Below are 72,089 nucleotides of genomic sequence, written 5' to 3'. Positions count from 1 at the left end.
TAGTATTTCATAGCGACACAACTTCTGTGTTAATTCGTCAATGTGAGGGACCTACGGATGCAGTAAATAAGGAATAGTGCATCGGAAAGGTGATACTCTCATTCCAAAAGAAAATCATGTCGTTTCCATAGCAACGTTACTCGATTTTAAGGAGAGGTCATAGAACCCATAGTATTTCATAGCGACGCAATTTCAGTGTTAATTCGTCAATGTGATGGAGCGACGGATGCAGTAAAGAAGGAAGAGTGCATCGGTAAGGAGATACTCGTATCCCAAAAGAAAATCCTGTCGTTTCCATAGAAACGTTACTCGATTTAGAAGGAGATGTCATAGATCCCGTTGTGTTTCATAGCGACGCAATTTCTGTGTTAATTCGTCAATGTGAAGGAGCTAGGGATGCAGTAAAGAAGGAATAGTGCATTGGAAATCAGATAGTCGTATCCGAAAAGTAAATCTTGCCGATATCTTAGAATCGTTACTCGATTTCGTAGGAGACGTCATAGAACCCATAGCATTTCATAGCGACGCAATTTCAGTCTTACTTCATCAATGTGAGGGACCTAGGGATCCAGTAAATAAGGAATAGCGCATCGGAAAGGAGATACTCTCATTCCAAAAGAAAATCATGTCGTTTCCATAGGAACGTTACTCGATTTTAAGGAGAGGTCATAGAACCCATAGTATATCATAGCGACGCAATTTCAGTGTTAATTCGTCAATGTGATGGACCAAAGAATGCAGTAAATAAGGAATAGTGCATCGGAAAGGAGATACTCGTATTCCAAAAGAAAATTATGTCATTTCCATAGGAACGTTACTCGATTTAGAAGGAGAGGTCATAGAACCCATAGAATTTCATAGCGACGCAATTTCAGTGTTAATTCGTCAATGTGAGGGGAGCGAGAGATGCAGTAAAGAAGGAATAGTGCATCGGAAAGCAGATAGTCGTATCCCAAATGAAAATCCAGTCGTTTCCATAGAAACGTTACTCGGTTTAGAAGGAGATGTCAGAGAACCCATAGCATATCAAAGCGACGCAATTTAGATGTTAATTCGTCAATGTGTGGGAGCGACGGATGCAGTAAAGAAGGAATTCTGCATCGGAAAGAAAATAGTCGTATCCCAAAAGATAATCCTGTCGTTTCCATAGAAACGTTACTCGGATTAGAAGGAGAAGTCATAGAACCCATAGTATTTCATAGCGACGCAATTTCTGTGTTAATTCGTCAATGTGACGGAGCGAGGGATGCAGTAAAGAAGGAAGAGTGCATCGGTAAGGAGATACTCGTATCCCAAAAGAAAATCCTGTCGTTTCCATAGAAACGTTACTCGATTTTCAAGGAGATGTCATAGTTCCCGTTGAATTTCATAGCGTCGCCATTTCTGAGTTAATTCGTCAATGTGAGGAAGCGAGGGATGCAGTAAAGACGGAATAGTCCATCGGAAAGGAGATAATCGTATCCCAAAAGAAAATCCTGCCGTTTCCATAGAAACGTTACTCGAATTAGAAGGAGATGTCGTATAACCCATAGTATTTTACAGCGACTCAATTTCTGTGATAATTTGTCAATGTGAGGGGGCGAGGGATGCTGTAAAGAAGGAACAGTCCATCGGAAAGGATATACTCGTATCCCAAAAGAACATCGTGCCCTTACCACAGAAACGTTACACTATATAGAAGGAGATATCATAGAACCCATAGTATATCATAGCCCCGTAATTTCTGTGTTAATTCGTCAATGTGAGGGACTGAGGTATGCAGTAAATAAGGAATAGTGCATCGGAAAGAAGATACTATCATTCCAAAAGAAAATCATGTCGTTTCCATAGGAACGTTGCTCGATTTAGAAGGAGAGGTTATAGAACCCATAGTATTTCATAGCGACGCAATTTCAGCGTTTCATTAGTCAATGTGAGAGGAGCGAGAGATGCAGTAGAGAAGGAATAGTGCAACGGAAAGCAGATAGTCGTATCCCAAATGAAAATACAGTCGTTTCCATAGAAACGTTACTCGGTTTAGCAGGAGATGTCAGAGAACCCAAATAATTTCATAGCGACCCAATGTATTTGTTAATTCGTCAATGTGAGGGAGCGACGGATGCAGTAAGGAAGGAATTGTGCATCGCAAAGAAGATAGTCGTATCCCAAAAAAAAACTTCTCGTGTCTATAGAAACGTTACTCGATTAGAAGGAGAAGTCACAGAACACATAGTATTTCATAACGACGCAATTTCTGCGTTAATTCGTCAATGTGAGGGGGCCAGGGATGCAGTAAAGAAGGAATAGTGCTTCGGAAAGGAAATACTCGTATCCCGAAAGAAAATCATCGTTTCCATTGAAACGTTACTCGATTTTGAAGGAGAAGTCTGAGAACCCATAGTATATCATAGCTACATCTACATCTACATCTATACTCCGCGATCCACCTTACGGTGTGTGGCGGAGGGTACTTATTGTACCACTATCTGATCCCCCCTCCCCTGTTCCTTTCACGAATTGTGCGTGGGAAGAACGACTGCTTGTAAGTCTCCGTATTTGCTCTAATTTCTCGGATCTTTTCGTTGTGATCATTACGCGAGATATATGTGGGCGGTAGTAATATGTTGCCCATCTCTTCCCGGAATGTGCTCTCTCGTAATTTCGATAATAAACCTCTCCGTATTGCGTAACGCCTTTCTTGAAGTGTCCGCCACTGGAGGTTGTTCAGCATCTCCGTAACGCTCTCGCGCTGACTAAATGTCCCCATGACGAATCGCGCTGCTTTTCGCTGGATCATGTCTATCTCTTCTATTAATCCAACCTGGTAAGGGTCCCATACTGATGAGCAATACTCAAGAATCGGACGAACAAGCGTTTTGTAAGCTACTTCTTTCGTCGATGAGTCACATTTTCTTAGAATTCTTCCTATGAATCTCAACCTGGCGCCTGCTTTTCCCACTATTTGTTTTATGTGATCATTCCACTTCAGATCGCTCCGGATAGTAACTCCTAAGTATTTTACGGTCGTTACCGCTTCCAATGATTTACCACCTATGGCATAATCGTACTGGAATGGATTTCTGCCCCTATGTATGCGCATTATATTACATTTATCTACGTTTAGGGAAAGCTGCCAGCTGTCGCACCATGCATTAATCCTCTGCAGGTCCTCCTGGAGTACGTACGAGTCTTCTGATGTTGCTACTTTCTTGTAGACAACCGTGTCATCTGCAAATAGCCTCACGGAGCTACCGATGTTGTCAACTAAGTCATTTATGTATATTGTAAACAATAAAGGTCCTATCACGCTTCCCTGCGGTACTCCCGAAATTACCTCTACATCTGCAGATTTTGAGCCGTTAAGAATGACATGTTGTGTTCTTTCTTCTAGGAAATCCTGAATCCAATCACAAACCTGGTCCGATATTCCGTATGCTCGTATTTTTTTCACTAAACGTAAGTGCGGAACCGTATCAAATGCCTTCCTGAAGTCCAGGAATACGGCATCAATCTGCTCGCCAGTGTCTACGGCACTGTGAATTTCTTGGGCAAATAGGGCGAGCTGAGTTTCACATGATCTCTGTTTGCGGAATCCATGTTGGTTATGATGAAGGAGAATTGTATTATCTAAGAACGTCATAATACGAGAACACAAAACATGTTCCATTATTCTACAACAGATTGACGTAAGCGAAATAGGCCTATAATTATTCGCATCTGATTTATGACCCTTCTTGAAAATGGGAACGACCTGCGCTTTCTTCCAGTCGCTAGGTACTTTACGTTCTTCCAGCGATCTACGATAAATTGCTGATAGAAAGGGGGCAAGTTCTTTAGCATAATCACTGTAGAATCGTAAGGGTATCTCGTCTGGTCCGGATGCTTTTCCGCTACTAAGTGATAGCAGTTGTTTTTCAATTCCGATATCGTTTATTTGAATATTTTCCATTTTGGCGTCCGTGCGACAGCTGAAGTCAGGGACCGTGTTACGATTTTCCGCAGTGAAACAGTTTCGGAACACTGAATTCAGTATTTCTGCCTTTCTTCGGTCGTCCTCTGTTTCGGTGCCATCGTGGTCAACGAGTGACTGAATAGGGGATTTAGATCCGCTTACCGATTTTACATATGACCAAAACTTTTTAGGGTTCTTGTTTAGATTGTTTGCCAATGTTTTATGTTCGAATTCGTTGAATGCTTCTCTCATTGCTCTCTTTACGCTCTTTTTCGCTTCGTTCAGCTTTTCCTTATCAGCTATGATTCGACTACTCTTAAACCTATGATGAAGCTTTCTTTGTTTCCGTAGTACCTTTCGTACATGATTGTTATACCACGGTGGATCTTTCCCCTCGCTTTGGACCTTAGTCGATACGAACTTATCTAAGGCGTACTGGACGATGTTTCTGAATTTTTTCCATTTTTGTTCCACATCCTCTTCCTCAGAAATGAACGTTTGATGGTGGTCACTCAGATATTCTGCGATTTGTGCCCTATCACTCTTGTTAAGCAAATATATTTTCCTTCCTTTCTTGGCATTTCTTATTACACTTGTAGTCATTGATGCAACCACTGACTTATGATCACTGATACCCTCTTCTACATTCACGGAGTCGAAAAGTTCCGGTCTATTTGTTGCTATGAGGTCTAAAACGTTAGCTTCACGAGTTGGTTCTCTAACTATCTGCTCGAAGTAATTCTCGGACAAGGCAGTCAGGATAATGTCACAAGAGTCTCTGTCCCTGGCTCCAGTTCTGATTGTGTGACTATCCCATTCTATACCTGGTAGATTGAAGTCTCCCCCTATTACAATAGTATGATCACGAAACTTCTTCACGACGTTCTGCAGGTTCTCTCTGAGGCGCTCAACTACTACGGTTGCTGATGCGGGTGGTCTATAGAAGCATCCGACTATCATATCTGACCCACCTTTGATACTTAACTTAACCCAGATTATTTCACATTCGCATTCGCTAATAACTTCACTGGATATTATTGAATTCTTTACTGCTATAAATACTCCTCCACCATTGGCGTTTATCCTATCCTTGCGGTATATATTCCATTCTGTGTCTAGGATTTCGTTACTGTTCACTTCCGGTTTTAACCAACTTTCCGTTCCTAATACTATATGCGCACTATTTCCTTCAATAAGAGATACTAATTCAGGAACCTTGCCCTGGATACTCCTGCAGTTTACCAATATTACGTTAACTTTTCCTGTTTTTGGTCTCTGAGGACGGACGTTCTTTATCAACGATGATAATGTCCTTTATGGTAAGCCGTCAGGTATTTTATCGTTTCGCCCAAGGGGGGGTCCCTCTAACCTAAAAAACCCCCGTGTGCACGCAACACGTACTCTGCTACCCTAGTAGCTGCTTCCGGTGTGTAGTGCACGCCTGACCTGTCTAGGGGGGCCCTACAGTTCTCCACCCGATAACGGAGGTCGATGAATTTGCAACCATTATAGTCGCAGAGTCGTCTGAGCCTCTGGTTTAGACCCTCCACACGGCTCCAAACCAGAGGACCGCGATCGACTCTGGGCACTATGCTGCAGATATTAAGCTCAGCTTGCACTCCGCGTGCGATGCTGGTTGTCTTCACCAAATCAGCCAGCCGCCGGAAGGAACCAAGGATGGCCACAGAACTCAAGCGGCAGGCGTCATTCGTTCCGACATGTGCTACTATCTGCAGCCGGTCACACCCAGTGCGTTCAATAGCTGCCGGAAGGGCCTCCTCCACATTACGGACGAGACCCCCCGGCAAGCACACCGAGTGCACACTGGCATTCTTCCCCGACCTACCCGCTATTTTCCTGAGGGGCTCCATAACCCGCCTAACGTTGGAGCGACGCAATTTCTGTGTTAATTCGTAATTGTAAGGAATCCAGGAGTGCAGTAAATAAGGATTAGTGCATCGGAAACGAGATAGTCGTATCCCAATAGAAAATCCTGTCGTTTCCATAGAAACGTTACTCGATTTAGAAGGAGATGTCATAGATCCCGTTGTGTGTCATAGCGACGCAATTTTTGAGTTAATTCGTCAATGTGAGGGTGCGTGGGATGCAGTAAAGAAGGAATAGTGCATCGGAAAGGAGATACTCGTATCCCAAAAGAAAATCCAGCCGTTTCCGTAGGATCGTTACTTGAATTCGTAGGAGATGTCGTGGAACGCATAGTATTTCATAGCGACACAATTTCTGTGTTAATTCGTAAATGTGAGGGCTCCAGGAGTGCAGTAAAGAAGGGTTAGTGCATCGCAAACGAGATAGTCGTATCCCAATGGAAAAACCTGTCGATTTCATAGAAACGGTACTCGATTTAGAAGGAGAAGTCATATAGCCCACTGTATTTCATAGCGCCGCAATTTCTGTGATAATTCGTCAATGTGAGGGACCGAGGAATGCAGTAAACAAGGAATAGTGCAACGGAAAGGAGATACTCGTATTCCAAAAGAAAATCCTGTCGTTTCCATAGGAATGTCAATGTAAGGGACCGAGGGATGCAGAAAATAAGGAATAGTGCATCGGAAAGGAGGTACTCTCATTCCAAAAGAAAATCATGTCGTTTCCATAGGAACGTACTCGATTTAGAAGGAGAGGTCATGGAACCCATCGTATTTCATAGCGACGCACTTTCAGTGTTAATTCGTCAATGTGAGGGAGCGAGAGATGCAGTAAAGAAGGAATAGTGCATCGGAAAGCAGATAGTCGTATGCCAAATGAAAATCCTGTCGTTTTCATAGAAACGTTACTCGATTTAGAAGGAGATGTCAGAGAACCCATAGTATTTCATAGCAACGCAATTTAGGTGTTAATTCGTCAATGTGAGGGAGCGACGGATGCAGTAAAGAAGGAATTGTGCATCGGAAAAGAGACAGTAGTATACCAAAAGAAAATCTTTTCGTGTCCATAGAAACGTTACTCGATTTAGATGGAGAAGTCATAGAACCCGTAGTATTTCAAAGCGAAGCGATTTCTGTGTTAATTTGTCAATGTAAGGGAGCGAGGGACGAAGTAAAGTAGGAATAGTGCATCGGAAAGGAGATAGTCGTATCCCAAAAGAAAATCCTATCGTTTCCATAGTTACGTTACTCGTTTTCGAATGAGATGTCATAGAACCCATAGTATCTCATATCGACGCAATTACTGTGTTGGTTCGTCAATGTGAGGGAGCGAGGGTTGCAGTAAAGAAGGAATAGTGCATCGGAAAGGAAATACTCGTATTCCAAAAGAAAATCCTGTCGTTTCCATTGGAACATAACTCGATTTAGAAGGAGAGGTCATAGAACCCATAGTATTTCATAGCGACGCAATTTCTGTGTTATTTCGTCAATGTGAGGGAGCGAGGGATGCAGTAAAGAAGGAATAGTGCTTCGGAAAGGAGACAGTCGTATCCCATCAGAAATTCCTGTTGTTTCCATAGAAACGGTATTCGATTTGGACGGAAAAGTCATAGAACCCACAGCATTTCATAGCGACGCAATTTCTGTGTTTATACGTTAATGTGAGGGAGCGAGGGATGCAATACAGAAGCAATAGTGCATCGGAAAGGAGATAGTCGTTTCCCAGAAGAAAATCCTGTCGTTTCCATAGAATCGTTACTTGATTTAAAAGAAGATGTCATACAACCCGTTGTATTTCATAGCGACGTAATTTCTGCGTTAATTCGTCAATGTGAGGGAGCGATGGATGCAGTAAGGAAGGAATAGTTCATCGGAAAGGAGATGCTCGTATCTGAAAAGAAAATCCTCTCGTTTCCATTGAAGCCTTACTCGATTTAGAAGGAGATGTCATAGAACACATAGTACTTCATAGCGACGCTATTTCTGTGTTAATTCGTCTATGTGATGGAGCGAGGGATGCAGTAAAGAAGGTATTGTGCATTGGAAAGGGGATAGTCTTATCCGAGAAGGAAATGGTGTCGTTTCCATGGAAACGTTACTCGATTTAGAAGCCGAAGTTATGGAACCCATAGTATTACATAGCGACGGTATTTCTGTGTTAATTCGTCAATGTGAGGGCGCCGGGAGGGCAGGAATGAAGGATTAGTGCATCGAAAGGAGATACTCGTATTCCCAAAGAAAATCCTGTCGTTTCCATAGTAATGTCACTCGATTTAGTGGGAGACATCACAGAACCCATAGTATTTCATCGCGACGCAAACTCTGTGTTGATTCGTCAATGTGAGGGAGCGAGGGATGCAGTAAAGAAGGAATGGTGCATCGGAAAGGATATTCTCGTATCCCAAAAGAAATTCCTTTCGTTTCCATAGAAACGTTAGTCGAATTAGTAGGAGATGTCGTATAACCCATAGTATTTCACAGCGACGCAATTTCTGTGTTAATTCGTCAAAGTGGGGGTGCGAGGGATGCTGTAAAGAAGGAACAGTGCATCGGAAAGGAGATACTCGTATCCCAAAAGAAAATCCTACCGTTCCCGTAGAATCGTTACTCGATTTCGTACGAGATGTCATAGAACCAATAGTATTTCATAGCGACGCAATTTCTGTGTTAATTGGTAAATGTGAGGGCTCCAGTAGTGCAGTATGGAAGGATTAGTTCATGGCAAACGAGATAGTCGTATCCCAAAAGAAATTCCTGTCGTTTCCATAGAAACGTTACATGATTTAGAAGGATTTGTCATACAACCCGTAGTATTTCATAGCGACGCAATTCCTGTGTTAATTCGTCAATGTGAGGGCGCCAGGAGTGCAGATAAAGAAGGATTAGTGCACCGGAAAGGGGTTAGTCGTATCCCAAAAGAAAATCCTTTCGTTTCCATTGAAACGTTACTCGATTTAGAAGGAGATGTCATAGAACTCATAGTATTTCATAGCGACGCAATATCTGTGTTAATTCGTCAATGCGAGGGAGCGAGGGATGCAGTAAAGAATTAATAGTGCATCGGAAAAGAGATAGTCGTATCCCAAAAGAAACTCCTGTCGTTTTCCATAAAAACGTGACTCGATTTAGAAGGATAGATCATACAACCCATAGTATCATAGCGACGCAATTTCTGTGTTAATTCGTCAATGTGTGTCAGCGAGGGATGCAGTAAAGAAGGAATAGTGCATCGGAAAGTAGATAGTCATATCCCAAAACTAAATCCTGTCGTTTCAATAGAAACTTTACTCGATTTAGATAGAGATGATATAGAACACATAATTTTTTATAGCGGCGCAATTTCTGTGTTAATTCGTCAATGTGAGGGAGCGAGGGATGCAGTAAAGAAGGAAGAGTGCTTCGGTAAGGAGATCCTCGTTTCCCAAATGAAAATAATGTCGTTCCCATAGAAACGTTACTCGAATTACAAGGAGATGACATAGATCCCGTTGTATTTCATAGCGACGCAATTTCTGAGTTAATTCGTCAATGTGAGGGAGCGATGGATGCAGTAAAGAAGGAATTGTGCACCGGAAAGGAGATACTCGTATCCCAAAAGAAAATCTGCCGTTTCCATACAATCGTTACTCGATTTCGTAGGAGATGTTATGGAACCCATAGTATTTCATGGTGACGCAATTTCTGTGTTAATTCGTAAATTTGAGGGCTCCAGGAGTGCAGTGAAGAAGGATTAGTGCATCGCAAACGAGATAGTCGTATCCCAATAGAAAATCCTGTCGTTTCCATAGAAACGTTACATGATTTAGAAGGATTTGTGATACAAACCGGAGTATTTCATAGCGACGCAATTTCTGTGTTGATTCGTCAATGTGAGGGACCGAGGAATGCAGTAAATAAGGAATAGTGCACCGGAAAGGAGATACTCGTATCCCAAAAGAATATCCTGTCGTTTCCATAGAAACGTTACTCGATTGAGTAGGAGATGTCATAGATCCCGTAGTATTTCATAGTGCCGCAATTTCTGTGTTAATTCGTCAATGTGATGGAGCGAGGGATGCAGTAAAGAAGGAATAGTGCATCGTAAAGGAGGTAGTCTTATCCCAAAAGGAAATCCTGTCGTTTCCAAGGAAACGTTACTCCATTTAGAAGCAGATGTCATGGAACCCATAGTATTTCAGAGCGACGCAATTTCTGTGTTAATTCGTCAATGTGAGGGATTGAGGAAGGCAGTAAAGAAGGAATAGTGCATCGGAAAGGAGATACTCGTATCCCAAAAGAATATCCTGTCGTTTCCATGGAAACGTTACTTGATTTAGAAGGAGATGTCATAGATCCAATAGTATTTCATAGCGCCGCAATTTCTGTGTTAATTCGTCAATGTGAGGGAGTGAGGGATGCTGTAAAGAAGGAATACAGCATCGGAAAGGAGAGACTCGTATCCCAAATAAAATCCTGTCGTTTCCATAGAAACGTGACTCGATTCAAAAGTATAAGTCATACAACACATAGTATTTCATAGCGGCGAAATTTATGTGTTAATTCGTCAATGTTAGGGACCGAGGGTTGCAGTAAAGGAGGAATTGTGCATCGCAAAGGAAATAGTCGCATCCCAAAAGAAAATCCTGTCGTTTCCATTAAAACGTTTTTCGATTTAGAAGGAGGTGTCATAGAACACATAGTATATCATGGCGACGCAATTCCGTTGTTAATTCGACATTTTGCGGGAGCGAGGGATGCAGTAAAGAAGGAATAGTGCATCGTAAAAGAGGTAGTCTTATCCCAAAAGGAAATCCTGTCGTTTCCAAGGAAACGTTACTCGATTTAGAAGCAGATGTTATGGAACCCATAGTATTTCATAGCGACGCAATTTCTGTGTTAATGCGTCAATGTGAGGGAATAAAGGGATGCAGTAAAATAGCAATAGTGCATCGCAAAGGAGATACTCGTATCCCAAAAGAATATCCCGTCGTTTCCATAGAAACGTTACTCAATTTAAAAGGAGATGTCTTAGATCACATAGTATCTCATAGCGCCGTAATTTCTGTGTTAATTCGTCAATGTGAAGGAGCGAGGGATGCTGTAAAGAAGGAATACAGCATCGGAAAGGAGATACTCGTATCCCAAAAGAAAATCCTGTCGTTTCCATTGATACGTTACACGACTTAGAAGGTGATGTCATAGAAGAGATTGTACTTCATAGCGACGAAATTTCTGCGATAATTCGTCAATGTGAGGGCGCCAGGAGTGCAGTAATGAATTATTAGTGCATCGGAAAAGAGATACTCGTATCCCAAAAGAAATTCCTGTCGTTTCCATATTAACGTTACGCGTTTTCGAATGAGATGTCATAGAACCCACAGTATCTCATAGCGACGCAAATTCTGTGTTGATTCGTCAATGTGAGGGTGCGAGGGATGCAGTAAAGAAGGAATAGTGCAACGGATAGGAGATACTCGTATCCCAAAAGAAAATCCTTTCGCTTACATAGAAATGTTACTCGAAATAGAAGGAGATGTCATATAACCCATAGTATTTTACAGCGACGCAATTTCTGTGTTAATTCGTCAATGTGAGGGAGCGAGGGATGCTGTAAAGAAGGAACAGTGCATCGGAATGGATATACTCGTATCCGAAAGAACATCGTGCCCTTACCATAGAAACGTTACACAGTATAGAAGGAGATGTCATAGAACCCATAGTATATCATAGCCCCGCAATTTCTGTGTTAATTCGTCAATGTGAGGGAGTGAGGGATGCAGTACAGAAAGAATAGTGCATCAAAATGGAGATAGTCGTATCCCAAAAAAACATCCTAGCGTTTCCATAGAAACGTTACTCGTTTTCGAGGGAGATGTCATAGAACCCATAGTATTTCATATCGGCGCAATTTCTGTGTTAATTCGTCAATGTGAGGGACCGAGGGTTGCAGTAAAGAAGGAATAGAGCGTCGCAAAGGAGATAGTTGTATCCCAAAAGAAAATCCTGTCGTCTCCATATAAACGTTACTGGATTCAAAAGGAGATGTCATAGAACCCGTTGTATTTCATAGCGACCAAATTTCTGTGTTAATTCGTCAATGTGAAGAAGCGACGAAAGCAGTAAAGAAGGAATAGTGCATCGGAAAGCAGATAGTCGTATCCCAAATGCAAATCCTGTCGTTTCCATAGAACCGTTACTCGGTTTAGAAGGAGATGTCAGAGAACCCATAGTATATCATAGCGACGCAATTTAGGTGTTAATTCGTCAATGTGAGGGAGCGACGAAAGCAGTAAAGAAGGAATTATGCATCGGAAAGAAGATAGTCGTATCCCTAAAGAAAATTCTGTCGTTTCCATAGAAACGTTACTCGAATTAGAAGGAGAAGTCATAGAACCCATAGTATTTCATAGCGACGCAATATCTGTGTTAATTCGTCAATTTGATGGATCGAGGGATGCAGTAAAGAAGGAAGAGTGCATCGGTAAGGAGATACTCGTATCCCAAAAGAAAATCCTGTCGTTTCCATAGAAACGTTACTCGTTTTAGAAGGAGATGTCATAGATCCCGTTGTATTTCATAGCGACGCTATTTCTGAGTTAATTCGTCAATGTGAGGGAGCGAGGGATGCAGTAAAGAAGTAATAGTGCATCGGAAAGAAGATACTATCATTCCAAAAGAAAATCATGTCGTTTCCATTGGAACGTTACTGGATTTAGAAGGAGAGGTCATAAAACCCATAGTATTTCATAGCGGCGCAATTTCTGTGTTAATTCTTCAATGTGAGGGACCGAGGGATGCAGTAAATAAGGAATAGTGCATTGGAAAGGAGGTACACTCATTCCAAAAGAAAATCATGTCGTTTCTATTGGAACGTTTCTCGATTTAGAAGGAGAGGTCATAGAACCCATAGTATTTCATAGCGACGCAATTTCAGTGTTAATTCGTCAATGTGAGGAGAGCGAGAGAAGCAGTAAAGAAGGAATAGTGCATCGGAAAGCAGATAGTCGTATCCCAAATGAAAATCCTGTCGTTTCCATAGAACCGTTACTCGGTTTAGAAGGAGATGTCAGAGAACCCATAGTATTTCATAGCGAAGCAATTTAGGTGTTAATTCCTCAATGTGAGGGAGCGACGGAAGCAGTAAAGAAGGAATTATGCATCGGAAAGAAGATAGTCGTATCCCAAAAGAAAATCCTGTCGTTTCCATAGAAACGTTACTCGAATTAGAAGGAGAAGTCATAGAACCAATAGTATTTCATAGCGACGCAATTTCTGTGTAATTCGTCAATGTGATGGAGCGAGGGATGCAGTAAAGAAGGAAGAGTGCATCGGTAAGGAGATACTCGTATCCCAAAAGAAAATCCTGCCGTTTCCATAGAATCGTTACTCGATTTCGTAAGAGATGTCGTAGAACACGTAGTATTTCATAGCGACGCAATATCTGTGTTAATTCCGAAATGTGAGGGCTCCAGGAGTGCAGTAAAGAAGGATTAGTGTATCGCTAACGAGATAGTCGTATCCCAATAGAAAATCCTGTCGTTTCCATAGCAACGTTACATGATTTAGAAGGATTTATCATACAACCCGTAGTGTTTCTTTGCAACGCAATTTCTGTGTTGATTCGTCAATGTGAGGGAACGAGGGACGAAATAAAGAAGGAATAGTGCATCGGAAAGGAGATACTTCTATCCTAAAAGAAAATCCTCTCGTTTCCATAGAAACGTTACTCGAATTAGAAGGAGATGTCATATAACCCATAGTATTTCAGTGTGACGCAATTTCTGTGTTAATTCGTCAATGTGAGGGAGCGAGGGATGCTGTAAAGAAGGAACAGTGCATCGGAAAGGATATACTCGCATCCCAAAAGAACAGCGTGCCCTTACCATATAAACGTTACACGATGTAGAAGGAGATGTCATAGAACCCATAGTATATCATAGCCCCGAAATTTCTGAGTTAATTCGTCAATGTGAGGGAGCGAAGGATGCAGTTAAGATGAAATAGTGCATCGGAAAAGAGACAGTCGTATCCCAAAAGAAAATCTTGTCGTGTCTATAGAAACTTTACTCGATTTACAAGGAGATGTCATAGAGCCCATAGTATATCATAGCGACGCAATTTCTGTGTTAATTCGTCAATGTGAGGGAGCGAGGGATGCTGTAAAGTAGGAATAGTGCATCGGAAAGGAGGTAGTCTTACCCCAAAAGGAAATCCTGTCGTTTCCATGGAAACGTTACTCGATTTAGAAGCAGAAGTAACGGAACCCATTGTATATCATAGCGACGCAATTTCTGTGATAATTCGTCAATGTGAGGGACCGAGGAATGCAGTAAATAAGGAATAGTGCATCGGAAAGGAGATACTTGCATCCCAAAAGAAAATCCTTTCGTTTCCATAGAAACGTTACTCGAATTAGAAGGAGATGTCATATAACCCATAGTATTTCACAGCGACGCAATTTCTGTGTTGATTCGTCAATGTGAGGGAGAGTGGGATGCTGTAAAGAAGGGACAGTGCATCGGAAAGGATATACTCGTATCCCAAAAGAACATCGTGCCCTTACCATAGAGACGTTACGCGATATAGAAGGAGATGTCATAGAACCCATAGTAAATTATAGCCCCGCAATTTCTGTGTTAATGTGTCAATGTGAGGGAGCGAGAGATGCAGTAAAGAAGGAATAGTGCATCAAAATGGAGATAGTCGTATCCCAAAAGAAAATCCTGTCGTTTCCATAGAAACGTTACTCGATTTAGAAGGAGATGGTATAGAACCCATAGTATTTCATTGCGCCGCAATATCTGTGTTAATCCGCCAATGTGAGGGAGCGAGGGATGCAGTAAAGAAGGAATAGTGCATCGGACAGGAAATAGTCGCATCCCAAAAGAAAATCCTGTCGTTTCCATAGAAACGTTCTTCGATTTAAAAGGAGATGTCATAGAACCCATAGTATTTCATAGCGACGCAACGCCGGTGTTAATTCGTCATTGTGAGGGAGCGAGGGATGCAGTAAAGATAGAACAGTGCATCGGAAAGGAGATAGTCGTATCCCAAGAGAAAATCTCGTCGTTTCCATAGAAACGTTACTCGATTTAGAATGAGATGTCATAGAACCCGTTGTATTTCATGGCGACGGAATTTCTGTGTTAATTCGTCAATGTGAGGGAGCGAGGGATGCAGTAAAGAAGGAATGGTGCATCGGAAAGGAGATAGTCGTATCTCAAAATGAAATCCTGTCGTTTCTAAAGAAACGTTACTCGAATTAGAAGGAGAAGTCATAGAACCCATAGAATTTCATAGCGACACAATTTCTGTGTTAATTGTTAATGAGAGGGACCAAGGGGTGCAGTAAATAAGGAATAGTGCATCGGAAAGAAGATACTATCATTCCAAAAGAAAATCATGTCGATTCCATAGGAACGTTACTCGGTTTAGAAGGAGATGTCAGAGAACCCATAGTATTTCATACCGACGCAATTTATTTGTTAATTCGTCAATGTGAGGGAGCGACGGAAGCAGTAAAGAAGGAATTGTGCATCGGAAAGAAGATAGTCGTATCCCAAAAGAAATCCTGTTGTTTCATAGAAACGTTACTCGAATTAGAAGGAGAAATCATAGAACCCATAGTATTTCATAGCGACCCAACTTCTGTGTTAATTCGTCAATGTGAGGGAGCGAAGGATGCAGTTAAGATGAAATAGTGCATCGGAAAAGAGACAGTCGTATCCCAAAAGAAAATCTTGTCGTGTCTATAGAAACTTTACTCGATTTAGATGGAGAAATCATAGAACCCATAGTATTTCAAAGCGATGCAATTTCTGTGTTAATTTGTCAATGTGAGGGAGCGGGGGACGCAGTAAAGTATGAATAGTGCATCGGAAAGGTGATACTCGTGTCCCAAAAGAAAATCCTGTCGTTTCCATAGAAATGTTACTCGATTTAGAAGGAGAAGTCATAGAGCCTATTGTATATCATAGCGACGCAATTTCTGTGTTAATTCGTCAATGTGAGGGACCGAGGAATGCAGTAAATAAGGAATAGTGCATCGGAACGGAGATACTCGTATTCCAAAAAAAATCCTGTCGTTTCCATAGGGACATTACTTGATTTAGACGGAGAGGTCATATAACCCATAGTATGTCATAGCGACGCAATTTCAGTGTTTATTCGTCAATGTGAGGGAGCGAGGGATGCAGTAAAGAAGGAATAGTGCATCGGAATGCAGATAGTCGTATCCCAAAAGAAAATCTTGTCGTGTCTATAGAAACGTTACTCGATTTAGAAGGAGAATTCACAGAACACATAGTGTTTCATAGCGTCGCAATTTCCGTGTTAATTCGTCAATGTAAGGGAACTAGGGATGCAGTAAACAAGGAATAGTGCTTCGGAAAGGAAATACTCGTATCCCGAAAGAAAATCTTATCGTTTCCACAGAAACAATACCCGATCTAGAAGGAAATGTCATAGAACTCATAGTATTTCATGGCGACGCAATTTCTGTGTTAATTCGTCAATGTGAGGGAGCGAGGGATGCAGTAAAGAAGGAATAGTGCATCGTAAAGGAGGTAGTCGTATTTAAAAAGGATATCCTGTCGTTTCCATGGAAACGTTACTCGATTTAGATGCAGATGTCATGGAAGGCATAGTATTTCATTGAGTCGCAATTTCTGTGTTAATGCGTAAATGTGGGGGATTGAGGGATACAGTAACGAAGGAATAGGGCATCGGAAAGGAGATACTCGTATCCCAAAAGAAAATCGTATCCTTTCCATTGAAAAGTTACACGTTATAGAAGGAGATGTCATAGAACCCATAGTATTTAATAGCCGCGCAATTTCTGTGTCAATTCGTCAATTTGAGGGAGCGAGGGATGCAGTAAAGAAGGAATAGTGCATCAAAATGGAGATAGTCGTATCCCAAAAGAACATCCTGTCGTTTCCATTGATACGTTACTCGATTTTGAACTTGATGTCATAGAACAGAGTGTATTTCATAGCGACGCAATTTCTGCGATAATTCGTCAATGTGAGGGCGACAGGAGTGCAGTAATGAATTATTAGTGCATCGGAAAGGAGATACACGTATCCCAAAAGAAAATCCTGTCGTTTCCATAGTAACGTTACTCGTTTTCGACGGAGATATCATAGAGCCCATGGTATCTCATGGCGACGCCATTTCTGTGTTGATTCGTCAATGTGAGGGAGCGAGGAATGCTGTAAAGAGGGAACAGTGCATCGGAAAAAATATACCTGTATCCCAAAAGAACATCGCGCCCTTACCATAGAAACGTTACACGATAGAGAAGGAGATGTCATTGAACCATTAGTATATCATAGCAACGCCATTTCTGTGTTAATTCGTCAATGTGAGGGAGCGAAGGATGCAGTAAAGAAGGAATTGTGCATCGAAATGGAGACAGTCGTATTATAAAGGCACATTTGCATGCCGAGAGTGAGTTTCCTCGGAAACGCGAATTATTAATTAAATAAATAGTCAATGACAAATAAATAAAGCGTATGGCACACAACTGCAGCGCTGTGTCGCTGATAAAACAAAAGCACAATTACGTTACTCTTATGTTTGATTAAGAAAGAGAGAGCTCTGGTTGAAGTGGTGCGAGAAGCACGTATTTTATTTTATTGTCTGGCACACCGCCATATTTCATGTTATAGAAGAATACTGCGAGTTGCAACCACACTAGGCACTCGATTCTGTAAAGATTTTATATTTATAAAAGCAAGTAGGATTATGAACTGTAGGCTTATTCATTGAATATATCTGATTTAACTAACTGTGTAACCTTTTTATGTTTAGTAGACAATCACCTCTGTTCGACGTATTGGCATGGCTGGCAAATTATTGTAATATTGAGATTTAGATTATGAGTCCGCACCTACCGCAGCAGTCTTTCGAAACGATTTAATTACGAAGTCCGATTATTCAGTTTTATTTTATGGTCAACTACGAGTAACATTGCCTTTACGAAAAAGCCATTGTCAAGCGTCTGATAACGTCTGATAACGTTCCAGATAAGCAAATACAATTGCAATCACAATCACCATCATACAGATAGAATAATCAATATCTAAATAACAATATATATTTTTATTTATTTATTTTATATTGGCGACTGCGTGTCGGACTTGTTATTTTGTCATTTGTTACATTGTTCTCTTTGTTTCATGTAAAAAATCAACTTTCTGGACCTGGACGTCAATGTATGAGAGATAACAAAATCTGAAGAAATTTTCCAATTCTGAAATTTTGCGGGAAGACGCAATGAAACTTCCAGCAAAATAAGGTAAGACGCAGCATCTTTGCATTGGTAGGCTTGACCAGACGTATAAGTCTGTGTATTAGCTTTTCAGTAAATTCTGTAGTGTTTCTTTTCGGCATAACAGTTTCAGTGATAAATTTCATTCTCAGTACTTTTCCCTAAACAATAACGTATGCAACAATACCAATACACGAGTGTACAATATGGCCGACTTCTGTACGATATCATGTAACATGGCCAGCAGCCATTACCAATAATCTCAAATTCAGTTTATATTTTTAAATTAACAGACAGCCATTGTTGCTACGAGCGATTCATGCTCAACTACATTTTATTTTAAAATCAGTGTCAAAAAATTTTCTTGAAACATATATCACGTGTGGCATGGTAATAACTAGAAAACAATACGCAAAAATGGAACAGCAAGCACGTACTATTCAGACGCAATCCGACTCGGACGTGAGACAAGTGTTAGAAAATGACTTTACGACACCAACCGGTAGTGACGATTCATCAAACATTGACGCAAGTGTTGACGAAAATTTTGGCGATAGGCCGTCCACTACAAAAATTTCAAAATCTCAATCAGAGCCCATGTTAATGCATGACGTCACGTCTAATGACGCGGGGGGGCAGAGACCTTGCAAACGGTAAACATTGCCGACATGTTACAAATGCTAATGAAACAAAACGCCGAAAACATGGCAACCTTAAAGGCACAATTAGAGACACAAAATGAACAGTTAAAAACACAAAATGACGAAATCAAATCTGATCTCATAGCACTCGAGATAGGTAATGACACTTTATGTAAGCGTGTGGAACTTATAGACGCCACACTGACCAAACAGATGACCGAACTCAGTACTAAATTTTCCCAGCTCAATACGAGACAAGAAAAGACTACAACTGACGTAGCACTTTTACAGACACAAGTAAAAAACCTTAATGTCACGTGTGAAGTTCTTACTGAACAAATTCAAACATATCCTTCAGTACATGACAATCTTGAAAAACGAATTACTGTCGTACAGAATAAATTTGACAATGTTGAACAACACCTGACTGACATCTTACAATCAGATGCCACAGCTCATTTTCAAAATATTAATAAAGAATTTCATGATTGGGTTGAGAACAAAGACAAACATTTTGATAGATGCTTACGTGAAAATTTATCAACAATTGTGCACGACTCCGTAGCGCAATACATTACTAATAACAAACAGCTGATCAGTGACGCAGTACAATCCGTCACTGCACCCATGAGACAATTCACCGATCAACTACAGTCTGACTGTAACAAAAATATCAGTCAAAATGTACAGTTCAGAAACCAATATACATTCGAGTATGATACACACATTCCGCACACGACAAATACACAAGAACAAAACACACCACGACTACAACACATACCACGATGTGGAAACACAAACACAAGCTATTATCATGGTGAACCACAGCAACATTATCGTAATTACTCGCCAGCTGAACATACCAGTAATTACAGTGGAATAAATCCATATCACAATGCGAAGGAAGATGAAAGCTTAATGAAACACAGGCAATTTCAGATTTTTATCCCAGAAAAACGAACCATTCATCCGGTGATTTTTCTTAAATCTTTTAGTAACGCATTTCCACGCACTTGGAGTGACCGGAAAAAGATTTCATATATTGTCGGATACATCCAAGGCGATGCAGCTGTCTGGGCATACAGTCAAGCTGACGTATGTACCACGTACAGTGAGTTTGAGCGTGCTTTTCTGAACAAATTCTGGTCGCAATCCGTCCAGGAGCGACTCAGAAGACAAATTTTAGAACCTGAAACTTTTAACAGTAAAAATGGTAACTTACGCAGATATTTTGAAAAATACTTGAACATGGGACACTTTTTAGACGAACCAGTCGCAACGCTTGATATACTCCGTGCGTTGAAGGCCAAATTGCCTTTCAACATTAAAGAAAAACTCCTACATATCCCGGATGACGATTCAGATTATTTTTTAACAGCTTTAGATTCGGTTGACATGTTACTTGAAGATCAGCGCTTCGCGCGGCAAAACAGCAGCCACAATGTTTACACTAGTGGTATGCAAAACATGCAGGCTTGCCAACACAATTCTGGCGCGCCCACAGTTGGATACGCGGTACAACAAAAACAGCAAACTCACATGCCGTCTCAGTACGGAAATCAAAATCAACACGCGTATTCCAATACAAAAAATAGTTACAACAGTAATAACATTTCATGCGGCAATCCATACAAAAGGCACCGCGGTAATAATTACAACGGTAACAACGGATACAAAGGTAATAACAAAAACACAAACAGAAATAGAAATAATAGTAACTACGAGCCAAGACAGCATCAAGGTTGGACTCGTAACGATCAGTACTTTCATTCAAACACTGCTTTACCACAGCAGCCACCAGGACAAAATTGGAGCATACCTTACGACCGACAGGTAAGTTATAATGCGCAACAGCAACAACAACCGCAAAAGTTTGGAGATCATAATAGGCAATATCCGAATGTGAATATAACAGAAATGACACCTGATGCACAACCTCAATCTGTGTCAGTACCTAGTACAAATGATAATCCAACAAACTAGAAACAGTCACTACTTTGCCCCAGGTCGTGGCTGAAGAATTCTTGGAGGGCGACTTCAATGTTAATCAGTTATTCGACACCACACTTGAACAACAGAATAATGATATGCCGAGTAATTCTAAACAAAAACTACCTGTTTTATTTATAAGATACAACCACAATAACAATATATCAGATGAACTTTTACAAGACAGTACACAATGTCGTTTAAACACAAATGAAATTGTTTTAGCATCTACTACTGGTGTAGTAGGTGGGATTCCAACTACTATTATCCTAGATACAGGTGCAGCTGTAAGCGTTTTGTCTTTTAATTTCTATAAAAAGATGTGTGAATTGGAACCTGTGCCTGAGTTTCCTGCCCAAAACTGTAAAATAACTACTGCACTAGGTAATAAGTCATGTAGGGTTACGAAGCAAGTTTTTGTAAACGTTAAAATAGGTAATGGAACCGTACAATGGCCATTCCTGGTTGTACAAAACCTTGTGACAAATTGCATATTAGGAATAGATATTATGAGCGAGAAGGACTGCATTATAGACTTCTCCAAAGGTAAATGTATTTTAAATGATAAAGGCAGTGTAATTATTATTGATTTGGACAGGAGAACTCTAAAGCATGACAAACACTGTACAGGGTACAAGGTTCAGTTAGTACTTGACAATGACATTCAAGACATGCAAACACACTCATCTGACACAGAGCTAATGGACTTGAAAACATTGCTTGATCATAAGATAAATGAAGCTACAGCTCTCAGTGTACATGAACGTATAAAACTACAGGAAGTGTTATCCAAATATTTACAAGTTTTTACCAAACGATTAGGTGTTATCAACACGTATGTGTACAAGATTGAAGTTAAGCCTCATAATATCTTCTACCATAAGACATATAACGTACCGTTATCTCAACGACCTGCTGTGTGGCAAGAATTAAAACAAATGTTAGACTGGAAGGTCATTGAACCATCCACCTCACCTTATTGTAGTCCTCTACTTGTTGTCAAAAAATCAAATGGAAGCATTAGGTTAGTGTTAGACGCACGAGCTATTAATGAAATAATTTTACCGGTTCACACAAAACCTGAAAATTTAGAAGAGCAATTACAGAAATTTCTAGATGCAAAATATTTTTCCACAATAGATCTCGCTAATTCGTTTTGGCAGGTGGGTATCACTCCTGATTCTCGGAAATATACTGCATTTATGTTCGGGGGGCGAACTTATCAGTTTTGTGTTCTACCCTTTGGACTGAATGTCAGCTCTGGGGTATTCATTACAGCCCTGGATACCGTGCTTGGCGACGATTTAGTTGAGACAGTCACACACTATGTAGATGATATACTGATAGCTACACAATCTTGGAATGAACACGTTGACACTCTTCAAAGAATTTTAGAAAAATTTGCACAAGCTGGAGTCACAGCCAACCTAAGAAAATCAAAATTTGGTTGCAGTGAGATAAAGTATTTAAGACACATCATTAATTCACAGGGCATACGTCCGGATCCCAGTAAATTAGATGCTATCAGAAACTTTCCTAGCCCTCGAACTAAAAAGCAGTTAAAATCATTCCTTGGGCTATGTTCATTTTTCAGACGTTTTTTGCCACAACCACTTTTGAACAGTAAACATCTGCTAAATCTACTCAGAAAGAATCAAGTTTGGATCTGGTCGGAACAGTGCCAGAATGACTTTAATACAATTAAACATGCTTTAGTGAATGCTAACATATTGAGCCATGCAGATTTCAATTTAGATTTTTGTATGACTTGTGACGCTTCACGTACTGGCTTGGGCTGTTGCTTATTTCAAGTTGTAAAGAATAAAGAGGAGGAACAGATAAGAATTATTGGGTTTGCGAGTCGCACTCTAACTGAATGTGAGCGTACATACTCCACTACTGAGTTAGAAACACTTTCCATAGTATGGGCATTCAAGAAATTCAATTATTATTTATTTGGAAAACATACAGTAATTTACACCGATCACCAGGCCCTGACATTTTTGTTAACTTGTAAACTTGTACATCCTAGACTATCACGATGGGCAGTTACACTTCAGAACTACTCTTTTGAAATTAAGTACATAAGAGGTAAGGACAACACCATTGCAGACACTTTGTCTAGACTTCCACAAGGTATGAATGATACCAACAGTGACTTAGGAAATATAAATGACTACAGGATTCTCTTAATGCAAGACAAGCAGTATCACCAATATTATATTGATATGTGCAGAAACATGGCTGAATTACAAAAATCTGATCCTCACTGGTATAAGATAATAACATTACTGGTAGAAAAACACAATCATCCTTTGACTAAGTATTACAAGTTACACAATGATGTGTTATTTTACCGCCGACATCCAAATGCTACTAACTGGTGTGTACGCATTCCCAAAGAGTCTGAACGTAATCTAATTTGGCACACACACACTTAGTTTGGGGTCATTATGGGACAAAAAAGTGTTTGGCAAAGCTCAGCAATATGAGAAGAAAAATTTACAGGGAACTAAAAACATGTGTCATATGTCAAAAATCCAAACCTCAGAATTTATCCACAAAAATAGATTTACATTCTATTTTATCCAGTAAACCCCTGGAAATTCTGTGTACTGACATCAGTGGACCGCATCCAGCAAGCTCTGGAGGCGTCAAATATATCTTAGCTTTTTACGATATATTTTCTAAACATGTAAAACTTTATGCTTTAAAATCCGCCACTGCAAATGCTATAATACGAAGATTCTCAAGTGATTACCTGACGCACGTGGGAAAACCTAAAGCAATTCTATCAGATAATGCAGCATACTACTCTGGGTACAAATGGAGAAATTTCTTGAAGGACAATAACATTAAAAGTATATTTATTTCGAGGTTTAGTCCACAATGTAACGCGACTGAGAGACTTTTCCGAGAATTAAATCGATTCATGAGGACCTATATTTCATCAAAACATACTAATTGGGTGTCCTACCTAAGTCTTTTCGAAGACGTACACAATAACTTAAATATTTACGATACGAATTACACACCTAACGAGATCATGTTCAATTGCAAACAGAACGATCAGTGGATAGAACCATTACCTAAGTTGTCAGACAAGGAAATCACACCTGAACAGAAAATAAAAGAAGTATTGACTACATTGACACATCACGCACAAATACGAAACAAACATCACAGAAACATAATAAAAAGAAAACAAAAATTCGAGGTAGGAATGCTTGTACTACTTCGTACTCATCATAAATCTGTAGCACTCAAACGACGCAACGCTAAGTGGCGTCTGCTATATGAAGGACCTTATATAATTGTTAACATACCGCATCCTGGTGCGTATCTGTTACAACATCCTAGAACTAACAAAATTATTGGGCTATACGCACACCGAGATCTTAGAGCATTTCATGCTGAATAATGTCAAGGTCATACCCATCAAAATATTGCTAAGCAACTCGAAAAACTCTGTTGTTACAACACAGATAATAAGTAGTATAGAAATTTCCATTTCAGCGGTTCCAGTGACGCAGTTGAAGACAGAAGAACTCTTCTTTCAGCGCGCGCCTCCACCTGAAGGACGGAATATTAAAGTAAAATTTATGATTACGTAGCAGTGGATGACATATTAATTTTTCACGGAACATTTGTTACTGAAGGTACCACTGACTTGGTGTGACACCTGACGAACTGACAGACGTCATCTGTGAAGCGATCTTTTACTTTGAGAAATAGATTAGACGCACATCTCTCAACACGAAAAGCATCTATCAGTAGTCAAGGCCACACAGACACTCTACACACACGCACAAAACGCGAGGAATCGAACATTTTCTCTCTCTTACTATTTTGAATATTTATTGAGTGGTGAAAACGCCTGGTCTTGCCTACTGATGTAATGAATGTTGTGTCTAACCTATCTTAATTTCAGATGACATCACAAAAAACATCGATAATATCCCAGCAAAACCGCTAAAGAGGATGTAATTATCTGCAATTCATGTAATCAAATGTGACACAATGTAATAACCTATAGCGATGTAATGATGATGTAAACATGTTTATGTGCAACTATATTATGTTTATGCTAAGAAAATATGTGACGTGTGTATGTATAATTACTTATTTTTTTTAACTGATGTATAGTGTACCTGTTGCTATGTAAAAATTTGAACAAAACGAGTGCCAAGAAGACATTGCATAGTGAACCACTGTTCACGGACATTAACGAACATTACTAACTCTGCAACTACGCGGAAACCTATGTGAAAGAAACTGTTAATGCCATTCATTATGCAGCGCATCTACGTGAACGCGATGAACGATTTCCTTGATTAATAACTACGAACATTTAGGTGAGCTATATTCAGCAAAAAACTGAAAATGTGAAGTGCATAATTCGTGCATCGTCTAGTGATATTACTACAGTACCCAACTTCAAGATGTTAACTGGATTAAATGGACACAAAGTGCCTGTCCAGAAAACAACACGACGGGTGGAAGAGTTTTGGTTGGAACTTCAGGGAATGAAATGTTCTCGAAATGTGACGGACACTCTTACCTGGACTGTCCAAGGAACGACGCCAGCTATGTGCCGTCGGAGGTTCTGCAACCAAGCTTCCACGGAATGTAAAAAACGAACTGCACGTTGACCAATTACTCGACGGGTAACGTCTGATCTGTAATAAGCAATGCTTTTAGTCACAACCAACTGCATCACTACGACTATAATGGAAATGAGAAATGGACACGCTTATGTATTAATCACGTTGTTATACAACGATGTTACTGTGATCAAAAAACTTGACCACGACGATACTAACCTGTAAAAAATTATTGTGCAGCGGATGAATATGAACTGTAATAACGACACGATGTGTATAGGTCAACGCACCTGAAAAATACGGACATTTTTCTTTGAAGTATTTCAAAACAATACTATGTAACTAAGAACATTCAACAATCTAAGTTGTATTGTGTTATAACAAATATTGTAAATTTAAAACTAAGTTACCTGTCATAGAATGTAGTCTTCATATGTAATCTTGGTTGAATATTTTCTTTGTGCAACGACTGAAAAACGCGCGCACACGAACAATAAGATCTGCAATACTGTGCCGCGTGATCTAACTGTACAATATAATGGCAGTGCCGCAGTTACATAGACGCTTCTGCGCATGCGCGCACTCTATCTGCCAACATTAGAACTTTTACGGCGCACCCGCGTCATTCAAATTTTGCATATAATGTATATAATGTGTAATGTAAGTCATGTAAATAGTTGTAGATAACTTAGATTTTCTTGTGCCTTTAGGTGAATTGCTCGCCTGCAGGTGTGTCCTTTCGCCTCGCAATTCAGGGGGCAATATAAAGGCACATTTGCATGCCGAGCGTGAGTTTCCGCGGAAACGCGAAATACTAATTAAATAAATGATCAGTGACAAATAAATAAAGCCTATGGCACACAACTGCAGCGCTGTGTCGCTGATAAAACAAAAGCACAATTACGTTACTCTTATGTTTGATTAAGAAAGGGAGAGCTCTGGTTGAAGTGGTGCGAGAAGCACGTATTTTATTTTATTGTCTGGCACACCGCCATATTTCATGTTATAGAAGAATACTGCGAGTTGCAACCACACTAGGCACTCGATTCTGTAAAGAATTTATGTTTATAAAAGTAAGTAGGATTATGAACTGTAGGCTTATTCATTGAATATATCTGATTTAACTAACTGTGTAACTTTTTTATGTTTAGTAGACAATCACCTCTGTACGACGTATTGGCATGGCTGGCAAATTATTGTAATATTGAGATTTAGATTATGAGTCCGCACTTACCGCAGCAGTCTTTGGAACGATTTAATTACGAAGTCCGATTGTTCAGTTTTATTTCACGGTCAACTACGAGTAACATTGCCTTTACGAAAAAGCCATTGTCAAGCGTCTGATACCGAATAATTAAACGTCCACGTTCCAGATAAGCAAATACAATTGCAATCACAATCACCATCATACAGATACAAAAATTAACATATTTAAAATAACATTTTTGATTTATTTTATTTATTTTATATCCTGGCATTTCCATAGAAACATGACTCGAGTTAGAAGGATAGATCATACAACCCATAGTATCATAGCGACGCAATTTCTGTGCTAATTCGTCAATGTGTGGGAGCGAGGGATGCAGTAAAGAAAGAATAGTGCTTCGGAAAGTAGATAGTCGTATCCCAAAACAAAATCCTTTCGTTTCCATAGAAACTTTACCCGATTTAGAAGGAGATGTTATAGAACACATAATTTTCCATAGCGGTGCAATTTCTGTGTTAATTCGTCAATGTGAGGGAGCGAGGGATGCAGTAAAGAAGGAATAGTGCATCGTAAAGGAGGTAGTCTTATCCCAAAAGGAAATCCTGTCGTTTCCAAGGAAACGTTACACGATTTAGAAACAGATGTCATGGAACCCATAGTATTTCATCGCGACGCAATTTCTGTGTTAATTCGTCAATGTGAGGAATTGAGGGATGCAGTATAGAAGGAATAGTGCATCGGAAAGTAGATACTCGTATCCCAAAAGATTATCCTGTCGTTTCCATAGAAACGTTACTTGATTTAGAAGGAGCTGTCATAGATCCCATAGTATTTCATAGCGCCGCAATGTCTGTGTTAATTCGTCAATGAGAGGGAGCGACGGATGCTGTAAAGAAGGAATACTGCATCGGAAAGGAGATAATCGTGTCCCAAAAGAAAATCCTGTCGTTACCATTGATACGTCACTCGATTTAGAAGGTGGGGTCATAGAAGAGATTCTATTTCATAGCGACGCAATTTCTGCGATAATTCGTCAATGTGAGGAAGCGAGGGAAGCAGTAAAGAAGGAATAATGCATCAAAATGGAGACAGTCGGATCCCAAAAGAACATCCTGTCGTTTCCATAGAAACGTTATTCGATTTCGAATGAGATGACATAGAACACATAAAATTTCATAGCGACGCAGTTTCTGTATTAATTCGTCAAAGTGAGGGACCGAGGGTTGCAGTAAAGAAGGAATAATGCATCGCAAAGGAGATAGTCGTATCCCAAAAGAAAATCCTGTCGTTTCCATAGAAACGTTACTCGATTTAGAAGGAGATGTTATAGAACCCATAGTATTTCATAGCGCCGCAATTTCTGTGTTAATCCGCCAATGTGAGTGAGCGAGGGATGCAGTAAAGAAGGAATAGTGCATCGGAAAGGAAATAGTCGCATCCCAAAAGAAAATCCTGTCGTTTCCATAAAAACGTTATTCCATTTAGAAGGAGATGGCATAGAACACATAGTATTTCTTGGCGACGCAATTCCGTTGTTAATTCGTCATTGTGAGGGAGCGAGGGATGCAGTAAAGAAGGAATAGTGCATCGGAAAGGAAATAGTCGCATCCCAAAAGAAAATCCTGTCGTTTCCATAGAAACGTTCCTCGATTTAGAAGGAGATGTCATCGAATTCGTTGTAACTCATAGCGAAGCAATTTCTGTGTTAATTAGTCAATGTGGAGGAACGACGAAAGCAGTAAAGAAGGAAAAGTGCATCGGAAAGGAGACAGTCGTATCCCAAAAGAAAATCCTGTCGTTTCTAAAGGAACGTTATTCGAATTAGAAGGAGAAGTCCTTGAACCCATAGTATTTCATAGCGACACAACTTCTGTGTTAATTCGTCAATGTGAGGGACCTAGGGATGCAGTAAATAAGGAATAGTGCATCGGAAAGGTGATACTCTCATTCCAAAAGAAAATCATGTCGTTTCCATAGCAACGTTACTCGATTTTAAGGAGAGGTCATAGAACCCATAGTATTTCATAGCGACGCAATTTCAGTGTTAATTCGTCAATGTGATGGAGCGACGGATGCAGTAAAGAAGGAAGAGTGCATCGGTAAGGAGATACTCGTATCCCGAAAGAAAATCCTGTCGTTTCCATAGAAACGTTACTCGATTTAGAAGGAGATGTCATAGATCCCGTTGTGTTTCATAGCGACGCAATTTCTGTGTTAATTCGTCAATGTGAAGGAGCTAGGGATGCAGTAAAGAAGGAATAGTGCATCGGCAAGCAGATAGTCGTATCCCAAAAGAAAATCTTTTCGTGTCTATTGAAACGTTACTCGATTTGGAAGGTGAAGTCATAGAACAGATTGTATTTCATAGCGACGCAATTTCTGCGATAATTCGTCAATGTGAGGGCGCCAGGTGTGCAGCAATGAAGGCTTAGTGCATCGGAAAGGAGATACCTGTATCCCAAAAGAAAATCCTTTCGTTTCCATTGAAATGTTACTCGAATTAGAAGGAGATGTCATATAACCCATAATATTTCACAGCGAGCAAATTTCGGTCTTAATTCGTCAATGTGAGGGAGCGAGGGATGCTGTAAAGAAGGAACAGTGCATCGGAAAGGAGATACTCGTATCCCAAAAGAAAATCGTTCCCTTTCCATAGAAAAGTTACACGATATAGAAGGAGATGTCATAGAACCCATAGTATTTCATAGCGCCGCAATATCTGTGTTAATTCGTCAATGTGAAGGAGCGAGGAATGCAGTTACGATGATATAGTCTATCGGAAAGGCGACAGTCGTATCCCAAAAGAAAATCTTGTCGTGTCTATAGAAACGTTATTCGATTTAGATGGAGAAGTCATAGAACCCACAGTATTTAAGAGCGAAGCAATCTCTGTGTTAATTCGTCAATGTGAGGGAGTGAGGCACGCAGTAAAGAATGAATAGAGCATCGGAAAGGAGATACTCGTATCCCGAAAGAAAATCCTATCGCTTCCATTGAAACATTACTCGAATTAGAAGGAGATGTCATAGAACCCATAGTATATCATAGCGACGCAATTTCAGTGTTAATTCTTCAATGTGAGGGACTGAGGGCTGCAGTAAATAAGGATTAGTGCATCGGAAAGGAGATACTCTCATTCCAAAGGAAATCATGATCTTTTTATAGGAACGTTACTCGATTTAGAAGGAGAGGTCATAGAACCCACAGTATTTCATAGCGACGCAATGTCAGTGTTAAATCGTTAATGTGAGGGAGCGAGAGATGCAGTAAAGAAGGAATAGTGCATCGGAAAGCAGATAGTCGTATCTCAAAAGAAAATCCTGTCGTTAAGTTAGATACGTTACTCGATTTGGTAGGAGATGTCATAGAACCCGTTGTATTTCATAGCGACGCAATTTCTGTGTTAATTCGTCAATGTGAAGGAGCGAAGAATGCAGTTACGATGATATAATGCATCGGTAAAGCGACAGTCGTATCCCAAAAGAAATTCTTTTCGTGTCTATAGAAACGTTATTCGATTTAGATGGAGAAGTCATAGAAACCATAGTATTTCAAAGCGAAGCAATTTCTTTGTTAATTCGTCAATGTGAGGGAGCGAGGGATGCAGTAAAGAATGAATAGTGCTTCGGAAAGGTGATACTCGTATCCCGAAAGAAAATCCTATCGTCTCCATAGAAACATTACCCGATTTGGATGGAGATGTCATAGAACCCATAGTATATCATAGCGACGCAATTTCTGTGTTAATTTATCAATGTGAGGGAGCGATGGATGCAGTAAAGAAGGAATTGTGCATCGGAAAGGAGGTAGTCTTACCCCAAAAGGAAATCCTGTCGTTTCCATGGAAACGTTACTCGATTTAGAAGCAAAAGTCACGGAACCCATAGTATTTCATAGCGACGCAATTTCTGTGTTAATTTGGCAATGTGAGGGAGCGAGGGTTGCAATAAAGAAGGAATAGTGCATTGGAAAGGAGATAGTCGTATCCCAAAAGAAAATCCTGTCGTTTCCATAGAAACGTTACTCGTTTTAGAAGGAGTTGCTCTAGAACCCATAGTATATCATAGCGCCGCAATTTCTGTGTTAATTGGTCAAAGTGAGAGAGCGAAGGAAGCAGTAAAGAAGGAATAGTGCATCAGAAAAGAGGTAGTCGTATCCCAAAAGAAAATCCTGTCGTTTCGATAGAAACGTTTTTCGATTTATAAGGATAAGTCATAGAACCCATAGTATTCATAGCGACGCAATTTCTGTGTTAATTCGACAATGTGAGGGTGCGTGGAGTGCAGGAAAGAAGGAATGGTGCAGCGGAAAGGACATATTCGTATCCCAAAAGAAAATCCTTTCATTTTCATAGAAACATTACTCGATTTAGAAGGAGATGTCATAGAACACAAAGTATATAATTGCGACGTAATTTCTGTGGTAATTCGTCAATGAGAGGGAGCGAGGGATGCAGTAAAGAAGGAATAGTGCACCGGAAAGGATATAGTCGTATCCCAAATGAAAATCCTGTCGTTTCCATAGAAACGTTATTCGATTTAGAAGATGTCATACAACCCATAGTATTTCATAGCGACGCAATTTCTGTGTTATTTCGTCAATGTGAGGTATTGAGGTATGCAGTAAAGAAGGAATACTGAATCGGATAAGAGATAGTCGTATCCCTAAAGAAAATCCTGTCGTTTCCATAAAAACGTAACTCGATTTAGATGGAGAAGTAATAGAACCCATAGTATTTTATAGCGACGCAATATCTGTGTTAATTCGTCAATGTGATGGAGCGAGGGATGCAGTAAATAAGGAATAGAGCATCGGATAGGAGATAGTCGAATCCCAAATGAAAATCCTTTCGTTTCCATAGAAACGTTACTCGGTTTAGAAGGAGATGTCAGAGAACCCATACTATTTCATAGCGACTCAATTTAGGTGTTAATTCGTCAATGTGAGGGAGCGACGCATGCAGTAAAGAAGAAGTTGTGCATCGGAAAGGAGATAGTCGTATCCCAAATAAAATCCTGTCGTTTCCATAGTAACGTTACTCGATTGAGAAGGAGAAGTCATAGAACCCATAGTATTTCATACCGACGCAATTTCTGTGTTAATTCATCATTGTGAGTGTTATATCCTAGCCAGTAATGCCAACCGAGACCGCTGCCAAAAGGTTGGCAGCATCAAAGTCCGGACGCCGTCCGCATAAGCAGCGCTAGCGGTACAGGAAATCGCCGCAAGTCTGCGCGCGCCACCGCTGGCTTCTGGTTTCTTAAGCGCTGGAGTCGCGAGCGCTAGGACAGTTCTGTATTTGCCGCTCAGTTGTATACTCGCCACCGAATTGTGTACTTGCTAGTCAGTTGTGTGTTCATCGCAGCAGAGTTGTTGTTTGGCGTCAGCCGACGCTGACCTAACCGCTCCGACTCGAACTAGACAGATTTCTGTAGACACGGAGTTCACTACTGTGTTTCTGTATCTTCGTTAATAAGCAGAAGTCAAGGAACACATAGTATTTCATAGCGACGCAATTTTTGTGTTAATGCTTTAATGTGAGGGAGTGATTGATGCAACAATGTATTACTAGTGCATCGGAAAGGAGATATTCGTAACCCAAAAGAAAATCCTGTTTTTCCGTAGAAACGTTACTGGTTTTAGAAGGAGATGTCATAGAACCCATAGTATGTCATAGCGACGCAATTTCTGTGTTAAATCGTCAATGTGAGGGAGCGAGGGATGCAGTAAAGATGGAATAGTGCATCTGAAAGGAGATAGTCGTATCCCAAATGAAAATCCTGTCGTTTCTATAGAAACGTTACTCGATTTAGAAGATGTCATACAACCCATACTATTTCATAGCGACGCAATTTCTGTGTTATTTCGTCAATGTGAGGGAGCGAGGGATGCAGTAAATTAGGAATAGTGCATCGGAAAGGAGATACTCGCATCCCAAATGAAATTACTGTCGTTTCCATTGAAACGTTCCTCGATGTAGAAGGAGATGTCATAGAACACATAGTACTTTATATCCCCGCAATTTCTGTGTTAATTCGTCAATGTGAGGTATTGAGGTACGCAGTAAAGAAGGAATACTGAATTGGAAAAGAGATAGTCGTTTCCCTAAATAAAATCCTTTCGTTCCATAGGAACGTAACTCGATTTAGATGGAGAAGTCATAGAACCCATAGTATCTCATAGAGACGCAATCTCTGTGTTAATTCGTCAATGTGAGGGAGCGAGGAATGCAGTAAAGAAGGAACGGTGCGTTGGGAAGGAGATAGTCGTATCCCAAAAGAGAATCCAGTCGTTTCCATAGATACGTTACTCGATTTAGAATGAGATGTTACAGAACCCATAGTATTTCATAGTGCCGCAATTTCTGTGTTAATCCGTCAATGTGAGTGAGCGAGGGATGCAGTAATGAAGGAATAGAGCATCGGAAAGGAAATAGCCACATTCTAAAAGAAAAACCTGTCGTTTCCATAGAAACGTTTTTCGATTTACAAGGAGATGTCATAGAACCCATAGTATTTCATAGCGACGCAATTTCTGTGTTAATTCCTCAAAGTGAGTGACCGAGGGATGCAGTAAATAAGGAATAGTGCATCGGAAAGGAGATACTCTCAATCCAAAAGAAAATCATGACGTTTCCATAGGAACGTTACTCGATTTAGAAGGAGAGGACATAGAACCCATAGTATTTCATAGCGACGCAATTTCAGTGTTAATTAGTCAATGTGAGGGAGCGAGAGATGAAGTAAAGAAGGAATAGTGCATCGGAAAGCAGATAGTCGTATCCCAAATGAAAATCCTGTTGTTTCCATAGAAACGTTACTAGGTTTAGAAGGAGATGTCAGAGAACACATAGTATTTCATAGCGACTCAATTTAGGTGTTAATTCGTCAATGTGAGGGAGCGACGGATGCAGTAAAGAAGGAATTGAGCATCGGAAAGAAGACAGTCGTATCCCAAAAGAAAATCCTATCGTTTCCACTGTAAAGTTACTCGATTTAGAAGGAGAAGTCATAGAACCGATAGTATTTCATACCGACGCACGCTCTGTGTTAATTCATCAATGTGAGACAGCGAGGGATGCAGTAAAGAAGGAATAGTGCATCGGAAAGGAGATAGTCGTATCCCAATAGAAAATCCTGTCGTTAACATAGATACGTTACTCGATTTAGAGGGAGATGTCATGGAACCCGTTGTATTTCATAGCGGCGCAAATTCTGTGTTAATTCGTCAATGTGAGGGTACGACGAATGCAGTTACGATGATATAGTGCATCGGAAAAGCGACAGTCGTATCCCAAAATAAAATCTTTTCCTGTCTATAGAAACGTTATTCGATAAAGATGGAGTAGTCATAGAACCCATAGTATTTCAAAGCGAAGCAATTTCTGCGTTAATTCGTCAATGTGAGCGAGCGAAGGATGCAGTAAAGAATGTATAGTGCATCGGAAAGGAGATACTCGTATCCCGAAAGAAAATCCTATTTTTTCCATAGAAACATTACTGAATTTAGAAGGAGATGTCATAGAACCCATAGTATATCATTGCGACGCAATTTCTGTATTAATTCGACAATGTGAGGGAGAGAGGGATGCAGTAAAGAAGGAATGGTGCATCGGAAAGGAGGTAGTCTTTCCCCAGAAGGAAATCCTGTCGTATCCATGGAAACGTTACTCGATTGAGAAGCAAAAGTCACGGAACCCATAGTATTTCATAGCGACGCAATTTCTGTGTTAATGCGTCAATGTGATGGAGTGAGGGATGCAATAAAGAAGGAATAGTGCATCGGAAAGGATATACTTGTATCCCAAAAGAATATCCTGTCGTTTCCATAGAAACGTTACTCGAATTAGAAGGTGATATCATTGAACACATTGTATTTCATAGCGACACAATTTCTGTGATAATTCGTCAATGTGTGGGCGCCAGGAGTGCAGTAATGAAGGATTAGTACATCGGAAAGGAGATACTCGTATCCCAAAAGAAAATCCGTTCGTTTCCATAGTAATGTTACTCGTTTTACAAGAAGATGACATAGAACGCATAGTATCTCATAGCGACGCAATTTCTGTGTTGATTCGTTAATGTGAGGGAGCGAGAGATGCAGGAGGGAAGGAATAGTGCATCGGAAAGGAGATACTCGTATCCCAAAAGAAAATCCTGTCGTCTCCATAGAAACGTAGCTCGAATTAGAAGGAGATGTCGAACAACACATAGTATTTCATAGCGACGCAATTTCTGTGTTAATTCGTCAATGTGAGGGACCGAGGGCTGCAGTAAAGAAGGAATAGTGCATCGCAAAGGAGATAGTCGTATCCCAAAAGAAATTCCTGTCGTTTCCATAGAAACGTTACTCGATTTAGAAGGAGATGTTATAGAACCCATAGTATATCATAGCGCCGCAATTTCTCTGTTAATCCGTCAATATGAGGGAGCGAGGGATGCAGTAAAGAAGGAATAGTGCATCGGAAAGGAAATAGTCGCTTCCCAAAAGAAAATCCTGTCGTTTCCATTGAAACGTTTTTCGATTTAGAAGGAGATGTCATAGAACGCATGGTATATAATTGCGACGTAATTTCTGTGGTAATTCGTCAATGAAGAGGGAGCGAGGGATGCAGTAAAGAAGGGATAGTGCATCGGAAAGGAGATAGTCTTATCCCAAACGGATATCCTGTCCTTTCCATAGAAACATTACTCGATTTAGAAGCAGAAGTCACGGAACACATAGTATTTCATAGCGACGCAATTTTTATGTTAATGCGTTAATGTGAGGGAGTGAGGGATGCAACAATGTATTACTAGTGCATCGGAAAGGAGATACTCGTATCTTAAAAGAAAATCCTGTGTTTCCATAGAAACGTTACTCGATTTAGCAGGAGATGTCATAGAACCCATAGTACTTCATAGCGATGCAATTTCTGCGTTAAATCGTCAATGTGAGGGAGCGAGGAATGCAGTAAATTAGGAATAGTGCATCTAAAAGGAGATAGTCGCATCCCAAATGAAAATCCTGTCGTTTCCATAGAAACGATACTCGACTTAGAAGATGTCATACAACCCATAGTATTTCATAGCGACGGAATTTCTGTGTTATTTCGTCAATGTGAGGGAGCGAGGGATGCAGTAAATTAGGAATAGTGCATCGGAAAGGAGATACTCGCACTCCAAAAGCAATTACTGTCGTTTCCATTGAAACGTTACTCGATGTAGAAGGAGATGTCATAGAACCCATAGTATTTCATATCCCCGCAATTTCTGTGTTAATTCGTCAATGTGAGGGAGCGAGGGATGCAGTAAAGAAGGAATAGAGCATCGGATAGGAGATAGTCGAATCACAAAAGGAAATCCTGTCGTTTCCATAGATTCGTAACTCGAATTAGAAGGAGATGTCGTGGAACACATAGTATTTCATAGCTACTCAATTTCTGTGTTAATTCGTCAATGTGAGGGTGCGGGAAGTGCAGTAAAGAAGGAATGGTGCAGCGGAAAGGACATACTCGTATCCCAAATGATAATCCTTTCGTTTCCATAGAAACATTCCTCGATTTAGAAGGAGTTGTCGTAGAACCCATAGTATATAAATGCGACGTAATTTCTGTGGTAATTCGTCAATGTGGGGGAGCGAGGGATGCAATAAAGAAGGAATAGTGCATCGGAAAGGAGATAGTCGTATCCCAAAAGAAAATACTGTCGTTTCCATAGAAACATTACTCGATTTAGAAGGGGATGTCTTTGAACACATAGTATTTCATAGCGACGGAATTTCTGTGTTAACTCGTCAATTTGAGGGGGCGAGGGATGCAGTAAAGAAGGAATAGTGCATCGAAAAGGAGATAGTCGCATTCCAAAAGAAAATCGTTTCGTTTCGATAGATACGTGACTCGATTTAGATAGATACCTCATACAACACTTAGTATTTTATAGCGACGCAATTTCTGTGTTAATTCGTCAATGTGAGGCAGCGAGGGATGCAGTAAAGAAGGAATAGTGCATCGGATAGGAGATAGTCGAATAACAAAAGAAAATCCTGCCGTTTCCATAGAAACGTTACTCGATTTAGAAGGATAAGTCATACATCCCATAGTATTACATAGCGACGCAATTTTTGTTCTAATTCGTCAATGTGGGGGAGCGTGGGATGCAGTAAAAAAGGAATAGTGCATCGGAAAGGAGTTACTCGTGTCCCAAAAGGAAATCCTATCGTTTCCATTAAAACGTTACTCGATTTAGTAGGAGTCGTTATAGAACCCATTGTCTTTCATAGCAACGTAATTTCTGTGTTAATTCGTTAATGTGGGGGAGGGAGGAATGCAGTAAAGAAGGAACAGTGCATCAGAACGGAGATAGTCGTATGCCAAGAGAAAATCCTGTCGTTTCCATAGAAGCGTTACTAGATTGAGAAGGAGATGTCATTGAACCCGTTGTTTTTCATAGCGCCGCAAATTCCGCGTTAATTCGTCAATGTGAAGGAGCGAGGGAAGCAGTAATGAAAGAATAGTGCATCGGAAAGGAGACATTCGTATCCCAAAAGAAAATCCTGTCATTTCTATAGAAAAGTTACTCGATTCAGAAGGAGAATTCATAGAACCCATAGTATTTCATGCGACGCAATTTCTGTGTTTATTCGTCAATGTGAGGGAGCGAAGGATGCAGTAAAGAAGGAATAGTGCAGCGGATAGGAGATACTCGTATCCCAAAAGAAATTCCTTTCGACTCCATGGAAACATTACTCGATTTAGAAGGAGATGTCATAGAACCCATTGTATTTCATAGCGACTCAATTTCTGTGGTAATTCGTCAATGTGAGGCAGCGAGGTATGCAGTAAAGAAGGAATAGAGCATCGGATAGGAGATAGTCGAATCCCAAAAGAAAATCCTGTCGTTCCCATAGAAAGGTAACTCGAATTAGAAGGAGATGTCGTAGAACACATAGTATTCCATAGCTACGCAATTTCTGTGTTAATTCGTCAATGTGAGGGTGCGAGAAGTGCAGTAAAGAAGGAATGGTTCAGCGGAAAGGACATACTCGTATCCCAAAAGATAATCCTTTCGTTTTCATAGAAACATTACTCGATTTAGAAGGAGATGTCGTAGAACCCATAGTATATAAATGGGATGTAATTTCTGTGGTAATTCGTCAATGAACGGGAGCGAGGGATGCAGTAAAGAAGGAATAGTGCATCGGAAAGGAGATAGTCTTATCCCAAACGGATATCCTGTCGTTTCCATAGAAACATTACTCGATTTAGAAGCAGAAGTCACGGAACAGATAGTATTTCATAGCGACGCAGTTTCTGTGTTAAAGCGTTAATGTGAGGGAGTGAGGGATGCAGTAAAGTAGGAATAGTGCATCGGAAAGGAGATAGTCTTATCCCAAAAGGAAATCCTGTCGTTTCCATGGAAACGTTACTCGATTTAGAAGCAGAAATCATGCAACCCATAGTATTTCATAGCGACGCAATTTCTGGTTTCATGCGTCAAAGTGAGGGAGTGAGGGATGAAGCAAAGATTTAATAGTGCATCGGAAAGGAAATACTCGTATCCCAAAAGAAAATCCTGTCGTTTCCATAGAAACGTTACCCGATTTAGAAGGAGATGTCATAGAACCCAAAGTACTTCATAGCGACGCAATTTCTGTGTTAATTCGTCAATGTGAGGGCGCGAGTGTGCATTAAAGAAGGAATAGTGCATCGGAAAGGAGATAGTCGTATCCCATAACAAAATCCTGTCGTTTCCATAGAGACGTTACTCGATTTATAAGGAGACGTCATAGAACCTATTGTATTTCATAGCCACAAAATCCTGTGTTAATTCGTCAATGTGATGGAGCGAGGGATGCAGTAATGTAGGAATAATGCATCGGAAAGGAGATATTCGCATCCCAAAAGAAATTACTGTCGTTTCCGTAGAAACGTTACTCGATTTAGAAGGAGATGTCATGGAACCGTTAGTATTTGATATCCTCGCAATTTCTGTGTTAATACGTCAATGTGAGGTAGAAATAAATGGAAATGTCGTGTGACTAGGGCCTCCCGTCGGGTAGACCGTTCGCCTGGTGCAGATCTTTCGATTTGACGCCACCTCGGCGACCTGCGCGTCGATGTGAGGTGTTAAGGGATGCAGCAAAGAAGGAATAGTACATCGGAAAGGAGATAGTCGTATCCGAAAAGAAAATCCTGTCGTTCCCATTAAAACGTTACTCGATTTATAAGGAGAAGTCATAGAACCCATAGCATTTCATAGCGACGCAATTTCTGTGTTAATTCGTCAATGTGAGGGAGCGAGGGATGTAGAAAAGAAGGAATAGAGCATCGGAAAGGAGGTAGTCGTATCCCAAAACAAAATCCTGTTTCCATAGAAACGCTACTCAATTTATAAGGCGATGTTATCGAACCCATAGAATTTCATAGCGACGCAATCTCTGCGTTAATTCGTCAATGTGAGGGAGCGAGGGATGCTGTAAAGAAGAAATAGAGCATCGGAATGGGGAAAGTCATATACCAAAAGAAAATCCTTTCGTTTCCATAGAAACGATACCCGATTTAGAAGGAGAAGTCATAAAACCCATAGTTTTTCATATCGCCGCAATTTCTGTGTTATTTCGTCTGTGTCATGGAGCGAGGGATGCAGTAATGACGGGATTGTGCATCGGAAGATAGATAGTCGTATCCCAAAAGAAAATCCTGTCGTGTCCATAGAATCGTTACTCGATTAAGAGAGAGATGTCATAGAACACAAAGTATTTCATAGCGACAAAATTTCTGTGTTAAATCGTCAATGTGAGGGAGCGAGGGATGCAGTAAAGAAGGAATAGTGCATCGGAAAGGAGATACTCGTATCCCAAAAGAAAATCCTGTCGTTTCCATAGAAACGTTATTCGATTTAGAAGAAGTCATAGATCCCATAGAATTTCATAGCCCCACAATTTCTGTGTTCAGTCGTCAATGTGTGGGAGTGGGGGATGCAGTAAAGTATTAATAGTGCATCGGAAAGGAGATACTCGTATCCCAGAAGATGGTCCTGTCGTTTCCATCGAAACGTGTCTCGATTTTGAAGGAGCTGTCATAGAACCCATAGTATATCATAGCGCCACAATTTCCGTGTTAATTCGTCAATGTGTGTGAGCGAGGGATGCAGTAAAGAAGGAATAGAGCTTCGGAAAGGAGATACTCGTATCCCAAAAGAAGATCCTGTCGTTTCCATAGATACGTTACTCGATTTAGAAGAAGAAGTCATACAACCCATAGTATTTCATAGCGACGCAATTTCTGGGTTAATTCGTCAATGTGAGGGAGCGAGGGATGCAGTAAAGAAGGAATAGAGCTTCGGAAAGGAAATACTCGGATCCCAAAAGAAAATCCATTCGTTTCCATAGAAACGTTACCCGATTTAGAAAGAGATGTCATTGAACACATAGTATTTCATAGTGACGCAATTTCTGTTTTGATTCGTCAAAGTGAGGCACCGAAAAATGCAGTTAAGAAGGAATAGTGCGTCGGAAATTGGATAGTCGTACCCCCCAAAAAAAATCCTATCGTTTCCATTGAAATTTTACTCCATTTAGAAGGAGATGTCATCGAACACATTGTATATCATAGCGACATATTTTCTGTGTTCATTAGTCAATATGATTAAGCGAGGGATGCAGTAAAGAAGGAATAGTGCATCGGAAAGGAGATACACGTATCCCAAAAGAAAATCCGGTCGTTTCCATTGAAACGTTACTCGATTTTAGAAATAGATGTCATAGAACCCAAAGTATTTCATAGCGACGCAATTTCTGTGTTAATCCGTCAATGCGAGGGAGCGAGGGATGCAGTAAAGTAGGAATAGTGCATCGGAAAGGAGATAGTCGTATCCGAAAAGAAAATCGTGTCGTTTCCATAGAAACGTTACTCGATTTAGAAGGAGAAGTCATAGAACCCATAGTTGTTCATAGCGAGGCAATTTCTGTGTTAATTCGCCAATGTGAGGGAGCAAGGGATGCAGAAAAGAAGGAATAGAGCATCAGAAAGGAGGTAGTCGTATTCCAAATGAAAATCCTGTTTCCATAGAAACGTTTCTCAATTTAGGAAGAGATGTTATTGAACCCATAGTATTTCATAGCGACGCAATCTCTGTGATAATTCGTCAATCTGAGGGAGCGACAAATGCTGTATAGAAGGAATAGTGCATCGGAATGGAGATAGTCGTATCCCAAAAGAAAATCGTGTCGTTTCCATAGAAACGTTACTCGATTAAGAAGGAGAAGTCATAGAACCCATCGTTTTTCATAGCGAGGCAATTTCTGTGTTAATTCGTCAATGTGAGGGAGCGAGGGATGCAGTAAAGAAGGAGTAGTGCATCGGGAAGGAGATACTCGTATCCCAAAAGAAAATCCTGTCGTTTCCATAGAAACGTTATACGATTTAGAAGGAGAAGTCATAGAACCCATAGTTTTCCATTGCACCCCAATTTCTGTGTTAAGTCGTCAATGTGAGGGAGTGCAGGATGCAGTCAAGAATTAATAGTGCATCGGAAAGGAGTTACCCGTATCCCAAAAGAAGTTCCTGTAGTTTCCATTGAAACGTTATTCGATTTAGAAGGAGATGTCATAGAACCCACAGTATTTCATAGCGACGCAATTTTTGTGTTTATTGGTCAATTTGAGGGAGCGAGGGTTGCAGTAAAGAAGGAATAGTGCATCGGAAAGGAGATACTCGTATCCCAAAAGAAAATCCTGTCGTCTCCATATCAACGTTACTCGATTCAGAAGATGTCATAGAACCCGTAGCACATCATAGCCTCGCAATTTCTGTTTTACTTCGTCAATGTGAGGGCGCGAGGAGTGCAGTAAAGAAGGAATAGTGCATCGGAAAGGTGATAGTCGTATCTTAAAAGTAAATCCTGTCGTTTCCATAGAAACGTTACTCGACTTACAGGGAGAAGTCATAGAACCCCTAGTATGTCATAGCGACGAATTTCCTGTGTTAATTCGTCAATGTGACGGAGAGAGGGATGCAGTAAAGAAGGATTAGTGTATCGGTTAGGAGATAGTCGTATCCCAATAGAAAATCCTGTCGTTTCCATAGATTCGTTACTCGATTTAGAAGGAGATGTCATAGAAGCCAAAGTATTTCATAGCGACGCAATTTTTGTGTTAATCCGTCAATGTGAGCGAGCGAGGGATGCAGTAAAGACGGAATAGTGCATCGGAAAGGAGATATTAGCATCCCAAAAGAAATTACAGTCGTTTCCATAGAAACGTTCCTCGATTTAGAAGGAGATGTCATGGAACCCTCAGTATTTCATTTCCTCGCAATTTCTGTGTTAATTCGTCAATGTGAGGTATTGATTGATGCAGTAAAGAAGGAATACTGCATCGGAAAGGAGATAGTCGTATCCGAAAAGAAAATCCTGTCGTTCCCATAGAAACGTTACTCGATTTAGAAATAGAAGTCATAGAACACATGGTAATTCATAGCGACGCAATTTATGTGTTAATTCGTCAATGTGAGGGACCGAGGGATGCAGAAATGAAGGAATAGAGCATCGGAAAGGAGGTAGTCATATCCCAAAAGAAAATCCTGTTTCCATTGAAACGTTACTCAATTTAGGAGGAGATGTAATCGAACTCATAGTATTTCATAACGACACAATCTCTGTGATAATTCGTCAATGTGAGGGAGCGAGGGATGCTGTAAAGAAGGAATAGTGCATCGGAATGAAGATAGCCGTATCCCAAAAGAAAATCCTCTCGTTTGCATAGAAACGTTACTCGATTTAGAAGTAGGAGTCATAGAACCCATAGTTTTTCATAGCGAGGCAGTTTCTGTGTTAATTCGTCAATGTGAGGGAGCGAGGGATGCAGTAAAGAAGGAATAGTGCGTCGGGAAGGAGATACTCGTATCCCAAAAGAAAATCCTGTCGTTTCCATAGAAACGTTATACGATTTAGAAGGAGAAATCATAGTACCCATAGTATTCCATTGCCCCCCAAATTTCTGTGTTAAGTCGTCAATGTGAGGGAGTGGGGGATGCAGTAAAGAATTAATAGTGCATCGGAAAGGAGTTACTCGTATCCCAAAAGAAGTTCCTGTAGTTTCCATTGAAACGTTACTCGATTTAGAAAGAGATGTCATAGAACCCACAGTATTTCATAGCGCCGCAATTTCCGTGATAATTCATCAATGTGTGGGAGCGAGGGATGCAGTTAATCAGGAATAGTGCTTCGGAAAGGAGATACTCTTATTCCAAAGGAAAAACCTTTCGTTTCCATAGAAACGTTGCTCGATCTAGAAGGAGATGTCATAGAACACAAAGTAATTCATAGCGACGCAATTTCTGTGTTAATTCGTCAATGTGAGGGAGCGACGGTTGCAGTAAAGAAGGAATAGTGCATCGGAAATGAGATACTCGTATCCCAAAAGAAAACCCAGTCGTCTCCATATAAACGTTACTCGATTTAGAAGATGTCATAAAACCCATAGCACATCATTGCAACGCAATTTCTGTTTTACTTCGTTAATGTGAGGGCGCGAGGAGTGCAGTAATAAAGTAATAGTGCATCGGAAGGGTGATAGTCGTATCCCAAAAGACAATCCTGTCGTTCCCATACACTCGTTACTCGATTTAGAAGAAGAAGACATACAACCCATAGTATTTCATAGCAACTCAATTTCTATGTTCATTCGTCAATGTGTGGGAGCGAGGTATCCAGTAAAGCAGCAATAGTGCTTCGGAAGGGAGATACTCTTATTCCGAAGGAAGATCCTTTCGTTTCCATAGAAACGTTACTCGATCTGGAAGGAGATTGTCATAGAACACAAAGTATTTCATAGCGACGCAATTTCTGTGTTAATTCGTCAATGTGAAGGACCGAGGGATGCAGTGAAGAAGGAATAGTGCATCGGAAAGGAGATAGTCGTATCCCAAAAGAATGTGAGGCAGCGAGTGACGCAGTTAAGAAGGAATAGTGCATCGGAAATTGGGTAGTCGTATCCCAAAAGAAAATCCTGTCGTTTCCATTGAAATTTCACTCCATTTAGAAGGAGATGTCATCGAACACATAGTATATCATAGCGACACAATTTCTGTGTTAATTCGTCAATATGATTAAGCGAGGGATGCAGTAAAGACGGAATAGAGCATCGGAAAGGAGATAGTCGTATCCCAAAAGAAAATCCTTTCGTTTTCATAGAAACGTTACTCGATTTAGAAGGGGATTTCATAGAACACAAAATATTTCATAGCGACGCAATTTCTGTGTTAATTCGTCAATGTGAGGGACCGAGGGATGCCGTAAAGAAGGAATAGTGCATCGGGAACGAGATACTCGTATCCCAAAAGAAACTCCTGTCGTTTCCATAGAAACATCATTCGATTTAGATGGAGAAGTCATAGAACCCATAGTATTGCATAGCCAAACAATTTCTGTGTTAAGTCGTCAATGTGAGGGAGTGGGGGATGCAGTAAAGAATTAATAGTGCATCGGAAAGGAGTTACTCGTATACCAAAAGAACGTCCTGTAGTTTCCATTGAAACGTTACTCGATTTAGAAGATGTCATAGAACTCACTGTATTTCATAGGGCCGCAATTTCCGTGTTAATTCGTCAATGTGAGGGAGCGAGGGATGCAGTAAAGAAGGAATAGAGCATCGGAAAGGTGATAGTCGTTTCCCAAAAGAAAATTCTGTCATTCCCATTGATTCGTTACTCGATTTAGAAGAAGAAGACATACAACACATAGTATTACATAGCAACGCAATTTCTGTGTTAATCCGTCAATGAGAGGGAGCGAGGGATGCCGCAAGGTAGGAATAGTGCATCGGAAAAGAGATATTCGCATACCAAAAGAAATTACTGTCGCTTCCATTAAAACGTTACTCGATTTAGAAGGAGATGTCATAGAACACATAGTATTTCATAGCGACGCAATCTCTGTGTTAATTCGTCAATGTGAGGGAGCGAGGGTTGCAGTAATGAAGGAATAGTGCATAGGAAATTAGGTAGTCGTATCCAAAAAGAAAATCCTGTCGTTTCCATAGAAACTTTACTCCATTTTGAAGGAGATGTCCTCGAGCCCATAGTATTTCATAGCGACACAATTTCTGTGTTAATTCGTCAATGTGAGGGAGCGTGGGATGCAGTAGAAAAGGAATAGTTCATCGGAAAGGAGAAAGTCGTACCCAAATAGAAAATCCTGTTTCCATAGAAACATTACTCGATTTAGAAGGAGAGGTCATGGAACCCAGAAGTTTTTATAGCGATGCAATTTCGGTGTTAATTCGTCGATGTGAGGTGACGACGAATGCAGTAAATAAGGAATGGTACATCGGAAAGGAGATACTCGTATCCCAAAAGAAAATCGTGTCGTTTCCATAGAAATTTTACTCCATTTAGATGAAGATGTCATCGAACACATAGTAAATCGTAGCGAAACAATTTCTGTGTTAATTCGTCAATATGAGTAAGCGAGGGTAGCAGTAAAGAAGGAATAGTGCATAGGAAAGGAGATACTCGTATCCCAAAAGAAAATCCTGTCGTTTCCAAAGAAACGTTACTCGATTTAGAACCATTGGTATTTCATAGCGACGCAATATCTGTGGTAATTCGTCAATGTGAGGGAGCGAGGGATGCAGTAAAGAAGGAATAGTGCATCGGAAAGGAGATACTCGTATCCCAAAAGAAAATCCTGTCGTTTCCAAAGAAACGTTACTCGATTTAGAAGGAGATGCCATAGAACCCATGGTATTTCATAGCGACGCAATTTCTGTGTTAATTCGTGTATGTGAGAGAGAGTGGGATGCGGTAATGAAGGAATAGTGCATCGGAAAGGAGATACTCGTATCCCACAAGAAAATCCTGTCGTTCCCATAGAAACGTTACATGATCTAGAAGGATATGTCATACAACATATAGCATTTCATAGCGACGCAATTTCAGTGTTAATTCGTCAATGTGAGGGTGCGAGGGATGCAGTAAATTAGGAATAGTGCATCGGAAAAGAGATATTCGCATCCCAAAAGAAATTAATGTCGCTTCGATAGAAACGTTACTCGATCTAGAAGGAGACGTCATTGAACACATAGTATTTCATAGCGACGCTATTTCTGTGTTAATGCGTCAATGTGAGGGAGCGAGAATTCCTCTCCTTTCCTTAGAAATGTTACTCGTTTTAGAAGGAGAAGTCATAGAACACAACGTATTTCATTGGAGGGCAATATCTGTGTTAATTCGTCTATGAGAGGGAGAGAGGGATGCGGTAAGGAATGAATAGTGCATCGGATAGGAGATACTCTTATCCCACAAGAAAATCCTTTCGTTCCCATAGAAACGTTACATGATCTAGAATTATATGTCATACAAGCCATAGCAATTCATAGCGACGCAATTGCTGTGTAAATTCGTCAATGTGAGGGTGCGAGGGATGCAGTAAAGAAGGAATAGTGCATCGGAAAGGACATACTCGTATCGCACAAGAAAATCCTTTCGTTTCCATAGAAATGTTACATGATCTAGAAGGATATGTCATACAACCCACTGCATTTCATAGCGACGCAATTTCTGTGTTAATTCGTCAATGTGATTGAGCGAGGGATGCAGTAAAGAAGGAATAGTGCATCGGAAAGGAGATAGTCGTATCCCAAATGAAATTCCTGTCGTTTCCATAGAAACGTTATTCGATTTACAAGGAGATGTCATAGAACCCATATAATACTATAGCGCCACAATTTCTGTGTTAATTCGTCAATGTGTGATAGCGAGGGATGCACAAAAGAAGGAATTGTGCATCGGAAAGCAGATACTCGTATCCCAAAAGAAAATCCTGTCGTTTGCATAGAAATTTTACTCCATGTAGAAGGAGATGTCATCGAACACATAGTATATCATAGCGACACAATTTCTGTGTTAATTCGTCAATATGATTAAGCGAGGGATGCAGTAAAGAAGGAATAGTGCATCGGAAAGGAGATAGTCGTATCCCAAAAGAAAATCCTGTCGTTTCCATTGAACCGTTACTCGATTTAGAATGAGATTTTATAGACCACATAGTTTTTCATAACGCTGCAATTTCTGTGTCAATTCGTCAATGTGAGGGAGCGAGGAATGAAGTAAACAAGGAATAGTGCATCGGAAAGGTGATACTCGTATCCCAAAGGAAAATCCTGTCGTTTCCAAAGAAACGTTACGCGATTTAGACGGAGATGTCATAGAACCCAACGTATTTCATTGCAAGGCAATTTTTGTGTTAATTCGTCTATGTGAGGGAGAGAAGGATGTGGTAAGGAAGGAATAGAGCATCGGAAAGGATATAGTCGTAACCTAAAAGAAAATTCTGTCGTTACCGCAGAAACGTTACTCGATTTAGAAGATGTCATAGAACCCTTTGTATTTTATAGTGTCGCAATTTCTTTGTTAATTCGACAATGTGAGGACGCCAGGAGTGCAGTATAGAAGAGTTAGAGCATCGGAAAGGAGATACACGTATCCCAAAAGAAAATCTGGTCGCTTCCATAGAAACGTTACTCGATTTTGAAGGAGATGCCATAGAACCCATAGTATTTTATAGAGTCGCAATTTCTGAGTTAATTCGTCAATTTGAGGGAGCGAGGGATGCAGTAAAGAAGGAATAGTGCATCGGAAAGGAGATAGTCGTATCCCAGAAGGAAGTCCAGTCGTTTCCATAGAAACGTTACTCGATTTTGAAGGAGAAGTCATAGATCCCATAGTATTTCGTATCGACGCAATTTCTGTGTTAATTCGTCAATGTGAGGGTGCGAGGGATGCAGTAAGGAAGGAATAGTGCATCGGAAAGGAAATACTCGTATCGCATGCAGAACAGAAGCTATAGTGCATCGGAAAATAGATGGTCGTATCCCAAAAGAAAAACCTGTCGTTTCCATAGAAACTTTACTCCATCTAGAAAGAGATGTCCTCGAGCCCATAGTGTTTCATAGTGACGCAATTTCTGTGTTAATTCGTCGATGTGAGGAAGCGAGGCGTGCTGTAAAAAAGGAATAGTGCATCCGAAAGGAGATACTCGAATCCCAAAAGAAATGACAGTCGTTTCCATAGGAACGTTATTCGATTTAGAAGGAGAAGCCATATAACCCAGAAGATTTCATAGCGACGCAATTTCTGTGTTAATTCGTCAATGTAAAGGCGCGAGGAATGCAGTAAAGAAGGAATGATGCATCAGAAAGGAGATACTCGTGTCCGAAATGAAAATCATGTCGTTTCCACAGAAAAGTAACTCGATTTAACAGGAGATGTAATAGAACGCATAATAATTCATAGCGACGCTATATCTGAGTTAATTCGTCATTGTGAGGGAGCGAGAGATGCAGTAAAGAAGGAATAGTGCATCGGAAACGAGATATTCGAATCCCAAAAGAAATGACTGTCGTTTCCATAGGAACGTTACTCCATTTAGAAGGAGAAGTCATAGAACCCATAGGATTTCATAGCGACGCAATTTCTGTGTTAATTCGTCAATGTGAGGTAGCGAGGAATGCAGTAAAGAAGGAATAGTGCATCGGAAAGGGAATAGTCGTATCCCAAAGGAAAATTATGGATTTTCCATTGAAATGTTACTCGTTTTAGAAGGAGAAGTCATAGAACCCATATTAATTCATAGCGATGCAATTTCTGTGTTAATTCGTCAATGTGAGGGATCGAGGGATGCAGTAAGAAGGAATAGTGATTCGGAAAGGCGATAGTCGTATCCCAAAAGAATATCCAGTCGTTTCCATAGAAACGTTACTCGATTTAGAAGGAGATGCCATAGAACCCATAGTATTTCATAGCGACGCAATTTCTGTGGTAAATCTACAATGTGAGGGAGCAAGGGATGCAGAAAAGATGGAATAGTGCATCAAAAACGAGAAACTCGTATCCCAAAAGAAAATCCTGTCGTTTTCAAAGAAACGTTACGCGATTTAGAAGGAGATGTCATAGAACCCAACGGATTTTATTGCAAGGCAATTTCTGTTTTAATTCGGCTAAGTGAGGGAGAGAGGGATGCGGTATGGAAGGAATGGTGCATCGGAAAGGAGATACTCGTAACCCACAAGAAAATCCTGTCGTTTCCATAGAAACGTTCCATGATCTAGAATGATATGTCATACAACCCATAGCATTTCATGGCGACGTTATTTATGTGTTAATTCTTCAATGTGAGGGAGCGATGGATGCAGTAATGAAGGAATAGTGCATCGGAAAGGAGATAGTCGTATCCCAAAAGAAAATCCTGTCGTTTCCATAGAAACGTTACTCGATTTACGAGCAGATGTCATAGAACCCACAGTATTTCATAGCCCCTCAATTTCAGTGTTAAGTCGTCTACGTGAGGGAGTGGGGGATTCAGTAAAGAATTAATAGTGCATCGGAAAGGTGATACTCGTAACCAAAAAGAAAATCCTGTCGTATACATTAAAACGTTACTCGATGTAGAAGGAGATGTCATTGGACCCATATTATTTCATAGCGCCGCAATTTCTGTGTTAATTCTTCAAAGTGTAGGAGCTAGGGATGCAGTAAAGAAGGAATAGAGCATCGGAAAGGAGAAAGTCGTATCCCAAAAGAAAATCCTGTTTCCATAGAAACGCTACTCAATTTAGAAGGAGATGTCATAGAACCCACAGTATTTCATAGCTACGCAATTTCTGTGTTAATTCGTCATTGTGAGGGAGCAAGGGAAGCAGTAAAGAAGGAATAGTGCATCGGAAAGGAGACAGTCGTATCCCAAAAGAAAATCCTGTCGATTCCGTAGAAACGTTATTCGATTTAGAAGGAGAAGTCATAGAACAAGTTGTATATCATAGCGACGCAATTTCTGTGTTAATTCGTCAATGTGAGGTAGCGAGGGATTCAGTAAGGAAGGAATAGTGAATCGGAAAGGAGATACTCGTATCTCAACAGAAATTCCTGGCTTTTCATAGAAACGTTACTCGATTTAGAAAGAGATTTCATAGAACCAATAGTATTTCATAGAGCCGCAATTTCTGTGTTAATTCGTCAATGTGAGGGAGCGAGGGATGCAGTAAAGAAGGATTAGGGCCAGGAAAGGAGGTACTTGTATCCCAAAAGAAAATCCTGTCGTTTCCATAGAAACGTTACTCGATTTAGAAGGAGATGTCACACAACCCATAGTATTTTATAACGACGCAATTTCTGTGTTAATTCGTCAATGTGAGGGAGCGAGGGATGCAGTAAAGAAGGAATAGTGCATCGGAAAGGAGATACTCGTATCCCAAAAGATATTCCTGTCCTTTCCATATAAACCTTACTCGATTTACAAGGAGAAGTCATTGAACCCATAGTATTTCATAGCCACGCAATTTCTGTGTTAATTCGTCAAAGTGAGGGAGCGAGGGATGCAGTAACGAAGGAATAGTGCATCGGAAAGGAGATGCACGTATCCCAAAAGAAATTTCTGTCCTTTCCATAGAAACGTTACTCGATATACAAGGAGAAGTCATTGAACCCATAGTATTTCATAGCGACGCAATTTCTGTGTTAATTCGTCAGTGTGAGGGAGCGAGGGATGCAGTAATGAAGGAATAGTACATCGGAAAGAAAATACTCGTATCCCAAAGGAATATTCTGTCGTTTCCATAGAAGCGTTACTCGATTTAGAAGGAGATGTCATAGAAACCATGGTATTTTATAGCTACGCAATTTCTGTTTTAATTCGTCAATGTGAGGGAGCGAGGGCTGCCGTAAAGAAGGATTAGGGCACGGAATGGAGGTACTTGTATCCCAAAAGAAAATCCTGTCGTTTCCATAGAAACGTTACTCGTTTTAGAAGGAGATGTCATAGAACCCGTAGTATTTCATAGCGACGAAATTTCTGTGTTAATTCGTCAATGTGAGGGATGATGGATGCAGTAAAGAAGGAATAGTGAATCGGGAAGGAGATAGTCATATCCCAAAAGAAAATCCTGTCGTTTCCACAGAAACGTTACTCGAATTAGAAGGAGATGTCATATAACACATAGTATTTCATAGCGACGCAATTTCTGTGTTAAAACGTCAATGTGAGGAAGCGAGGGATGCAGTAAAGAAGGAATACAGCATCGGAAAGTAGATACCTGTATACCAAAAGAAAATCCTGTCGGTTCCATAGAAACGTTTCTCGATTTATAGGGGAATGTCATAGAAATCATTGTATTTCATATCGACGCAATTTCTGTGTTAATTCGTCAATGTGAGGGAGCGAGGGATGCAGTAAAGAAGGAATAGTGCATCGGAAAGGAGATACTCGTATCCCAAAAGAAATTCCTGTCCTTTCCATAGAAACGTTACTCGATTTAAAACTAGAAGTCATTGAACCCATAATATTTCATAGCGACGCAATTTCTGTGTTAAATCGTCAATATGAGGGAGCGAGGGATGCAGTAAGGAAGGAATAGTGCATCGGAAAGGAAATACTCGTATCGCAAAAGAAAATCCTGTCGTTTTTATAGAAACGTCACTCGATATAGAAGGAGATCTCATAGAAACCATAGTGTTGAAAGGTCCCCTCTGAACAATTATACACGACTGTCCTTTAACTGATACACAATATTTTTTTTTTAGCGCAAGCAATCTGACTTTCAAAAATCCCTACAAAAGAATGGCCCTGACTAATATTAAACTATACCTTTCACAAATCACTTACCTCACAAAAATCTTCACTGCTCAAGCTATTGCAATACAGCGAGCGCCACTACTTCCAGCTAAATAAAAGATTCAAACTATGGAAGGCACTAACTACTGATAGGGATAGTTAGCAATTGAAAGATATTAGTAGAGAACAAACAATGTATTTACCTTGATATCATCATACATAAATATAGCAGTTCATGACAAATTACAAATCTCCGCCATCTCTCTCCCCACATCCACCACTGCTGGCGGCTCACCTCCAACTGCGCAATGCTACGCTCTGTTCACAGTGGATTTCCATGCAGTCTTGAAGAAGTAGTGTTGTCCTTCCAACGGAAAGACAGTGCTGACTCGACATGCAGACAGGTAATGGGCCACAAAAGAGTAAACCCACAGCAGAGTCAGTCGACGTTTTGAAGAATATTGGTAGTTAGGTCATCACAGAGCAGACCCACTGTAGCCCTGGTAGAAATTACGGTACTGGTGGGCCACCAGAGGTGCAGACCCACTGCAGTCCTTGTAGCAATTGGTGGGCCATCAAAGATGCAGACCCACTGTAGTCCTGGTAGAGACGGCCAGCAGCCGTCTGTTGCAAATGTGCAGGTGCACAATCACCATTGAAGAGTCTTGCGGACAATATAGCAAGTCCATAAACCACCACTTGTGCACTCACAAAGTTTCTGGAATTGTCCTTAGATCCAGCAATGCTGTTATCCAGTCCCTTGCTGAATTATTAACACACGTGCAAACACTATCAGTCCCTACTTCTCATATATTGTCCATGTACTATGACCAACAGAAACGTGTGCAGTGAAATGTTACTTAATTTGAAGAACTGGTAACAATTACAATTTGGTAACATAAAAATACAATAACGAAGGTACAAAATACATCATTAAAGAACATAATAATACAGATAACATTTGTAGTACAGGCTTTACAAAAGAACCAAACTAACATATACATCAGTGGAATTATGACATGAGTACATACATAAAAGATCACAATAACTTTTGAAACATCAACTTCACACATGAGCATTAAACAGAACAGAATTAATAATGTCTAACATCTTTACAAAGTAAATAACACATTATTAATGCCAATTGTATTTGAGGATAACAGTATTCCTCATCATAGTGAATGTAACTTAGTATTAAAAGAAGAAAAAATTCTATGAAACTACACAGAGACAGGAAGAAAACAAATACACAAGGGTACACAAACATATAGTGGGATAACACAAAAGGGAAAGGACAGGGTTTGTTTTACTGCAGTATTTTGCATGGAGATCTCCCTTTGTTCATCATTATTCCCAAAAATTCCTATCTAAGCCTGCCTTCTGTATCTTGTTCACATCCTCTGTCAATAATAGTTTTTCTCCACTGTACAGTATCCTATTTCTTATAAATTTATAATAGTTAGTTTCTTATATAGTCTGCCCCCTCTTAAGCTAACTTAAATCTACTGAGCTCAGATGCTAAACTAAGGGACGAGGCAATGCAGCAGCACATAAAACAATTAATATAAACAGCAATAAAAAAATGGAAAATCGCAAAGCAAGCTACAGTAAATCTAAATTACCAAGCAATTCAACATTACAACTAATATGAGGCAATGCGCAGCAAACAAAAAAATAAATCTGGCTTAGCAGAGTAACACAAATTAAAGTTTAGTAGCACTATGCCTGGCAAACAGCAGCTTATATCGAAACATGACATAGCTCAAGCAGAAAAAATAGTACACTAAAGATAACAATGCAGATAAGGGAAATGTATAATCACATCTTAATATCTAAGTAATTAAAGTGGTGCACCACAACAACTTATTGTAAAAAAAATATTACCATATACTTGAAAAGAAAATTATGTGTCCAGTTACTGTTACTAGTCCCTTCTTATTGTTCTTTCCTTTCCAAGTGCTCCTTTTTTTTAAAGAATGTGGATTACAAAATTATCATTTAATAGATCTGTTGACAGAAAGTGTTCACATTAGCAAATGCATCAAAGTTTATTTTATAAAACTAATGCTGTAACACAGCTGGAAAACAGGTATCAAATGAAATAAGCAATTACGCAAACCAAAGCATAAAAATATCATTCAATAGTCATGTGACATTTCATAAGTTAGTAGAAATTCTCTCAACTCTCGTAGAAAGACGCTTGTCGTAATCAGGTGTGCAGATGTAAAAATATTTCTCGTCATTTCATTAGGCATTTCAGTAAATATCATAAATTACGAGCTCCACAGTATGCTTTCAACAAGGAAATGTCAACAGCGAGTATAATGGCCCCCCCTTTTTTTTCTACCTGCGCCGCTGAAAGGCTAATGGCTTTTTTTCGGGCGGCTGTCGCCCAGGTGGGTGCCTGCGACGCATTACGTGCAGGTGGTCACTTAACTTTCTTACGGATATATTTACGACAGCAGTTTCCGCTACAGTGACAGTCCCACATAAAAATATTTCACAGGTCAAGAATTAGCGTTGCAAATCTGTAGAAAGAAAATCCTATAAATATAAGTGTCCAAATAAAATATTCGTCAGCATTGTGATACAGTCACGCATTTACGCACATTTCATAACTCTTAAAGTACGATTCTTGGTTTCCAACATACTTCTTATTCCTCATATACGGTAGCATCATCTTATTGATCATAAACATATCTCAACAGCATAGTACACATCGTCGTCGTAATAATAACATCATAACACCTCAGTCAAATCTCAAAAACGTCGTACCTTTCTGCAATAATTTCAAACCCCAAAAAAAATTCTCTGCTCATTTCAATAGTGTCATCTACCTCAAACGTACTTTAAAATCATGCTCCCTTACCAAATACATCATTCAAAGCTCTCATAGTATCACAATGATTCCGAAAAAATACGAACAGTTTACAAAGTACAGACAAAATACAGTTTCATAAGTGTGAAGTTATCCAACTGTGTAACTGCGTAAACATGTGTGACTGATGTAGTAAAAAAAATGTTTATCTCTCAGTTAAATGATCAGATAGCTGTGTAATTTGTGTGTTAGAGAAATATGGTACCGATGTGTAAAGTTGTATAAGCAAATACCATATTAGCTAGGGTTCCTTGTGGTTGCCACACACATGGTACACAAAGTAAGCGTGTACCCCCCTGAGGATAAATGTAATTATATCCTCAAGTGTTACAGATTACAGCAATGGAATGAAATGTAATTCAAAAATCTTGAAAAATAAATGGTTTAAGTACAAAATTGATCACTCAAATGCGTGTCCTGTAGCACTAAATGTGCGTCTTGCTGTAAGATAATTCAGTGGAAGTGTCGTAGTTATCGTCCTCTGTAAGCAAAGTTCTGCTGAAGTCAATGTACTTACCTCATAATACACAAAAGTGAAATGCTTTGCGTATAAATGTCTTAGTTATTACGCTTATTGCCGTGATGAGGAAAGTACTGTGCTGTAACGTATTGTTGTGCTACGGAAAAGGCAGTCTCATTGTAGCTATACCACAAAAGTTACTACTAAAACATGTTTTACTTTGCAGAATAATGCAGAAAAATTGTGCAGATATAAAACTGAAACACCGCAAAAGCAGCATTGTAAATTGTCACTCATTAGTAGCGTCGTGATAAGATCGTGTAGCTGTCACAGAAAGTACTTTAAATCCAGAATGTATTTTCAAGTAAACCAAAATGTTGCATTAAAATCTCATTAGCAGTACTGGTAAATGTTCTAAGTATGTAAGCATTATAGTCGTTCCATAATCATGCAACTAACAAGCAAGAATGTACACACACAATAACACTGGGTCGTCTCTTCACAATAACAATGCATTCGTAATTTCTGTTTAAAAATGTTCCCTAGGTTCTTGATCGGATATTTAACTTCAAACATTGTTGCATGTTAACAGATTCTAAGTCTGACAAGCATACTAGTAATGTAAAGTGAAAAGTTTTATGGCAATGACAAAGTTAAAAAGCAGATTATCTTTCAATAAATGGTTTTACATGTGAAATGTGGTGTAAACCTTTACTCTTCCTAGTACGCAGAGTTTCAACTTCAACGCAATTATCATGTGGTATACGTCGGATTCTGTATGGTCCATTGTAAACTAGAAAGAATTTGTGACTCAAGTGTTTCTTCTTATGTGACAATGAATGAGCTTTAATGAGAACTTTCTGACCAATATACAATTTCTTTGCATTTGCTTTACCGTGTAGTTTTCTCCTTTTGTCTGCTGCAGATTTTATATTTTTAAGAGCCAAATCAATTATGTCTTTGTGTCGAAGTTTACGTGTATTCGGGAAAGGTACAAGCTCTCTGATTCTGTTCGGTGGTTCTTCATTCTTCAGTACAAGAGTAGGTGGTAAAGCAGTGGAATCATGAGGCATTTCATTCAGCACGTTTTGAAATAAGTGTAAATATCTGTCCCAATGCTGATGCTTTCTGTGACAATAAAGCCTGCAAAGCTTATTGATTTCTTTCATAATCCGTTCGGAGAGGTTACAATGTGGTGAGTACAATGAAATAAAAACAGGTTTGATTTTATGATTGCGAAGCATGCATGACCAAACAGCAGATCTAAATTGCGGTCCGTTATCTGAAATGACTTTAGCAACGTGGCCAACTTCACATAAGAAATTTTTAACAAAGGCGTTGGATACAGACCGACCAGTGGCTTTACGTAACGGTGTGAAAGAAACAAATTTTGAAGTAAGTTCAACAGCGACTAAAACGTACGAAAATCCATTAGATGTTCTGACAAGTGGTCCCAAGAGATCAACAGCAGCAAATTCTTTTAATTTAGAAGGAATGATAGGAAACAACAGAGCACGATGTGAGACAGTAGATGGTTTCGCCTTTTGACAAAGTTTACAAATAGACAAGACTCTTCGAATTCTCTTTTCCATATTGTTAAAATAACAAGTCGTTCGAAGAATATGATAACATTTTCGTGGACCAAAATGTGCGTACCTGAAATGAATGTACCAAATGAGCTTATTAACAAAATCGTCAGGAATGCAAAGTACCCATAGCTTGTCATCAACAGTGCAGCGTTTGAACAGTATGTTGTTTCTAACCAGATAATAATGCCGAATCTGTGTGTGTGTCTTTTCATGCCATTTGCTCTTGATGTCTTTCCAAATCGGATCATTATCTTGTGCATGAGCAATGTCCTTTGAAGATGTGGTGATGAAGTTTTCAAAGGCGACTTTCTGAATGTAAAGAATACTGAAATTTTTCTCGAGGTTGCCTTCTGTGGTACTTTTCTCAAGCCCAGCCGGTGCGCGTGACAGTGCGTCCGCAACAATGTTCTCCTTGCCGGGAATGTAGACTATTGTGAAGCGGAATTCTTGCAGAAACAATGCCCAACGTTTTAACCTGTCATGATTTAATTTTGAAGACATAAGAAATTGTAATGCACGATGATCACTGTATACTTTTACGTGCTTACCAGAAAGAAAGAAACGGAATTTGTTAAATGCCCAAACGATAGCTAAAGCTTCTAATTCAGTAACGGAATAATTTTTTTCAGATTTTGTTAGCACTCGGCTAGCAAAAGCAATGGTTTTCTGAATGGTAGTGCCATTTTCTATGGCTTCTTGAAATAAATGGGCACCAAGACCGACTTTAGAAGAATCCGTGCTAAGGCAGAAATCTTGTGACAGATCTGGATGAGCTAAGATTGGCGCGTGAAGTAACGCTTCTTTCAAAGAATTGAATTCCAACTGTGCTTGTTCGTCCCAGTTCCAAATAGTATTTTTTCCAGTGAGAGAACAAAGTTTTGGTGTAACAAGAATTTGCATATTCAGAAAACGACGGTAAAAATTTACGAGACCTAGAAAACTGCGGACTTGTCTTTTTGTGGATGGCACTGGAATGGCTCTGATTGCTTCTAACTTTTCAGGATCCGGCTGAATCCCTTCAGAAGAAATAACATGTCCCAAAAACTTCACCTTTGTCCTACCGAATTCAGACTTTTTCAAGTTAACTGTAATTCCAGATTCTGCAAAAATACGTAACAAACTGTTGAGGATGCGATTATGTTGTTCCCATGAAGCTTCTGCTATCAGAATATCGTCCACATATAAGGTGATGTGACGTTTTAAGAACTCAGGTAATATGGAATTTAACCCACGAATGAATGCTGCCGAAGAAATGTTCAAACCAAAAGGAAGTTTCCGAAGCTGATAACAAACGCCGAAACAAAGGAAAGCTGTATATTTTCTACATTCTGGATGAAGTTCGATCTGATAAAAGCTGGATCTGAGATCAATGGAAGACAACACTTTTACACCATTAAAATTTTGAAGAAGTTCTTCTAACGTTTGCGGCTTGTCTGTTTCAGGAATAATGATCGTATTGATTTGTCTCGAATCTAAGACAAGCCTGATCGATCCATTTTTCTTCTCAACAACATGTAATGGATTGTTGTATGAGCTTACTGCAGGCTCAATAATGCCCTCATTAAGCATAGATTGTATTTCTGTTCTAACACGGTCCATATAATGCGCCGGAATTACGTATGGTCTAACACAAAATTTAGTATGCTCACGAACACGAAATTGGTATTGAAATCCCTTGATTGTTCCTGTTTTATGAGTAAAAACTGTGGAATGTGCTTGTAAAATCTCAAAAAGGTCCTGCCTATCAGTGTCATTACAATTCTCAATTGTTTGAATTTTATTCTGAATTAACTTATTAGTGTCAAATGCGCCGTCGATATCATCCCTGTTAGTACTTGCAGAGTGATTGTTAGTGTCTAGTTCCGTAGAAAAGTCCGAACTGTTGTCTAACAGAAGGTAAAGCCGATTAATTTCCTCGTCATGGTTTGAGAGCCAATCTTCAAATTTCAAAGCTATTGACTTACCTTCTTTCTCTAAACTTATTTCAGCATCGTGAAAGTTTAAGATTGCTTTGTATTCATTCAAAAAGTCTACTCCCAATATAATTTCCGTCGACAATAATTGAACAATGAGAAAGTTCATAGAGAAGCTGTGGCTTTGACAAAAGAATTCTAAATTGGTTTGTTGGCGTACATCTACACTTTTTCCAAAGATTGCACCTTGTAATTTAATCTTACGTAACGGAAGTGTGGGGCAATCGTTCGATTTGTTGCATTTGCTAAAGGCTGTTTCACTGATTACTGAAATGGGACTGCCAGAGTCAAGTACTGCCGTAAATTTTACGTCATTTACAGTAATGTGAATCACAGGATATCCAATGTTGTTATGTTTTACGTCGTGTTCCTGGAGTAAGATGTCCCTAATGTCTTCCATTTTTACGTAATTACTAGCTACGGCAGCTGCGTCGTTAGTGTCATAAGAACGTTTTGTGGCTGCCAGCGGTGTGAGTCATTGCCTATTGTCTCTTTGTTGGCGAGCGTCGTTATTGGGATTTGGAAACCTAACTTCTACAAATTCACCTCCTCGAGAGGGCCCTGCTCTGTTTGAATCCCGCCAGTTCTGGTGCAATTCAGGTCTGTCGTTACGATCACATCGTCTGTCGTCATGTCGGTAAGTCCTGTAGTTTCTTTCTTGTCGGTTAAGTGGTGGAGAATTTCTCCCTGAATCGTAACTGCGCGCTGAACTGTTGCGTCTGAAGTTATTCTGTCTCCCTTGATAATAATTATTTTGGTTCCCATATTGTCTGTTTCTCTGATTGTCTCTGTGATAGTCACTACCGCAGAGAGGTGATCTTTCCCTGTAATTATTACTACTCTGCCAACGGTTGTCGTACGGGTGGTGTCTATTTTGGTCACGATTTGCGTTGTAAGAATAGACCAGTCGTGTCCGGTTATTGTTTCTGTCGTCACGGAATTGTGACGGATGTGAGCTGTAATTGTTGTGTCCTTGTTTTCGCGTTCCGCGATTATCAGTGTCAATTTCTAGTTCTTGTAACAGTCCCTGAAAAGCTTCAATGTCGTCTTTGCAACGTCCTGCTAAAATAATATGCCGTAAATGTTCAGGTAATTTGATTAAGCAAATGTGGATGAGTTCTGAGGGGCTGTATGGGTTTGACAGGTACTGATTCTTGTGCAACATGTCTTCAAAATATTTCACAAGACTGGAGAATTCAGATTGTTCGAAATGTTTCATCATTATGATACCATGTTTTACTCGGTCTTGTGTGGCTTGAGACCAATATGCTGAGAGGAAGGCATGGTAAAATTCTCCTTCACTGTGGCAATCGTGAATGACTGATCGCATTATTACAGCTGGTTCATTCTCTAAGTAGCCACACGTAAATTCTAATCTGTGTTCCAACGACCAGTTGGGAGGAAAACAATGAGAGAATTGATGGAGCCATGCTTGTGGATGAATGTCGTTGCCAGAATTCTTAAATGTTTTGAATTTACGTGTAGTAATGAACAGCTTATAGTCAAAATCATCATGTCGGCGAGTCGCATATCGGTCATTGTTAGGTCGTGTCGGCCGTTCCATCTCAAAATTCGGTGCACATTGGCAATTTCTTTCATAACTTCCGAAATGCCCTGTGTTATTATTTTGCGGCTTTTCCGTGTTTCTAAGTCCCACTTCCCATGTTGGAGCGCCAGTGTCCTCTGAAATACGTAATTTTTGTATTACCTGTGTCAGCTGATCTTGTACTTCCCGGATTTCTCTTTGGTGTTGTGTATTAATCTGATCCTGATTTTCCTTGAATTTCTTAATTTGTTCATACTCTTCTGTGTCAGTGACGGCTATGGGTCTTGTGTCATTCAGATCATCATCTACCTTTGCAGATAAGTTAGTGAACTGATCCGAAAGTTCGACTACTTTCTCCGATAGTGTACTTATTTCGTTAGTGTGTTTTTCTGAACCAAGTGTCAGAGTGTCCATTTGTGTTGAAATCGTATCTACTATGTTCTTTAACCTTTCCTGAGTTTTTGCAAGTTGCGTAACCGAATCGGTAAATGCAACTGAGTCAATTTTAGCTTTCAAGGTCTCATGATTATCATGAACAATAGTTTGCAGTTCTTTTATGGCTGCTTCGTGATTCTGTAATGCATTTTCATGCCACGAAAAAATAGGTTGAAAATGCTTACAAATTTGTGTTTTTACGTCATTACAGACTTTTTGACATTTCGATTCAATGTTATGTAACTCAGTAGTTAAATCTTTGCGTGTTTGTTCAAGCGTGGTGTCTAACTTCCGAAGGTTTTGTTCCATTGTCTCTCTCTTTTTAAGTTTTTTTCCATTGCGTCTAGCTTTTGAAGATTTTGTTCCATTGTGTCTAACTTTTGAAGCTCTTGTCCCATTTGTTGCATTAATTGTAATAACAATGCACTGGTGTCTGAAACATGTTCCTCAGTGCTTTTCGGCAATGCATTTGAACCGGCAATATTCGCATTTTGAAAAGCACAAAATGTGTCTTGACTTATTTGAGAAAACGGTGAGGACGCAAAACCTGAATCTACAGTATTTGCAAGATTGTGCCCTGTCATTTCGGATTCCCGAGGCGAGCTGTTGCCGACCGATCGATCGATAATGCTTCCCTGTTCACTATTTGTTTCACTGACTACACCATTATTTGCAGCCCGCTCCATTTCCCTATGCACAATTGCCAAGTTACTACTTTCAACATTAGTTAATTCATTACACGGCGGCGCTAACACACTGCTTTCGTCTTCACTGTCATTTCTCAGTTAACTTTGGAGCCTAGTATTACGTTTTTCACACGCCATTATTGTCACAATATTTCACACGATAACACAGAAAAGCACAATTTGAAGAGCAAAAATAAGAGAACACATTAACATAGCACTGAAAAAAATATCTAGTTAATTGCAAGCGCAGCTGCGAAATACTTGGTGCCAATCTACATGCATGCCACAACTGTTTTACAGTACAACAGTGAAAGACTGCAACTACAAAGGAGATTCTCTCTACAATTTCGCGCCAGCAATAAACAAAAGCTACACTAATTACACAAACTACAAGAAAAAAATCAGAAGATTCAAGTGAGGTATCCTCGGCTAAGGGTCGACATTTGAAACGTCCCCTTAGAAATTTTATACATGCCTGTGCTTTAACTGACACACAATACTTTTTTTTTTAGCGCAACGCAATCTGACTTTCAAAAATCCCTAAAAAAGAATGGCCCTGACTAACATTAAACTATACAGGGAGCGCCACTACTGCCAGCTAAATAAAAGATTCGAACTATGGAGGGCACTAACTAATGATAGGGATAGTTAGCAAATGAAAGATATTAGTAGAGAACAAACAATGTATTTACCTTGATATCATCATATATAAATATAGCAGTTCATGACAAATTACAAATCTCCGCCATCTCTCTCCCCACATCCACCACTGCTGGCGGCTCACCTCCAACTGCGCAATACTACGCGCTGTTCACAGCCAGCTGCCTAACACTACAATGGCGAGTATTACAACAATGCAAAGCAGCCACAGACTGCACACAGCACAGCCAGTGATTTTCATACAGAGGTGGCGTTACCAATACAAAAAACCTAAACAGCCTACTTTCAGTGTTTCATAGCGACGCAATTTCTGTGTTAATTCGACAATGTGAGGGAGCGACTGCTGCAGTAAAGAAGAAATAGTCCACGGAAAGGATATACTCGTATCCCAAAAGAAAATCCTGTCGTTTCCATTGAAACGTTACTCGATTTAGAAGGAGATGTCATAGAACCCATAGAATTTCATTGGGCCGCAATTTCTGTGTTAATTCATCAATTTGAGGGAGCGAGTGATGCAGTAAAGATGGAATAGTGCGTCGGAAAGGGGATTGTCGTATCACAAAAGAAAATCCTGTTGTTTCCATAGAAACGTTACTCGAATTAGAGGGAGATGTCATAGAACTCATAGTATATCATAGCGACGCAATTTCTGTTTTAAAACGGCAATGTGAGGTAGCGAGGGATGCAGTAAAGAAGGAATAGTGCATCCGTAATAAGATACTCGTATCCCAAAAGAAAATCCTGTCGTTTCCATAGAAACATTGCTCGATTTGGAAGGGGATGTCATGAAACCCATAGTATTTCATAGTGACGCTATATCTGTGTTAATTCGTCAATGTGAGGGAGCGAGGGATGCAGTAAAGAAGGAATAGTGCATCCGTAATGAGATACTCGTATCCCAAAAGAAAATCCTGTCGCTTCCATAGAAACATTGCTCGATTTGGAAGGGGATGTCATGAAACCCATAGTATTTCATAGTGACGCTATATCTGTGTTAATTCGTCAATGTGAGGGAGCGAGGGATGCAGTAAAGAAGGAATAGTGCATCGGAAAGGAGATACTCGTATCCCAAAAGATAATCCTGTCTTTCCATAGAAATGTTACTTGATTTAGAAGGAGTTGTCATAGAACCCATTGTATTTCATAGCGTCGGAATTTCTGTGTTAATTCGCCAATGAGAGGGTGCGGGGGATGCAGTATAGAAGGCATAGTGCATCGGAAAGGAGATACTCGTATCCCAACCGAAAATTCTGTGTATCTTATAGAAACGTTACTCGATTTAGAAGGAGAAGTCATTGAACCCATAGTATTCCATAAAGACGCAATTACTGTGTTAATTCGTCAATGTGAGGGAGCGAGGGATGCAGTAAACAAAGAATAGTGCATCGGAAAGGAGATATTCGTATCCCAAAAGACAATCCTGTCGATTCCATAGAAACGTTACTTGATTTAGAAGGAGATGTCATAGAACCCACAGCATTTCATAGCGACGCAATTTCTGTGTTAAAACGTCAATGTGAGAGAGCGAGGGATGCAGTAAAGAAGGAATAGGGCATCTGGAAGGAGATACTCGCATCCCAACAGAAAATCCTGCATTTTCCATTGAAACGTTACTCGGTTTAGAAGGAGAGGTCATACAACCCACAGTATTGCATAGCGACTCAATTTCTGTGTTATTTCGTCAAGGTGACGGAGCGAGGGATGCAGTAGAGAAGGAATAGTGCATCGGAAAGGAGACACTCGTATCCCAAAAGAAAATCCTGTCGTTTCCATAGAAACGTTACTCGATTTAGAGGGAGAAGAAATAGAACGCATAGTATTTCATAGCGACGCAATTTCTGTGTTAATTCGTCTATGTGATGGAGCGAGGAATGCAGTTAAGAAGGAATAGTGCATCGGAAAGGAGATACTCGTATCCCAAAAGAAAATCCTGTCGTTCCATTGAATCGTTCCTCGATTTAGAAGGAGCAGTCATTGAACCCATAGTATTTCATAGCGACGCAATTTCTGTGTTAATTCGTCAATGTGAGGGAGCGAGGCATGCAGTAAAGAAGGAATAGTGCATCGGAAAGGAGATACTCGTATCCCAACAGAATATCCTGCATTTTCCATAGGAACTTTACTCGGTTTAGAAGGAGAGGTCATACAACCCATAGTATTGCACGGCGACACGATTTCTGTGTTATTTCATCAATGTGAGGGACTGAGGGATGCAGTAAAGAAGGAATAGTGCATCGGAAAAGAGATACTCGTATACCAAAAGAAAATCCTGTCTTTTTTATAGAGACGTTACTCGATTTAGAAGGAGAAGTCATTGAACCCATAGTATTTCATAGCGACGCAATTTCTGTGTTAATTCGTCAAAGTGAGGGAGCGAGGGATGCAGTAAAGAAAAAATAGTACATCGGAAAGGTGATAGTCGTATCCCAAAAGAAAATCCTGTCGTTCCCATAGAAACGTTACTCGATATAGAAGGAGATGTCATAGAAACCATAGTGTTTCATAGCGATGCAATTTATGTGTTAATTCAACAATGTGAGGGAGCGACGTCTGCAGTAAAGAAGGAATAGTGCACAGAAAGGAGATATTCGTATCCCAAAAGAAAATCCTGTCGTTTCCATAGATACGTTACTCGATTTAGAAGGAGATGTCAGAGAACCCATATAATTTCATAGCGTCGCAATTCTTGTGTTAATTCGTCAATGTGATAGAGCGAGAGATGCATTAAAGCTGGAATAGTGCGTCGGAAAGAGGATAGTCGTATCCCAAAAGAAAATCCTGTCGTTTCCATAGAATCGTTACTCGAATTAGAGGGTGATGTCATAGGATCCACAGTATTTCACGGCGACTTAATTTCTGTGTTAAGACGTCGATGTGAGGGAGCGAGAGATGCAGTAAAGAAGGATTAGTGCATCAGAAAGGAGATACTCGTATCCCAAAAGAAATTCCTTCATTTTCCATAGAAACGTTACTCGATTTAGAAGGAGAAGTAATCGAACCCATAGTATTTCATGGCGATGCAATTTCTGAATTAATTCGTCAATGTGAGTTAGCGGGGGATGCAGTAAAGAAGGAATAGTGCATCAGAAAGGAGATACTCGTATCCCAAGAGAAAATCCTGTCGTTTCCATAGAAACGTTACTCGATATAGAAGGAGAATTTATAGAACGCATAGTATTTCACAGCGACGCAATTTCTGAGTTAATTCGTCTACGTGATGGAGCGAGGGATGCAGTAAAGGAGGAATTGCGCATCGGAAAGAAGATACTCGTATCCCAAATGAAAATCCTGTCGTTTAAATAGACCCGTTACTCGATTTAGAAGACGTCAAAGAACCCATAGTATTTCGTAGCGACGCAATCTCTGTGTTAAAAAGTCAATGTGTGTGAGTAAGGGATGCAGTTAGGAAGGAATAGTGCATCGGAAAGGAGTTAATGGTATCCCAAAAGAAAAGCCTATCGTTTCCATAGAAACGTTGCTCGATTTACAAGGGGATGTCACAGAACCCATAGTATTTCATAGCGACGCAATTTCTGTGTTAAAACGTCGATGTGAGGGAGCGCGGGATCCAGTAAAGAAGTTATAGTGCATCGGAAAAAAGATACTCGTATCCCAAAGGAATATCCTGTCGTTTCCATACAAACGTTGCTCCATTTAGAAGGTGATGTCATAGAAACCATGGTATTTTTTAGCTACGCAATTTCTGTTTTAATTCGTCAATGTGCGGGAGCGAGGGCTGCAAAAACGAAGGATTAGGGCACGGAATGGAGGTACTTGTATCCCAAAAGAAAATTCTGTCGTTTCCATAGAAACGTTACTCGTTTTAGAATTGGATGTCATAGAACCCATAGAATTTCATAGCGGCCCAATTTCTGTGTTAATTCGTCAATGTGAGGGAGCGAGGGATGCAGTAAAGAAGGAATAGTGCATCGGGAAGGAGTTGGTCAAATCCCAAAAGAAAATCCTGTCGATTCCACAGAACCGTTGCTCGTATTAGATGGAGATGTCATATAACACATAGTATTTCTTAGCGACGCTATTTCCGTGTTAAAACGTCAATGTGAGGAAGCGAGGGATGCAGTAAAGAAGGAATAGTGCATCGAAAGGTAGATACCCGTATACCAAAAAAAAATCCAGTCGTTTCCATAGAAACGTTGCTCGATTTAGAGGGGAATGTCATAGAAATCATAGTATTTCATAGCGACGCAATTTCTGTGTTAATTCGTCAATGTGAGGGAGCGAGGGATGAAGTAAAGAAGGAATGGTGCATCGGAAAGGAGATACTCGTATCCCAAAAGAAATTCCTGTCCTTTCCATAGAAACGTTACTCGATTTACAAGGAGAAGTCATTGAACCCATACTATTTCATAGCGACGCAATTTCTGTGTTAATTCGTCAATGTGAGGGAGCGAGGGATGCAGTAAGGAAGGAATAGTGCATCGGAAAGGAAATACTCGTATCGCAAAAGAAATTCCTGTCGATTTCTTAGAAACGTCACTCGATTTAGAAGGAGATGTCATAGAAACCATAGTGTTTCATAGCGACTCAATTTCTGTGTTAATTCGACAATGTGGGGGAGCGACGGCTGCAGCAAAGAAGGAATTGTGCGCGGAAAGGAGATACTCGTATCCCAAAAGAAATTCCTGTCGTTTCCATTGAAACGTTACTCGATTTAGAAGGAGATGTCATGGAACTCAAAGTATATCATAGCGACGCAATTTCAGTTTTAAAACGGCAATGTGAGGGAGCGAGGGATGCAGTAAAGAAGGAATAGTGCATCCGTCATTAGATACTCGTATCCCAAAAGAAAATCCTGCCGTTTCCATAGAAACATTGCTCGATATGGAAGGGGATGTCATACAACCCATAGTATTTCAGAGCGACGAAATTTCTGTGTTAATTCGTCAAAGTGAGGGAGCGAGGGATGCAGTAAAGAAGGAATAGTGCATCGGAAAAGAGATACTCGTATCCCAAAAGAAAATCCTGTCGTTTCCATAGAAAGGTCACTCGATTTAGAAGGAGAAGTCATAGAACGAATAGTATTTCATAGCGACGCAATTTCTGTGTTAATTCGTCTATGTGATGGAGCGAGGGATGCAGTAAAGAAGTAATAGTGCATCGGAAAGGAGATACTCGTAACTGAAACAAAAATCCAGTCGTTTCCACAGAAACGTCACTCGATTCAGCAGTAGATGTCAAAGAACGCATAGTATTTCATGGCGACTCAAATTCTGTGTTGAAACGTCAATGTGAGGGAGCGAGGGATGCAGTAAGGAAGGACTAGTGCATCGGAAACGAGATACTGGTATCCCAAAAGAAAATCCTGTCGTTTCCATAGAAAGGTCACTCGATTTAAAAGGGAATGTCATAGAACCCACAGTATTTCATAGCGACGCAATATCTGTCTTAATTCGTCAATGTGAGGGAGCAAGGGATGCAGTAAAGAAGGAATAGTGCATCGGAAAAGAGATACTCGTATCCCAAAAGAAAATCCTGTCTTTTTAATAGAAACGTTATTCGATTTAGAAGGAGAAGTCATAGAACCCATGGTATTACATAGCGACGCAATATCCGTCAATGTGAGGGAGCGAGGGATGCAGTATGGAAGGAACAGAGCATCGGAAAGGAGAATCTCGTATCCCAAAAGGAAATCCTGTCGTTTCCATAGAAAAGTTACTCGATTTAGAAGGAGAAGTCATAGAACCCATGGTATTTCATAGTGACGCAATTTCTGTGTAAATTCGTCAATGTGAGGGACCGAGGGATGCAGTAAAGAAGGAATAGTGCATCGGGAAGGGGATGGTCGTATCCCAAAAGAAAATCCTTCATTTTCCATAGAAAAGTTACTCGATTTAGAAGGAGAAGTCCTAGAACCCATTGTATTTCATAGCGACGCAATTTCTGAATTAATTCGTCCATGTGAGGGAGCGAGCGTTGCAGTAAAGAAGGAATAGTGCATCGGAAAAGAGATACTCGTATCCCAAAAGAAAATCCTGTCGTTTCCATAGAAACGTTACTCGAATTAGAAGCTGATGTCATAGAACCCACAGTATTTCATAGCGACTTAATATCTGTGTTAAGACGGCAAAATGAGGGAGCGAGGGATGCAGTAAAGAAGGATTAGTGCATCTGATAGGAGATACTCGTATCCCAAAAGAAAATCCTTCATTTTCCATAGAAAAGTTACTCGATTTAGAAGGAGAAGTCTTAGAACTCATAGTATTTCATAGCGACGCAATTTCTGAATTAATTCGTCATGTGAGGGAGCGAGCGTTGCAGTAAAGAAGGAATAGTGCATCGGAAAAGAGATACTCGTATCCCAAAAGAAAATCCTGTCATTTTAATAGAAACGTTACTCGATTTAGAAGGAGAAGACATAGAACCCATAGTATTTCATAGCGACGCAATTTCTGTGTTAATTCGTCACTGTGAGGGAGCGCGGGATCCAGTAAAGAAGTAATTGGGCATCGAAAAGAAGATACTCGTATCCCAAAAGAAAATTCTATCGTTTCCATAGAAACGTTACTCGATTTAGATGGAGATGTCATAGATACCATAGTATTTCATAGCTACGCAGTTTCTGTTATAATTCGTCAATGTGGGGGAGCGAAGGCTGCTGTAAAGAACGAATAGGGCACGGAAAGAAGATACTTGTATCCCAAAAGATAATCCTGTCGTTTCCAAAGAAACGATGCTCGATTTAGAAGGGGATCTCATTGAAACCATAGTATTTCATCGCGGCGCAATTTCCGAGTTAAAAGGTCAATGTGAGGGTGCGAGGGATGCAATTAAGAAGTAATAGTTCATCGGAAAGGAGATACTCGTATCCCAAATGAAAATCCTGTCGTTCCCATAGAAAAGTTGCTCGATTTAGAAGGGGATGTCATAGAAGCCATAGTATTTCACAGCGACGCAATTTCTGTGTTAAAACGTCATTGTGAGGGAGCGAGGGATGTAGTAAAGAAGGAATAATGCATCGGAAAGGAGATACTCGTATCCCAAAAGAAAATCCTTTCGTTTCCATAGAAACGTTACCCGATTTCGAATTAGATGACATAGAACCCATAGTATTTCATAGCGACACAATTTCTATGTTAATTCGTCAATGTGAGGGAGCGAGGGATGCAGTAAATAAGGAATAGTGCATCGGAAAGGAGATACTCGTATCCCAAAAGAAAATCCTGTCGCTTCCATAGAAAAGTTGCCCGATTTAGAAGGGGATGTCATAGAACCCATAGAATTTCATAGCGACGCAAATTCTGTGTTAGCTCGTCATTGTGAGTGAGCGAGGGACGCATAAACAGGGAATAGTGCATCGGAAGGACATACTCGTATCCCAAAAGAAAATCCTTTCGTTTCCATAGAAACGTTACCCGACTACGAAGGAAATGACACAGAACCCATACTATTTCATAGCGACGCTATTTCTGTGTTAATTCGTCAATGTGAGGGAGCCATGGATGCAGTAAAGAAGGAATAGTGCTTTGGAAAGGAGATACTCGTATCCCAAAAGAATATCCTGTCGTCTCCATTGAAACCTTACTCGACTTAGAAGGAGATGTCATAGAACCCATAGATTTTCACAGAGACGCAATTTCTGTGTTAATTCGTCAATGTGAGGGAGCGTGGGATACAGTAAAGAAGGAATAGTGCATCGGAAAGGAGTTACTCGTATCCCAAAAGAAAAACCTGACGTTTCCGTAGAAACGTTCCTCTATTTAGAAGGTGATTTCATAGAATCAATAGTATTTCATAGCGACGCAAATTCTGTGTTAATTCGTCAATGTGAGGGTGCGAGGGATGCAGTAATGAAGAAATAGTGCATGGGAAAGGAAATTCTCGTATCCCAAAAGAAAATCCTTTCGGTTCCATAGAAATGTTACTCGATTTGGAAGAGATGTCATAGAACACATAGTACTTCATAGCGACGCAATTTCTGTGTTAATTCGTCAGTGTGTTGGAGCGGGGGATGCAGTAAAGAAGGAATAGTGCATCGGAAAGGAGATCCTCGTATCCCAAAAGAAATTCCTGACATTTCCATTGAAACGTTACTCGATTTAAAGGGAGTTGTCATAGAACACATTGTATTTCATAGCGACGCAATTTCTGTGTTAATTCGTCGATGTGAGGGAGCGAGGAATGCTGTAAAGAAGGAATAGTGCATCGGAAAGAGATCTTCCTATCCCATAAGAAAATCCTGTGTTTCAATACAAACGTAACTCGATTTAGAGGGAGACATCATAGAGCACATAGTATTTAGTAGCGACGCACTTTCTGTGTTAATTCGTCAATGTGAGGGAGCGAGGGATGCAGTAAAGAAGGAATAGTGCATCGGAAAGGATATAGACGTATCCCAGAAGAAAATCCTGTCGTTTCCACAGAAACGTTACTCGATTTAGAAGGAGAAGTCATAGAGCCCATAGTATATCATAGCGACGTAATTTCTGTGTAAATTCGTCAGTGAGATGGAGCGACGAATGCAGTAAGGAAAGAATAGTGCATCGGACAGGAGATACTCGTATCCTAAAAGAAAATCATGTCGTTACCATAGAAACGTTACTCGATTTTGAAGGAGATGTCATAGAACCAATAGTATTTCATAGCGGCGCAATTTCTGTGTTAATTCGTCGATGCGAGGGAGTGAGGAATGCAGTAAAGGAGGACTAGTGCATCGGATAGGAAATACTCATATCCCATAAGAAAATCCTGTCGTTTCCATAGAAACGTACCTCGATTTAGAGGGAGACGTCATACAACACATAGTATTTCACAGCGACACAATTTCTGTGTTAATTCGTCAATATGATTAAGCGAGGGATGCAGTAAAGACGGAATAGAGCATCGGAAAGGAGATAGTCGTATCCCAAAAGAAAATCCTTTCGTTTTCATAGAAACGTTACTCGATTTAGAAGGGGATTTCATAGAACACAAAATATTTCATAGCGACGCAATTTCTGTGTTAATTCGTCAATGTGAGGGACCGAGGGATGCCGTAAAGAAGGAATAGTGCATCGGGAACGAGATACTCGTATCCCAAAAGAAACTCCTGTCGTTTCCATAGAAACATCATTCGATTTAGATGGAGAAGTCATAGAACCCATAGTATTGCATAGCCAAACAATTTCTGTGTTAAGTCGTCAATGTGAGGGAGTGGGGGATGCAGTAAAGAATTAATAGTGCATCGGAAAGGAGTTACTCGTATACCAAAAGAACGTCCTGTAGTTTCCATTGAAACGTTACTCGATTTAGAAGATGTCATAGAACTCACTGTATTTCATAGGGCCGCAATTTCCGTGTTAATTCGTCAATGTGAGGGAGCGAGGGATGCAGTAAAGAAGGAATAGAGCATCGGAAAGGTGATAGTCGTTTCCCAAAAGAAAATTCTGTCATTCCCATTGATTCGTTACTCGATTTAGAAGAAGAAGACATACAACACATAGTATTACATAGCAACGCAATTTCTGTGTTAATCCGTCAATGAGAGGGAGCGAGGGATGCCGCAAGGTAGGAATAGTGCATCGGAAAAGAGATATTCGCATACCAAAAGAAATTACTGTCGCTTCCATTAAAACGTTACTCGATTTAGAAGGAGATGTCATAGAACACATAGTATTTCATAGCGACGCAATCTCTGTGTTAATTCGTCAATGTGAGGGAGCGAGGGTTGCAGTAATGAAGGAATAGTGCATAGGAAATTAGGTAGTCGTATCCAAAAAGAAAATCCTGTCGTTTCCATAGAAACTTTACTCCATTTTGAAGGAGATGTCCTCGAGCCCATAGTATTTCATAGCGACACAATTTCTGTGTTAATTCGTCAATGTGAGGGAGCGTGGGATGCAGTAGAAAAGGAATAGTTCATCGGAAAGGAGAAAGTCGTACCCAAATAGAAAATCCTGTTTCCATAGAAACATTACTCGATTTAGAAGGAGAGGTCATGGAACCCAGAAGTTTTTATAGCGATGCAATTTCGGTGTTAATTCGTCGATGTGAGGTGACGACGAATGCAGTAAATAAGGAATGGTACATCGGAAAGGAGATACTCGTATCCCAAAAGAAAATCGTGTCGTTTCCATAGAAATTTTACTCCATTTAGATGAAGATGTCATCGAACACATAGTAAATCGTAGCGAAACAATTTCTGTGTTAATTCGTCAATATGAGTAAGCGAGGGTAGCAGTAAAGAAGGAATAGTGCATAGGAAAGGAGATACTCGTATCCCAAAAGAAAATCCTGTCGTTTCCAAAGAAACGTTACTCGATTTAGAACCATTGGTATTTCATAGCGACGCAATATCTGTGGTAATTCGTCAATGTGAGGGAGCGAGGGATGCAGTAAAGAAGGAATAGTGCATCGGAAAGGAGATACTCGTATCCCAAAAGAAAATCCTGTCGTTTCCAAAGAAACGTTACTCGATTTAGAAGGAGATGCCATAGAACCCATGGTATTTCATAGCGACGCAATTTCTGTGTTAATTCGTGTATGTGAGAGAGAGTGGGATGCGGTAATGAAGGAATAGTGCATCGGAAAGGAGATACTCGTATCCCACAAGAAAATCCTGTCGTTCCCATAGAAACGTTACATGATCTAGAAGGATATGTCATACAACATATAGCATTTCATAGCGACGCAATTTCAGTGTTAATTCGTCAATGTGAGGGTGCGAGGGATGCAGTAAATTAGGAATAGTGCATCGGAAAAGAGATATTCGCATCCCAAAAGAAATTAATGTCGCTTCGATAGAAACGTTACTCGATCTAGAAGGAG

Source organism: Schistocerca americana, chromosome 4, assembly GCF_021461395.2.
Source record: "Schistocerca americana isolate TAMUIC-IGC-003095 chromosome 4, iqSchAmer2.1, whole genome shotgun sequence".
NCBI lineage: Eukaryota > Metazoa > Arthropoda > Insecta > Orthoptera > Acrididae > Schistocerca > Schistocerca americana.
The sequence above is the reverse complement of the archived record's forward strand: the minus strand, read 5'-3'. Positions refer to the sequence as shown.